This window comes from Alnus glutinosa, chromosome 10, assembly GCF_958979055.1.
Source record: "Alnus glutinosa chromosome 10, dhAlnGlut1.1, whole genome shotgun sequence".
In the NCBI taxonomy this organism is placed as follows: domain Eukaryota; kingdom Viridiplantae; phylum Streptophyta; class Magnoliopsida; order Fagales; family Betulaceae; genus Alnus; species Alnus glutinosa.
Genome location: NC_084895.1, coordinates 4,144,861 through 4,216,949, shown reverse-complemented (window position 1 = coordinate 4,216,949; position 72,089 = coordinate 4,144,861). Strand labels below are relative to the sequence as shown.

At 35.5% G+C, this 72,089-nt stretch overlaps 3 protein-coding genes and 1 pseudogene across 4 annotated transcripts in view; 1 reads left to right on the top strand and 3 right to left on the bottom strand.

Annotated features, from left to right (window-relative positions):
* The window catches only part of LOC133878907 (protein RBL-like), a gene marked incomplete at its 5' end in the record, with an annotated part of 4,068 nt that extends 3,093 nt beyond the window's left edge, over positions 1-975 (top strand). The window contains one exon of the mRNA XM_062317469.1: positions 508-975. Coding sequence (XP_062173453.1) covers positions 508-701 — 194 coding nt within the window. The remainder of the gene's footprint in view (positions 1-507) is intronic.
* Positions 976-19,880: 18,905 nt separating this feature from the next.
* On the bottom strand, positions 19,881-22,770 carry LOC133880272 (inactive protein RESTRICTED TEV MOVEMENT 2-like). The gene is made up of 3 exons (XM_062319191.1): positions 22,545-22,770; positions 21,230-21,606; positions 19,881-20,545 (listed from the first exon to the last, which is right to left on the bottom strand). The coding sequence occupies exons 1-3, from the start codon at positions 22,681-22,683 to the stop codon at positions 20,015-20,017; spliced, it is 1,047 nt and encodes a 348-aa protein (XP_062175175.1). The 5' UTR covers positions 22,684-22,770; the 3' UTR covers positions 19,881-20,014.
* A 6,797-nt stretch (positions 22,771-29,567) lies between these two features.
* Positions 29,568-32,012, bottom strand: LOC133878906 (uncharacterized; annotated as a pseudogene).
* Positions 32,013-40,166: 8,154 nt separating this feature from the next.
* LOC133880517 (inactive protein RESTRICTED TEV MOVEMENT 2-like) lies at positions 40,167-43,831 on the bottom strand. 2 transcript variants are annotated; one of them, XM_062319468.1, is made up of 4 exons: positions 43,668-43,831; positions 42,405-42,778; positions 41,243-41,771; positions 40,167-40,184 (listed from the first exon to the last, which is right to left on the bottom strand). In XM_062319468.1, the coding sequence occupies exons 1-4, from the start codon at positions 43,804-43,806 to the stop codon at positions 40,174-40,176; spliced, it is 1,053 nt and encodes a 350-aa protein (XP_062175452.1). In that variant the 5' UTR covers positions 43,807-43,831; the 3' UTR covers positions 40,167-40,173. The 2 variants fall into 2 exon arrangements, with proteins under 2 accessions (XP_062175452.1, XP_062175451.1); XM_062319467.1 differs by lacking the exon at positions 40,167-40,184 and having other exon boundaries at positions 41,111-41,771.
* Between the last annotated feature and the right edge of the window lie 28,258 nt (positions 43,832-72,089).

Sequence of the window (72,089 nt, the reverse complement as noted above, 5' to 3'; positions counted from 1 at the left end):
GTCGATTTTCAACATAAAAGTGGCTTTTTTTTTTTTAATCTAATGTAAAATGGACATGGTTGTCGAGGGCAATGGAGTTATTTCACATGATTTTTGTTTAACTTAACGGTTGATATGGATGAAAGGGGTAAATTTGATGCCAAAACTTCAAAATAGGGTATTAGTTGCATTGAGTTGAAGTTTGTGGGGGGAAAGTGAAATAAGGGTGGTAGTATGTGGGAAGGAAAGTGTCATTTACCAAAAAAGAAAAAAAGACAATTGTGCAAGTACATGTTTGCAAGAGTAAAATCTTTTTAAGCTGGACACTAATCGCATTAAAGGCAAATTTTTTTCCAAAAGGATTTAAGCACCGTATATATATATTTGACAAAAATGGACATAATTTCATATGCTTTGTAAATAAAAAGAACATCTTTCTAATCCCTCCAAGATTTTAATCATGTTCCATTGTTCCCAATGTTCTTTGTTAGATTTCTATAAATGAGGCACTGACTCATGCATTTGTAGATAATTCTGCTGCAGAGGACGCAGTTGCGCGCTTGAAAAGAAAGCGGAAGCCTTCAGAGAAGAGGTTGGAGTTGCAGGCAGAGAAGGTCAGGAAACCCTTGAAATCTTCTGGTAGATTGACAAAAGTTAGAAGTAAATCTGTGATTCATCAGGATAATGGGAATGGTTTTCTTGGGGATGATGTTTCTGATTAGTACGATTAGATTTTAATTTATATAATTTTCCATTTGTACTTCTTAAATCAACTTTTCCTTCTGGACAACTTAGAGGCTTAGTTTTTCATTTTCTATTCTTTTTTTTTTTTCTTGATTTTTTGCTGGCCTGGCAAAATGTGTATTTTTCTTTGGATTCGCGCCCCATTAAATTAACGCATGCCTAAATAGTGTTTCATGCATTACCAAGGCACTAAATCTGTTGGGATTTACCATTGGTAAAACAATGAGTTAAAGAGAATATTGCATTTGCATCTTCTTTACCAAGACTGGAAGTGCAAGGTTGAGCATACTTATAGAGAGGTAAACTGTTGTTGCACTGACTGGCTTGCTGATGCTAGTTTGGCTTATCAACTTGGTTTGGTTTCTGCTCATCTCTCTTTGGTGGAGTTCTATTTTTTTTCTTTGTTTGGTCCCTCTTTCCCTCTCCCCCAATAATCATTAGAACTTCATTGAGACCCAAAACAAAAGGGTGGATTTTCTTATAGTTTTTCCAATGGTCTAGATTTAATTCCAAGTTTTCCAACGGTCCAGATTCAAAGGGTAGATCTTTTGTAGTTTTCTTCTTACAACGCCTAAGCCAATTCCAGTTGCAAACCTATCCAGTAGATACAATGAACACAAGAAATTGGGTCATAAAAGTGATCTTTCTAGTTTTCTTTTGGGTCGTTTTTAAATACATCATGATCTACTTTAATATACAACAGGAGACGTTGAAGGATGATACATTTATCTGAATGTTGGCAAGCTTATTGGTGGTGGCTTGTTATACCTCAAGCTGTCAACAAAATAGAAGGCAATCAGTCAACATATGAACAAACTGAGACCCATACGAGCCAGCAGGCAACTGCTTGCCTTCAGCTATGGCCGAAGCTTGAACAAATATGAATTTGGAAGCAGGCCTAATCTTCTTCACATGGAGAGATATTTCTTTCCAATTATGCCAACCAACCTTGCACCTGCATGCAATACACACTATTATCCTTGTGACAAGAAAGACTTTGGTTAATGGAGAGACTGCAATTGATGATGGAGTTGGACGAAATGGATTGATCGTTTTCAGAGCGTTGGTTTCGATTAAGTTTTTATGAGCTGTCACGATTTGAATGGTCTTCTCCAGCAAGGGCTTTGCCTGATTGGTCTCAAATTTCCGATCTTCTTCTCCTTTTTTTTTTTTTTTTTTTTGTTCGATCTGAAATTTAACATTTTATTATTTGGGAATTCGATGTAATATTATTCTTGATCGGAAAATGGCCGGGGTACTACAGTTTTTTCTACAACCTCCTTACAAATTGAGGTGCCGGTTTATAATTGGTAAAATAATTAAAGCGTATGGTTGGCAAATCAATTACTAATTGATTAAATTGATAAATTAGATTTTTTTGCTTAATCACACTCCAATAAAACTAGGTTGATGTGGCAGTATCTATTAGCACTTACATTTTTTTCTTTTTTAATAGAGATTAATCCAATGGTTTTTAATAGAGGTTGATCCAAAATGAGGTACATGTTTTTTCAAATCAATCATTGAATTTACGGGATCCATGTCAAAAAGGATGGATCACGAATAGATAGCATAATGATGTATACCATATTGTCTTTGATAAAAGCTAGCGGTGAGACCAAAGCACTGATCAGCAGCTGATAGCTTGTCTTGGGATTATCCTCCTGCCAACTCTTCATAAAAGGTTGTCTTAGGTTCCTAATTCAACAAGAACTGGGCATATAACATGGTGCGAGCGATTGCTCTTCCTCTTGCTATTGGGGTTTCATTCCTGGTTCTTCCAGCCTTGGTGTGTGCTGCAGAAGAATATATATATGTTGTTGGAGATGAAGAAGGCTGGAATTCTGACGTCGATTAATATGCATGGTCTGATGGCAAGAAATTTTATGTTGGAGACATATTAGGTAATTATTCCTAGTAATCATGGACTTTAAACATATATAATTCTTCAAAACTTGATTTTCTGCACGTACTTTAACCAGCAACTACTGGATCTTTACAAAATTACAAGAGATGACCATCATCAACATGGTGCATATCTCTGTGTCACCAAGTAATGGAACCCCCCCCCCCCCCTCTTTTTATTTATTTATTTATTTTTAAATTTTGGGTCATCTCTAACATGGTGCATATCGATCTCTGTGTCACCAAGTAATGGACCATTTTTATTTATTTATTTATTTTTAATTTTTAAAGAAAAGAAAAAATTTTGTGTTCCTCGTTTTAGGATTAGAATTTCTAACAGTTTGCTCTCCCAATTGCTAGCAATTTGCCAACATACACATTATATAGAACTTATTTGTCCAAATAAATTTTAGGCTGCTCGGCTACTTACTCGGACAGATGAGTCCTATGCAACAAATTACTGAAGATCCTTATCCCTCATTTCAACAATTTTTTTTTTTTTTTTTTTTTTTTTTTTTTTTTTTCATTATGAATATGCATAGAAAGAAAGAAAAAAAGAAAATGAGATCTTTTCGAATAAAACTAATCATTTTATAATTAGGGTTTTTTTTTTTTGGTGAGATACTTGCATTTTATAGTTAGTTAATTAGGTTAAGGTTTTACTGGCTAAAGTGCATGAAAGCATTCCATTTTGTCCATGCTTTGGTTGTTGTTGTCTCATCAGTGACCTCAACCCTCCCTAGGGTACTCTTCCCCTTCTTTCTCCTGTGTTGTTTCTCTCTGTTCTTTTCTGGTTTTTCCTCTATGTTGTTTGTGTTTTTCTCTTTCGCTGTACCATTTTGCTCAGGCAAAAAAGAAGTTAGCTTAAGGTTATGAAGGAATTTGAACTTGAGTGATTGAGTGAAGAGATAAGTGATACACTTCACACACATTTATCATACATAAGCAATTGGTGACGTGATGTGCATTAAATGGTTTCTTATCCCAATCACTTACAAAAACAAAAAGAAAGGCCCACTTAAAACACGTCATGTCTATTGGTGTGACATGAGCGTAAAGAGTAGCATTTCTTGAGGGAATGCCGTTTGTAATAATGAATCCAAGTAATGGAAAATAAATCTAGGTTCAGTTTGTTTGGAAGTAAAATATTTTCTGAAAAATATTTTTTGTATTTTTCGGTATTTGGTGTAACCGAAAATGATGGTCAACGAAAATCATTTTCAGTTTGACCGAAAAAGCCCTTTTAATTTTTGAAAAATGATTTAGTTTTTAAAACCATAAATCATTTTCTAAATTTCAACTTCTCATATCTTTCACGCATGTTTGTGGGAATTCGCCATTGCTGACCATTGAAGTTTGTTGGTAGCCTGAATTTGTCGCCGAAGGTCCCCAAATTTCGGGATTTGGTCGTTGGAATCCAATGGCATTGGTCGGATTCCGGTTAGTGTAGCCGGAATCTAGCACAGTTGCTAGATTCCGGCGGCACTGTTTTACCGGATTCCAACTACTATTATTGGAATTTTGTCGCCAGTCATTTTTTGGTGTCAAAATATTTTCATGAAAATCATAAAAATGATTTCGCTAAATATATTTTCTGACAAAAAACCATTTTACGTTGAAACAAACGGGATACTAGGCAACAAATAAAACAAGAAATTAAGCACTTTTAGTTTACTCCAAAGCACTTGTAGAATTTTTACATCTTTGCTTATATTTTCGCCAGTTTTCAACTACGCTCAGGATGAGCACAATGTCATCGTAGTCAATGCTACCGGATATGATAACTGCCTTGCCTCTCCAAACAGGGGACAGCCTTCTACAGTGGCAATGACAAGATAACCTTGACCACTCCAGGGAACAAATATTACATATGTCCATGGCATTGCGATTACTCGGACCAAAAGTTGATGATCGGAGTCTTGAGGAAGGGGTTGCCGACCGGCACACCCGAATCTTCACCTGCATCACCGCCACCATCTAAAGCAAATAAAACCTTATCGGAAACCTTGGTGGAGATGGTGACTTCCTTACTAGTTTACATGTGTTGGAAACTAGCTGGTTATATACTATACCCTCCCTCGTCCTACTATACTGATGTATCAGTGTCCATTGGTATAAATTAGCCTAGTGAGATGAGATGGATATGAGTGTATTAAGTAATGTTATACACTACATTTTTATGTCACAACTATCTCACAATGCTAACGTGACAGTCTTTGTTAAAAAATAAAAAAATTTAAGAATTAGTTGGTACTGCTATGTCAACGTTGTGATATAGTTGTATGATAAAAAGTTAGTTTCTAATATTACTCATAATAATAGAAAAAGTAACAGATTAATATCGGTCCAAAACCGAAAAGCTTAAGATGGAAATTCTAAACATGCAATTTTCATGAATGGTCACTACAAAAATTACTGCATTTTGACGCGTGTCTACAGTACCTATTACTGTAGACACGCGTCAAATTTGACACGTGTCTAGGAGACACGTGTCAAACTGTGACACAGTAACATTTGGGGACGTGTATGAAAAATACGTGTCAAAATTGGACACGCGTATGACGTACACGTGTCCAATTGGACGCGTGTATTCAATACACGTGTCCAATTGGACACGCGTATTAAATACTCGTGTCCAAATGGACACGTGTAATAATACACGTGTCTATTTTGACGCGTGTATAACATACACGTGTCCAATTGGACGCGTGTATTATTACACGCGTCCAATTGGACACGTGTATGTTATACGCGTGTCCAATTGTTGATGTATTACAATTTGACACGTGTCTCCTAGACACGTGTCAAACAGTTAATGTTTCCCCAAAAATAAAATATATAAAAAAAAAATAAAAATTTGCTGTGTTAATTTTTTGGAAAAAAAAAAATAAAGAAAAATCTTATTAACCATACAAATCTGTGAAAATACGGTGTACATAACTTTATACACATAAAATTAGGTTTGAAGACTATATGCTATATGTAAATTCTATGCTTAGAATTTATAATTTTTAGGCTCATTATTTATATATATATAGTACACTAATAAGTATGTAAACCATAATATATATAGTATATACAATTAGGGTTAGAGTTTATCGATATATATATAGAGTATATACGATTAGGAATAGGGTTTATAGGTATATATAATATATACACTTAGGACTTTGGGTTATATAAATATATATATATATATATATATATATATTTAAAATTGTACAATAATGACACGTGAAAAATATGTTGAAATTATTATTCATAAAATGTAAATATAGTATATACACTTAAACTTAGGATTTATAGCTATATATAGTATATATACTTTGGGTTAGGGTTTATCGATATATATATATATAGTATATACACATAGGGTTAGGGTTAGGGTTTATAGCTATATATAGTATATATGCTTAGGGTTAGGGTTTATCGCTATATATAGCATATACACTTAGGGTTAGGGTTTTAGGGTGTATAGGTATATATAATATATACACTTAAAGCAATAATTTATAATTTAATTGATTTTACATTTTATGAATAATAATGTCAATATATTTTTCACGTGTCATTATTGTACACTTTTAAATATATATATATATATATATATATAGTATATTTAAAATTGTACGATAATGACACGTGAAAAATATGTTGAAATTATTATTCATAAAATGTAAATATAGTATATACACTTAAACTTAGGATTTATAGCTATATATAGTATATATACTTTGGGTTAGGGTTTATCGATATATATATATAGTATATACACATAGGGTTAGGGTTAGAGTTTATAGCTATATATAGTATATATGCTTAGGGTTAGGGTTTATCGCTATATATAGCATATACACTTAGGGTTAGGGTTTTAGGGCGTATAGGTATATATAATATATACACTTAAAGCAATAATTTATAATTTAATTGATTTTACATTTTATGAATAATAATGTCAATATATTTTTCACGTGTCATTATTGTACACTTTTAAATATATATATATATATATATATATATATATATATATAGTATATTTAAAATTGTACGATAATGACACGTGAAAAATATGTTGAAATTATTATTCATAAAATGTAAATATAGTATATACACTTAAACTTAGGATTTATAGCTATATATAGTATATATACTTTGGGTTAGGGTTTATCGATATATATATATAGTATATACACATAGGGTTATATATGGTTAGGGTTTATAGCTATATATAGTATATATGCTTAGGGTTAGGGTTTATCGCTATATATAGCATATACACTTAGGGTTAGGGTTTTAGGGTGTATAGGTATATATAATATATACACTTAAAGCAATAATTTATAATTTAATTGATTTTACATTTTATGAATAATAATGTCAATATATTTTTCACGTGTCATTATTGTACACTTTTAAATATATATATATATATATATATATATATATATATATATATATATATATATATATATATATATATATATATATATATATATATATATATATATATATATATATATATATATATATATATATATATAGTATATTTAAAATTGTACGATAATGACACGTGAAAAATATGTTGAAATTATTATTCATAAAATGTAAATATAGTATATACACTTAAACTTAGGATTTATAGCTATATATAGTATATATACTTTGGGTTAGGGTTTATCGATATATATATATAGTATATACACATAGGGTTAGGGTTAGGGTTTATAACTATATATAGTATATATGCTTAGGGTTAGGGTTTATCGCTATATATATCATATACACTTAGGGTTAGGGTTTTAGGGTGTATAGGTATATATAATACCTATACACTTAAAACAATTTTATATATCTTAATTGTTTCATATTTGTTTGTTTCATATATGTTTGTATATATATATAAAATGTATACATATATAAAATGGCATTTGACGGAATATATGTTTGTTTCATATATTCGTCAAATTGTTTCATATATAAAATATTAAATTTTATATAAAATGTATATAATTTAATTGATTTTACATTTTATGAATAATTATGTCAATATATTTTTCATGTGTCATTATTGTACACTTTTAAATATATATAGAGTTCAATATATAGTACATTTACTTAGGGTTTAGTTTTATATATATATATATATATATATATATATATATATATATATATATATATATATATATATATATATATATATATATATATATATATATATATATATAGTCTAGCACTTAGGGTTAGAGTTTAATTTTATGGTTAGGTTTTAATTTCTATTTTTTATTTTTTATGGTTTTATGTTTTAGTATATATACTAAGTGTCCATTTTCAAATTAATAGTTTACAGTTTAGGGTTTAGGACTGCATGGGTTGCATGGGTTTGTATTTGTATTTAGTTGAATAAATTATATATATATATTTATTTGCATATTATTTTATATAATATTATATTAATATTTACTAATATTTTATATAATATAATATTATAATATCTACAATTTGAGACGTGTATTCAAATACACGTCTCAAATTGGACACGTGTACTCTGTACACGTGTCCAATTGTACAGAAAAGTCTGGCGCGCGGGACTTCTCCCGCGCGCCACCTGGCCAAACAAAACAAATTAAATTTAAATTTTAAAATTATAATTTAATTTATATAATAATTTATATATATATATATATATATATATATATATATATATATATATATATATATATATATATATATATATTATATAGAAATGGGTAGCTTCCTCTGGAAGCTACCCATTTCTCTCACAAGCGCTCTCTCTCTCTCACTCTCTCTCTCTCTCTCTTTCTCCCCCGGACGTCGAGCTCGATCAGCCGGCCGGCGTGGTCACCGTCGGCCGACGAGCTTCTCTCTCTCACCGACTCTCTCTCTCTCTCTCTCTCTCTCGCTCTCTCTCACCGAGCTTCTCTCTCTCACCGACTCTCTCTCTCTCTCTCACCGACTCTCTCTCTCTCTCTCTCTCTCTCTCTCTCTCTCTCTCCACCGGAACTACTCTCCGGCAGCTCCTTCTCCGGCAGCTCAGGTATTTCCCTCGCAGCTCATTTGCTCTCTGTACGTGTATACCGGTTTCTATATATATATATGGATCATATATGTTTGTTTCATATTTGTTTGTTTCATATATGTTTGTTTTGAAACGAATTATATATCTTTTATTCCAAATATATATATTTGGTCCTATTTTTTGCTTTCAATTGTTATATTGTTGTGCATGTACATTTTTTGTAAGAGCCATTAATTTTGTTGCCTCTTGTTTGATATGAATCAATCAAAAATTTTGGTATTAGATGGCATTCATTTTCATCTATAATGGTTACTAGGTGAAATTACATAATGAATCTAGTCTCTGTAATTTTACATTCTGCATAGAGGTGCTGGTTGATTATATGAGTAGACAAATGTAGAATTTGTGTGAATCTTTTTATTAGTGGAATTGTTGATATGGCAGAAACATCTAGTCTTTAAAATTTAATTTTATCTCGTGGGAGAGTAAAGCATATTTATATATAGCATTTTTATATTTTTTTGCTAACATCGATTTTTTTGGTTCATTTTGTTCCTCCAAATATGCAGATATATACCTGCATAATTTGTCCATAGACCCAATTTGGCAGTGAGTATAATTTCCCTCATTGTTTGTATTTAATTTTTTTGTTCATGTTCTGCATATTTTTCAGTTTGTCCGGCCGAGTATTATTCTTGTGTTGAAATTTTTTTTGGTCTGAAATTTTATTGCAGTGTTATACTTGTGTTGATATTTTTTTTGGTCTGAAATTTTATTGCAGTGTTATACTTGTGTTGATATTTTTTTTGGTCTGAAATTGTTTTTGCTTTTTTTGTAATGGACTCCTGCATTTGGTTTTGGTGTTTTTTCCTAATATATATATATATATTTGGTTAGTTTTTTTTGATTAAATTTTTGTGTACATATTGGTATTTTTTTGTGTCATTTAGGGTTTTATTTATTATAATTTTTTTTTTTAATGAAGCTTTGTACTTTTACACTATGTTGTTGTGTTTATTTTGTTTTTAATTTTTTTGTTTTAAATGTTGATTTGAGAGGTTTTATATATATTTGTAATGTGTAATGTGTTATTATGAATTCATGATTTTTTTTTGTTCGTGGAAAAAAAATCAAACAATATCGCATATTAGTTTAACGTTTTAAACCAACGATGACACTTTTGAAAACGATAAACGGAAACAAAAAAAAAATTATAAAAAATAAACAAACCATTGGTTTGCATATGGAAGAAAAACAATTAAATTGACCGTCTACTTTTTAATAAAAACCCAAACTGTAACCCTAAACTTAAAATCTGATAACCGTAAAACCAACAGAAACCCTCAACAAAAAAAAAACCCCTACAGTTTCTAAAAAGAAAAAACCCTAACCCTAAACCCTTTAAAAAAAAAAAAAAAACCCTACACTTTCTAAAAATAAAATACCCTAACCCTAACCCTAAACACTTTACCCAAAAAAAAAAACACAATCATACACTTTCTAAAAATAAAAACTCTAACCCTAATCCTAAACACTTTACCAAAAAAAAAAAAAACAAATCCTACACTTTCTTCAAAAAAATACCCTAACCCTAACCCTAAACTCTTTACCCCAAAAAAATTAAAATCATAGACTTTCTAAAAATAAAATACCCTAACCCTAACCCTAAACACTTTACCCAAAAAAAAAAAACAATCATACACTTTCTAAAAATAAAAACTCTAACCCTAATCCTAAACACTTTACCCAAAAAAAAAAAAAAAAAAATCCTACACTTTCTTCAAAAAAATACCCTAACCCTAACTCTAAACTCTTTACCCCAAAAAAATTAAAATCATAGACTTTCTAAAAATAAATACCCTAACCCTAACCCTAAACACTTTACCCAAAAGAAATAAATAACACTAAACCCTTAAAAAAAAAATAAAACCTAAAACCTAAAACCCTAAACCCTAACAAACCCTAAACCCTAACAAACCCTAAACCCTAAACCCTTAAAAAAAGAAATTACCTAAAACCCTAAACCCTAATCGCTTAAAATAAAAAAACCTAAAACCCTAAACCCTAACCCTAGACCCTAATAAACCTTAACCCTAAACCCTAAACCCTAACAAACCCTAAACCCTTAATTCTTTAAAAAAAAAAAAAAAAAACCTAAAACCCTAAACCTTAAACCCTAATCGCTTAAAAAAAAAAAACCTAAAACCCTAAACCCTAACTCTAGACCCTAACAAACCTAAACCCTAAACCCTAAACCCTAACAAACCCTAAACCCTAAACTCTTAACCCTAAATCCTAAAAATCAATCCTACACTTTCTAAAAAAAAAACCCTAACACTAAAAACAAAAATCCTAACCTTAAACCCTAAACCCTAAAAAAAAAAAAAAATAAACCCTAACCCTAAACCATAACAAACCCTAAACCCTAAACCCTAAACCCTTAAAAAAAAAAATAAAAAACCTAAAACCCTAAACCCTATTCGCTTAAAAAGAAAAACACCTAAAACCCTAAACCCTAACCCTAGACCCTAACAAACCCTAACCCTAAACCCTAAACCCTTAACTCTTAAAAAAAAAAAAACCTAAAACCCTAAACTCTAAACCCTAAACCCCATTTTGCCTGACATGCACAATTTTTTTACAAGTTTATACTGTAATACGTATGATTTGTCTCGGTCTCTTAACCCTATACAGAGACATATGGACAAGTCTTGGATGTCAGCACCTAGGGGTACGACACAGTATAACGACGGGTGTAGGGCGTTTGTGGCATTTGCCATTAGTAACTGTACGGCGGTCGATGGCAAAATTTACTGTCCATGCAAGTATTGTCGAAATAACCAGCGTCACAATCCAGATTACGTTCTTGCCCACCTGACTGGAGGTAGGGGGATGAATCCGGGATACAATTTGTGGTATATGCACGGTGAGACTACGATTGGGTCTACTATTCCTGGTCAGTGTTCGAGTTATCACAGTGGAACAGAGACCGTTGATTGTAGCACTGAACATGGTGAAGTCACAGAACATGGGGGTGTCGCCGGGGAACAGGATGATAACATGCACGCCATGTTGCGTGACGCCTTCGGCGTGCACGATGTTCCTGAAGCCGTCAGTACTCTTCCGCAACAAGTTGATGAAGATACCTCAAGCGGGGACGCATTGAAGTACCAAGAGCTGTTAAAGACTGCTGAGAAGCCCCTTCACCCTGGTACAAAGCATAGTAAATTGAGTGCTACTGTACACATGTACAACTTGAAGTGCGTTGGAGGTATTAGTAACAAGATTTTTTCAGACATTCTTGAATTCATCAATCAGTTGTTGCCTCCTTGCGATGAGGCATTGCCAGATAACACGTATGAGGCAAAAAAGTTCCTAAGTGGCATGGGTCTGGGGTATGAGAAGATTCCGGCGTGCCGTAATGACTGTATGTTATTCTGGAAAGACAATAAAGAATTAGATTCATGTACCGTATGTGGAGAGTCTAAGTGGAGGGCTGATACACATGTAGATGATGATGGTGAGATCATATCAGCGAGAAAAAAACGCCCGGTGAAGATCTTGAGGTGGTTTCCACTCATCCCACGGTTGCAGAGGTTATTCATGTCTGAGCATACTGCGCCCCATATGAGATGGCATGCAGAAGGCCGCACTAGGGATGGCGTTTTGAGGCACCCGGCCGACGGTGAGGCATGGAGATCGTTTGACATTTTACATCCAGATTTTATGGCAGATAGTAGGAACGTCCGGCTTGGTTTGACAGCAGATGAATTTAATCCATTTGGGAACATGAGCACATCCCACAGCACATGGCCCGTAATGCTAGTGCCGTACAATTTGCCACCGTGGATGTGCATGAAACAGTCGTCCTTCATCTTGTCCCTGGTTATCCCTGGACCGAGCTCACCAGGTATGGATATTGATGTTTACCTTCAGCCATTGATTGATGAGTTGCTGGAACTGTGGAATGTAGGGGTACGGACATTCGATGCTTCAAAGGAGGAAAATTTTATTATGCGATCCCAGTTGATGTGGACAATAAACGACTTGCCAGCGTATGCAGATTTATCTGGTTGGCCTAACAGGGGTGCGAAGGCATGCCCTTGCTGTATGCAATCGACACGTTCTGTACGCTTAAAGAACGGATGCAAATTTTGCTATATGGGGCACAGGAGATACCTGCCATCTGAACATCTGTGGCGGCTGAACAGGAGAACATTTGACGGTACTGAAGAATTTGACAGCGCGCCGATTGTGCCATGCGGAGACGAGATCCTCCAACAGTTGGACGGAGTTGCGTTTGGGGATGAGACCGCGGGTAAGAAGAAGAAACGGAAGAAGCGGAAGAAGGGTGCAGGGAGTTCCGATGTTATATGGAAGAAGAAAAGTATATTTTTTAGATTGCCGTATTGGAAAGACAATTTACTTCGGCACAATCTTGACGTTATGCACATAGAGAAAAATGTCATGGACAATATACTTGGCACTATTTTGGATATAAAAGGGAAAACGAAGGACAACTTGGCAGCTCGGCTGGACTTGCAGGAAATGGGGTTGAGACCTAAGTTGCACCCGTTCACGGCCGCCAATGGTAAGACGTATATTCCCGCTGCCTGTCACACCATGTCTAGAGAGGACAAAGAAGATTTTCTGAAGGTTCTTCGAAATGTGAGGGTCCCGGACGGATACGCCTCGAACATTTCACGATGTGTTCGGCTCAAGGACCGTACAATTTCCGGCTTGAAGAGCCATGATAGCCACATACTGATGCAACAGCTTCTCCCAATTGCACTGCGTAAGTCTTTGCCTGATAAAGTTGTTAGACCTCTTGTGGAGATTTCTGCATTTTTTAGAGGCATATGCTCAACAAAGCTATCACAAGAAGATATGGACCGACTGCAGGGTGACGTCTGTATCACTTTGTGCAAGCTAGAACAGATATTCCCTCCAGGGTTTTTTACCAGCATGGTTCACTTGGTCGTGCATCTTGTGCGCGAGTGTAGACTCGGCGGACCCGTGCAGTATAGATGGATGTACCCGGCAGAGAGGTAAATTTCGGCATAATATGTAAATATATAAATTGATTTAAATTATATATTTAATTGACGACAATTAAATTGTCGTGTATGTGTGTACACCAGGAGTCTGGGAAATTTCAAGTCTACTGTGCGCAATAAAGCGGCTCCTGAGGGGTGCATTGCGGAGGGGTACATAGCGACCGAGCTGGTAACGTTCTGTTCAAGGTATCTGAATGACGCACCAACATTCCACAACAGACCTCAGAGGAATCCTGAGGGATCCAAGGGGGCGGGCACGCGTGTTACCTTGAACCGGTTGACGATGCACCAGATTCATCGTTATATTGTGTTCAACTCTGAAGAGTTTCACAATTTGCGGACGTAAGTAGTGTTTACATATTTAACAGAATTGAAATAACGCAATTAATAACAATTAATACATACTTGTATACGCTGAATGTAGGATGCACAAAGACGCGCTTAGGCGATCATGCACTAGAGGTCGCATTACGGAGGCTCTTATTGAAGCACAACATCATGAGCAGTTCTGCGAATGGTACCGTGCATATGTAAGGAAATAGTTGTAATTTTGAAATTGGTTAAATTTATTCGGGTTCAATATAAGTACCCAATGTGATGTTTAATATTTGTAATTATAACATAGGTCGATGGCCTTGACGATCAACGTAGGGAGGAATTGGGCCACAACTTGGTTATGTGTTGTAGAGGGCTGAAGGAGACAGCGGTCAAGTACAACAGGTACGTCGTAAATGGGAAATTGTTTCGCACCCTTGCCCATGATGTGGGAAGAAGGACTCAGAACAGCGGCGTATGTGTTCCTACCGTTGAAGGCGAAACGTACTACGGGCAGTTAACCGATATAGTTGAGGTCGAGTACTATGACAGGACTACGTACGTCCTATTTAAGTGCAATTGGGCAGATCCCACGATGGACAGAGGATTCACAATAGACGAGTATGACGTAGTGTTTGTCAACTTCAATCACCTCGTCCATAGGGGAGAACTGATTCAGGACGAGCCGTACGTGCTTACATCTCAGGTGGATCAAGTATTCTACGTCGAAGATGGAAGGAACCCAAATTGGGTTTGTGCGGTTAGGACCAAACCGCGCAACGTGTACGACGTTGGCCAAGGGGATGGGAGTAATGAGGATGGTACAACCTACCATGAGTGCGTACCGCTCGTACTAGCCACTGATGACCTACCCGATACGAATGATGAATTCGAGTACGACAGGCCCGACATTGATCCGATTGAAGCTCCCATGATACAATGATTGATGTATTTGTTGTGAGTATAATTAGCTTGAACTCAACACACTTGACTGATATATATATTGTTTGTACAATTCGCTTGAACTCAATACGAATTTTTATTATTTGCATAAATTTCGTTGTATAATTTGCATATTCATTAAAAATATATTAAAAAAAATATTCTAATTAATTTGTCTACATTTGTTCGCAGGTATTGATGGACCAGAGACCCCCTCCTTATGCATATCGGGGACCTTGCCCACCCGTGCTCCCCATGACCACGCCCACTGATTCGACGGCATTATATACTGCAGCGTGGCCACACCACCCAGACGGGGCTTATAGACCATTGTTGCCGGGTACGGTGGCCGTTCCGACTTCAGATCACGGGCAGACCAGCACAGCTGGACCTTGCAGCTCTCCATTGTCGGAGCCGCCGACATTATCTCAGCTAGGGTTCACCCAACCGGGTAACGCCTATCGATGGTGGGTGAACCAGGGGGGTTATGTGCCGTACTCCCCGTTTACGTATAGTGTACTGACGTGTAACCCTGATAGTGAGACGCAGGATTGTAGATTTTCACTGTCACAGACCGGGGAGATGCAGATGCCGGCTGTGGGGTTGGGACAGATACCGGCACAGGCGGCGATGCAGGGCCAGATTATGGGGGCGAGACAGATGCCAGCATCGGGGGCGAGTCAGGGCCCGAGGCATGTAGAGAGCCAGATGCCTTTACCTGGTGAGAGCCAGATGCCACTTCCCGGTGAGAGCCAGATGCCAGATGTGGGGGGGAGCCAGAGTACCCATGACGAGGACGTTGCGATGTTGGGTACCGATCAGTTGGCCCCCGATAGCCCCCAGGGTATGGGCTCAGATGATGATGAGCAGCCTCCACCAGACGGAGAGGTTGGCGAGGAGGTTGCAGGCGACCCAGCGACCCAGCACATAGGGATTGAGCAGATTCGGTTGATGGGTAAGTACATATTTAGACATCCTTAGAACTTATATTATGTTACCAAAATAGTTTTTTGGGTTTAGAAAAAAATAACTACTTGATTACAATTTGTTTATATATATTTAGTGTTAACCAATTTAATGTTGAATATATTTTTCATTAGGGTACAACCCAGACGGGACCATTTATTATGAGGTGATTGACGACCCAGCGAGAAACTGGGTGCTCCCGAGGGGGAAGAAGGTTGTATTGCAGTACAATGCTGCTATACAACCTGTAGGACGAGCCTGCAATCGTTTTCGGCGGGCAGGGGGCAAGATGCTCAGGAGTGGGTCCTACATACACATGCGGGACGAATGGGCGAAGGTACCTAGGCAGATTAAGCAGACAATGTGGAACGCGCTGATGGTATGTTTATGAATATAACTTAATTATTTATTTGAATTAAATTTGAGATCCATGTTTTCCTTGAAGTTTTAAAACCTATAATGCTTTGATTGAATGTGCAGGAGGAGTTCTATCTACCTGTATCAGTAGACGCGCGCAGGGCACAACAGGAGGCGTTGAATGATATTGGCCGTAAGCACCGTTCGTGGAAGTCGAGGTTCAAAACCAAACTATGTATTGTAGACGGTGACACGCCCGAGAGTATCCGTGCGAGAATGCCGGATAAATTTTTTGACCAGTATGATGCAGCAGATGTAGAGTTCCTGCTGAGAGATTGGTGCAGGGAGCATAAAATCGTATGTAGGCCAAAAAAATGTCAACTATTTTTTAATAACAGTTCATTTAATTTTAGTTTTAATATAAGTGTGTCAATTGTTACATATTTATTTTCATGTTCAATGCGTAGGCAACCTTTGAACGGATGAAGAGGCTGCGGGAGCGGAATGACCTTCCCCATTGTGCGGGATCTAAAAGTTATGCCAGATTTAATCACGAGGAGGTAATTAAATATATATGTTTATGTTTTTAATATTTGTTGGTCATTGTTTATATTTTTCTTTATACTATTTTTATCGTTATCTGTTTGTTATATATGTCAACTGCATGACGACAGACATGTACATCTGGCACGCCCCCCACTCGCGCCGCGTCGTTCGTGAAGACCCACACAAGGAAGGACGGCACTTTCGTGAACGACCGTACACGGGTCTTATGCGTATGCTACTGATTTAATTTACTAATATTTTTAAATTATGTCTGATATGTCATTATTCAATATATGACTTTTTCATGTTGACGACGTACAGGAGAGGATGACGCAGAGTTTATCCAGTGATCCAGCCGCCACGCAAAGCGTCTCCGCAGACACGGTGCGTTGGGCACCGAACGACGCTTACGAACAGGCGATTGGGAGGCCTGAGTATGCAGGGAGGGTTCGGCAGGTTGGGCCGAACGTCACACCTGTTCGAGGGACATGTTTCTCATATAGGCCTCGGTCACAGGGGGGACCATCTCAGGGGACGTCTCGGGATTGGACCGAACAGTCTCGGAAGATGGAAGAGATGCAAGCGGAGCTACATGCTGAGCGAGCGAGGAATGACCGGTTGGAGCAGCGCGTGCAACAGTTCGACGGCATAGAGCAGCGCTTGCGACAGATGGAGGTCTTCATGTCCTCCATGGGAGTACCAGCACCATGTGTTGGTAATCAGTCTTCTCCTGCACACGTAGGTAGTACGTCGTCCGTTGGTAGTGCATCTGCAGGTATGATTTATATTGTGTATAGGACAAAATTAATTTCAATTTGTTTTCATTACCTCTTTAATTTTGCAAGTAATATTATATACTTTAATTGTCTATATTATTTGCAGGTAATTCGACAACGGTTGGTACGTTGTCGCCTGTTGGACGACAGCTGAGCCAGCACTCCACTGTCGCTACACCTTCGCCCGCTACACCATTCATTGCGCAGCAATCGCCGGTGGGCGAGAACACGCCTGGGACGGTACCTCGTGATTCGCAGGGATGCCCTTGAGATTTGTAGATATTTTGTGTAATTATTTTTTGTTGGTAAATATTTGCTTGTTAACGAATATGTTATAGTCTATTGGTTTGTGTAATATGATTTCGTGTTGTTTTTGGGTAAAATAAATATTGCGTTATTTGTGGTCGGAAATTACAAAACTTGAAAAATTCGAAAACATTTTTAATTTACCCAAATAAATTTTAAAAAACAATAACAAAATTATTTTTAAAAAAAAAAACCCAAATTCAGTTTTTTATTTAATTAAAATTAAAATTTAATTATTTAATTGTGTTTTTAATTAAATTAAAAATACAATTAAATAATTAAATTTAAATTTTATTTAAATAAAAAACTGAATTTGGATTTTTTTTTTTTTTTTAAATACAAATTTGACACGTGTATTACAATACACGTGTCAAAGAAATTTGACACGAGTATTGAAATACACGTGTCAAATTTGACACGTGTACTCCAATACTCGTGTCAAACTGCTTTGACACGTGTATTGTAATACACGTGTCAAATTTGACACGTGTACTCCAATACACGTGTCAAAGCAATTTGACACGAGTATTGGAGTACACGTGTCAAATTTGACACGTGTATTTCAATACTCGTGTCAAATTGTGCAGTTCGCAACATGCACGTTTGACACGCGTATAACGCGTGTCAAATTGCACGTGTCTAACTGTTTGACACGTGTACGACACTGTACACGTGTCAAACTGCACGTGTCAAACTGCATGTATTTTTGTAGTGGGTGTATGATTGGATAGCCTAATTGATTATGAACAAAGTTTTCCTTTAATGTGTCCAAAATGCATGTAATTTTTCATATTATTTTTAATTTTCGCATGTCAGTTAAAATCTTCTAACCTAATTTAAAAGAAAACTTTATCCCCATTCAATATTGCATAGATAAACTCTGCTTGTGCTAGAAGCCTAGAATAAGGATTTTCAGGTTTTTTGTTTTTTCCTTAAAAGACAGGACCTACTTCATCCTTAAATAGGTTGGTGTTTCTCTTAAAATCAGAGGTAATATTAATAAAGTCTCTTTTGCTCGTGCATATCCTCTTAACGTTAGTTGCTATGATCATGTCTTCTGTTTTCACAGCGAGCAACATTCTTGCAAATTAATCCATAGAGGTGACCATGTAATTTAAAAACAACCTAATTAATTAGAAAAAAAATTAAAAACAACCTTAAATTTCAAATTCATGCAGCCAACAATAATAAAGTGCAGAAATTATGTGTAGCATCTTGGGTCATTTTGCTATTAACATGCAACTAATTGATCCTAATTAAAGTCTTACACAATATCCAAACCAACAATGCACTTATCTTTTGTTCGGGTTTGTTAGAATATTAATTAAAATGATTAAATTTATAGAGTTCGTTTGAAAAAACTTAATAGATGTTTTTTTTTTTTTTTTGGTTGTAATGTGATATAATGGTAAAAGTAGTTTTGAGCGCTTTGTATTTTAAGTTTTTTATTAATGTTTTTGCTTTTTTGCTAAACAAGCCCATAATTTTTTTATTTTTTATTTTTATCCAGCTTAACTTTTTGGGATGATTGGTTATTATTCAATATGGTATCAAATCAAGAGCTCATTAGTTCAAATCTTGTAATTCATCTCCCATTTTAACTTTAAAACTTGTGGGATATTAGAGAATATATTTCTTATATTAAAAGAAAATATATTAAAATGATACTGTACGTTACTTATATTTTATAGGATTGATTGTAATCGGGTTTGATGATATTTATCTATCTCAATTCTCTTAAAAATAAGAGTCTTCTGTATTGTAAAATGATCAAAGAATAAAAGCAAAAGATATCATTTTGAACTTTATTATATAAATGTAGGTTATAAACCAAATTACATAAAATTTTTGTCTCTTATTTTCTTTTATTCCGCATTATGTTTTCTTTCGTGGGATAAATGATTGTACTGAGAACAAGAAACATGGAGGAGCATATATAACACAATTAGAGACAGAACATGCATGTCAAAGCATTAGTGTGTGTATATATTATACATAGATATATCATATATAATTTATAAAATTACAGAAATTCAATGCTTTTGTTAACACAAGAGAATGACTCTTACTTTTGGAACTAGTTTTCATCTATTCCAGATCGAGGAGCTATGGCGGTAGGAGAGATAAACTCCAACTCCAAGTGCCACAATCACCAGAACTGCTACACCAACATTTACCAGTGTCTGCCTCTCTTCCTCATTCAGGCTCCTGCTTCTTAGATCCTTCACTTTCTCCTTAGCAGACTCCATTGCAGTCTTCATTCCCTTTCCTTTCTCAGCAATAAAGTCCTCTGTAGATCTCTCTTTCTTCTCCATTTCAGCCATTGCTGACTCTGCGATATTCTGTACACTTTCCTTTCCCTTAACCATATTCCTTTCCATCAAATTCTCAGCCTTCCCAATTTCCTTCATCAATGCATCCTTCTTTTCGATGGACTTTTGATCAATATTGTTCATTTGCTTTTGTGTGTCTGTTGTTGAAGCAGCTTTTGGAGGAATTGCATCTTCACCCTTTTGGGCTTTAGGCTCGATGGTGGCTTTCTGAGGGATCAGAGACTGACCAGTCTTACTTTCTTCTACAGCGGTTGAACGAATGTCTTCTACAACCTTCTGCACCTGTTAAAATATTGATTAAATGATTAAATTTACTATTTTTTTTTATCAGTTTAACCATTTGGAATAAGTAGTAATTTAGAGTATATTTGGATTTGTGTTGGAAAATAGAACTTTTATAGTTAAAAAGAGTTTTTGAGAAAAAAAATCTTTATTTTCAAGTTTTTCCAAAAAGTGTGTTTTAACATTTTTTTAAAGTAAAAAAGTCAAAGAAGTAATTTTTGAGGTTTTTACCAAACAGACAAATTTTTGCTTTGCACAACTTTCTATATACTAAGAGTACTTTTTAAGCTTCTTAACACAATCCCAAACACAAACAGGCCCTTAATATGGTATTAAAGCAGAACTCATGAGTTTCAAGCCATGATTCTACAGTTTATCGATTAAATATTTCACGCGTAAAAAACTTAAGTTTTATGAATGAGTGATGAACATCATCTCATGATCCCTTTGTTTTTCAACCTCAGAAGTTGAAGTAGGCTTAGGAGGAATCTGCTCTTGAACCTTTTGAGGCTTTGGCTCCGCTGTGGACTTTGGAGGGCTTGGAGCTTTTTGGGCCGTTTTAGGGAAAGTAGCCTTAGGATGAATCTCCTCTAAAGCCAGTTAAATCATTGATTAAATAATTAAGTTTTAGAATAAATGGTAATTTAACATGGTATTAGAACACATATGATGATTTAACAGAACCTTTTGAAGCGTTGGCTCCGCAACAGACTTCGGAGGACTTGGAGCTTTCTGGGCTGTTGTTTTAGCTGAAGTAGGGCCAGGAGGAGGAGGAGGAATCTCCTTCTGAACCTCTTGAGGCTTTGGATTGCTTGTAGCTTTTTGGATTGCTTTAGGTTCTTCAACTGGACGAACTTTTGCAATGATCTTCTTGGGCATTGTGATTGTGAGAATTCCCTGCTGAAATAAGCCTTGAATTTTATCAACGTCACAATTTTCTGGAACCGGAAAATCTTGCTCGAAACGGCTCCATCTATTGTCGTTTAGTGGTCGCTCTCCACTAACCCTTAAGATATGAGAGGAATGCACATATATGATTTTTATTCTCTCCTTCACAAAGCCTGAAAAGGCAAAAGGGTTATTTATTGAGTCAAGTTACATCTAAAAATTTGATAACCATACATTTAGATTGCGTTTTGGCATTGTGATTTTGCATATCAAAAGTTTGATTTTAAACTAAATCGCAAAAAATGTATCGTTTGAGAGCATATTTTTAAAAAATTGTGATTTAAAAACGTAGAAAATTTTGCGTTTTCAAATCGCTGGCAAGTGGGATGTGTTTTTAAAAATGTATGATTTTAAAAGTTAAACTGTAATTTTAAAGACCAAACTGCGATTTTACTAATGTTTTACTAAGTTTTTAAATATTGAGTTTTCATATCATTTAAAATTTCTATTTTTAAATCGCATGTTTTGAAATAAAAAAACTCAAATAAACTCTAAACAAGTTAAGCATCTATATTGATTCAAACTACCAAATAAGTATATAGTCAAGTAACATCTAAAAATTGATAAAGATAAATGGAACCTTTTAAATGATTAAAGTGCGTTTGACACTATGATTCCGCAAACTAAAAGTTTGATTTTAAATCAAATCGTAAAAAATGTATTGTTTGGAAGTGGTTTTAAAAAAATTATGTTTTAAAAACGTAGAAAAATTTGCGTTTTCAAACAGCAGGCAATAGAGTGCATTTTTAAAATGCACGATTTTAAACGCTAAAATGCAATTTTACGAAATAGTTAATTGCATTTTTTAAAATCGCCAATGCTATTCTTAATTGGACAACATTTTTTTTTTTTGTAAACTGGGTTGAAGGAATTTTTTTTCATGTTTCAACTTTGTCTATTAAATTGACACGTGACAAAATGCATGTGAGAATCAATCACATGCATTTGGAATACATGCATTTAATAGATTTATTTGAAAGAAGTCGAAGAAAAAAAACACCTAAATTGACAAATGAAATAGATAAGTTAAAAGGTATAATATTAAACACACCCGGAAGATGAACAAGTATAACAGTAGCTGCTGCTTCTTCCTTCCTCTCCGACCTTGGCTGGAAATCCTCATATGAGAGACTGGCAGATTTTTGTGGTAGGGTAGCCGTAACTCCTCCAGATCGCTGCCTCATTGCCATTTCTGTTGCTTAATTTTATGTTTCAACTTGCTTGTTTTCCTTTATTTGCAGACCAAATATGATGCTTTTATACATATATGTTACCCTTTTGAGATCAAACGTTGGCGGTTTTGAGTTTCCTTATCAATGAAACTATTCCTTTTTGGTTGAATTGGTTTTGTTGTGATTTTGTGGGCTTTTCAGACTATATATTCCTTTGTCGGTTGCTTTGAGGTTGTGATGTTTTATGGTGGGATTCAATTGTCTCCAAATCATGGATGGTATAACTTCTTCTACAAATAAAGGCAAGAGTTCCTTGTTTCCCCAGCAAAAGAGTTCTTTGTTTGGTCTCTACACTTTATCAAGGCGTGCGTCACTGGGTTTTATTCATTTCTAGTAATCATGGACTTTAATTAAACATAATTCTTCAAAACTTGATTTTCTGCAGATGACCATCATCAAGATGATGCGCGCATATCTATATGTCACCAAGTAATTAATGGATTTTTTTTTTTAAATGATTATTATTATTTTTTTAATACATCTACAACTCAAAATTATACTTTTAGAACTCAATTCAATTTTGTGTTCATTGTTTTAGGATTAGAATTTCAAACAGTTTGCTCTCACAATTGCTAGCAATTTAATTACCAAAACATTATGAGTTAGCTGTGAGTCCATATAAGACCTACTTGCTCAACAAAAATTTAGACTGTCCGATCACTTACTCGACCAAATGAGTCCTATACAACAAATTGCTGAAGATCCTTACCACTCGGATTTCAACAATTTTTAACAAAATTTTCATGATTTTTCATTATGCACATGCATATAAAGAAAGAAAAAAGAAAAGAAAAAAAGAGGTCTCAATTTATCGTAATGAGATCTTTTCTAATAAAACTAAGCATTTCATAATTAGGTTGTTTTTTTTTTTTTTTGGAGACTTGAATTTTATAGTTAGTTAGGTTAAGGTTTTACTGGCTAAAGTGCATGAAAGCATTCCATTTTATATTTGCCTTGGTTGTTGTTGTCCCATCAGTGACCTCAACCCTCCCTAGGGTACTCTTCCCCTTCTTCCTCCTGTGTTGTTTCTTTCTGTTCTTTTCTTGTGTATTTTCCTCTATGTTGTTTGTGTTTTTCTCTTTCGCTGTACCATTTTGCTCAGGAAAAAAAAGAAGTTAGCTTAAGGTTACGAACGAATTTGAACTTGGGTGATTGAGTGAAGAGATAAATGATACATTCACACACATTTATCACACGTAAGCAACCGGAGACGTAAGATGCGTTAAGTGGTTTCTTATCCCAATCACTTAAGAAAAAAAAAAGAAAGAAAGAAGAGAAACTACTTAAAACATGTCTGTCTGCCGGTATGAGGGTAAAGAGTATCGTTTCTCGAGTGAATATTGTTTGTAATAATGAATCCAAGTAATGGAAATTAAAATAAATCTAGGCTCAATTTGTTTGGGTGTAAAATATTTTCTGAAATATATATATATAATTTTTTATTTTTCAGTGTTTGATACAACCGAAAATGATGGTCAACGGAAATCATTTTTAGTTTAATTGAAAAAGCCTTTTTAATTTTTGAAAAATGATTTACAGTTCTTAAAACCGTATAATAAGTGTTGAATATATATTGCATATTTAAGCTTCTTAATTCGGATATATTAGGCCCTTAGTATCATTGTAATATAATGTTTTGTGTTATTTTTGGTGTTTTAGGCATTCTCAAGTATCTAAAGAAAAATACAAGCAAATCCATTACTTTTTATGCTTCAAAGTAAAATCTTAAAAATCTGCCATGATATGCTGAGCTCGAGCCCACGACATGCTGAGCTCGAGCTCAAGGTGCCAAGCGCACACAATTAGGCCACCCACGACAAGGTGAGCTCGAGCGCACTCAGGCTGACAGATGCGGTAGCGATCATCTTTCACCTTGAACTGGGAATTTTGCACAGGAAGGAGTTGTCCTTCTCCTACTACGTGGACTAGTTTTGATTTTCCTAAGGTTCTCATGACTTCTAGGCCTTTCATAGTCCCTATATATAAATAAACCTCTAAACATTTAAGAATGACACATTGCTACCTAGAGCAAATTCAATAAAATACTTATTGAAGGCTTGAAGAGTTAAAGATAAGTAATCATGGCAGGAGGCTATCACAGCAGCATCATGAGCGGCAAAAATCCTTTGAAGGGTATTAATGTAGTCCTTGATGAGTGCCAAATATTGTATATTTGGACCTCTTAATTTGCATGTACTAAATCTTTAACTTTGTTATTTTTGATTTTTTTTGTTAGTTTTAATATTTTACAGGTCATTGTGATAAATTTACGATATTTATGTAGAATCGTAAAGAAGCCAAAAAAAAAAAAAAAAAAAAAAAAAAAAAAAAAAAACCGGTTACATAAATGTACCTCAAAGTCTAAACTTCTCTAAAAATAACTCTTTCTCAAATGTGGAGAATATATATATATATACGGAAAAGACAAAAGGGGGAGGAGCCATTTAGAGTTTCTTTGTGGAGATCGACCGAGACCTGTAGCCATTCGTGAGAGAACTCTTGCGTGTCTTGTCTTTTTTACACGTACGGTTTTCCTTTTTAGAAAGGAGACAAACGTTGTTCTCTTGAGCTGGCAGCAAAAAGAGATTTCATTTTAAGAAGGTCCAGCTCCTTACGCGTTGCTCTCCAGGACGTGCGGCAAAAATATGAAAAGAATAATCTTCTTTCCATATATAGCAAGGCAACACACGTTTTTCTCAAATCTTAAAGCACAGAAGACACGTCGTGCAGCTCAATAGTTTTAGTCCTAAGCCAGGCGTGATTTATACGAGCACTGTCCGGAAATTTTGCTACTCAATGGCATTTCTGTAATTATAAATAATTACAGAAATGCCATTGAGTAGCAAAATTTCCGGATGACTCAAGTATTACCCGATGAGAAATGATTCCTACACTCATTTCTCACAACAGTCCCACAACAAGCTGATGTGGCTGGTAATATTTTATTATTTTTTTACAAAAAGAAAAGAAAAGAAAACAAAAAAATAATAAAATATTACCAGCCACGTCAGCTTGTTGTGGGGTTGTTGTGAGAAATGAGTGTAGGAATATACACGTAAACTGGCTGCACTCACCGAACAGAAGACCCGCACTAAAAAAAAAACAGATATTTAGAGCTGTTAAATTTAAGCTCTTAAAACAGCTCTAAACAATTTGTACCCTTTTTTTTTTGAACTGTTTTGAGAATGGGTCAACACATCAAGTATTAAAGACCCGAATTAAGACTCTTTTGTAAGACGGTTCAAACCGGTTAGAGCCGCTTTTTTAGAGATGCTCAAAACGGTTAGAGCTGCTTTTTTAAAGCGGCTCAAAACAGTTAGAGTCGCTTTAGAAAAACGGTTAAAAAATTAGAGACGTTTTAAGGACCCTAAAACGGCTCTAAATAAATAAAAAAATGTAAATTTTTTTTTGGAGTCGTTTTAGGGTCCCTAAAACGACTCTAAATTAAAAAAAAAAAAAAAAAAAAAAAGGACTTACAGAGTAGCGTTTGGTTACCTAGAAAACTAAAATCCACCATTTATTCTTTTCTTTTTCTTTTCCCCATTTTCCGAACAACCAAATAGATTATAACCTCTGATTTTCGAAACACAATTCACAGCCTAAGAAAATAGAAAGATAGAATTTTTTTTTTTTTTTTTTTTTTTTTTTTTTTTTTTTTTTTTATGAATGAACAAACGGTTCTGTTCTTCCTCTTTTTCTATGCATTCTTTGCTGCATCTTGTCGAGCACCTCTCCTGCAACCATGGCTAGATGAATCACAATCAGGAGAAAAAATATTCTATCACATTACTACAACAATAAAGCAGTAGACAACACAAAATACCAAAACCTTTACAACAGAAACACCCAATACCGCAACAACAAAGCAGCAAAAATAAAAAACTAAACAAAAAATCAAATACCTCCTTGATGCTTTCAACAAGCTTCCCATCAAATTCAATCACAATATCACCTGGACAGATTCAGCACGAGACCCAGGAGTTACTTTGTCAAAAAATGGGAAAACCATCAGAAAGAGCAACATGCATTTTTTTCACAAATTAAAATATCAAAACTGGCTGGCCGGGTCTCTTAAGACCCACGGCTGGGTCTCTTGAGATCCAAGACGTGGGTCTCTTGAGACCGACGGCAGGGTCTCTTGAGACCCACGTCGATGGTGGTCGCACACACAGAGAGAGAGAGAGAGAGAGAGAGAGAAGGGAGAAGAAGAACAAGAAAAAAGAAAGAAAGGGAGAAAGGAAGTTGATGGAGAGTTATTGAGAGATGAGAGTGACGGATCAGAGAGAGAGAGAGAGAGAGTAAAGAAAGAGAGATCTAGATATTTTATGAGTGTGTGAAAGGAAAAAAAAATTAAAATTCAAAAAATTGAATTTTTTTTGGGTGTGCGAGCGCGGGACACGAAATTTTCGTGTCCTGCGCGCAGAAAATTTAGAGCCGTTTTCCAAAACAGCTGCAATCACTTATTTTTATTTTTAATTAATTTTTTGATATTTAAGCATATAGTATACTAGCTAATTAAATATAGTATTACATATTAATTATAGGGAAAAGTACACATAAAAAATATATATATATATTTAAAAAAATTAAAGAAAAAAGGAAAAAATTGTTTTTTAAAAAAAGCTTGAAAAATTATAAAAATAAATAAATAAATAAATAAACAAACGAAAAAAATTAAATGTGATCAATGGTGGTACGATCACGTGTGATCGATCGTGGTACGATCTAAGTGTGATCGATCGTGGTACGATCTATGTGATCGATCGTGGTACGATCTATGTGATGGATCGTGGTACGATCATGTGTGATCGATCGTGGTACGATCTATGTGATAAGTTGTGGTACGATCTATGTGATCGATCGTGGTACGATCATGTGTGATCGATCGTGGTACAATCTATGTGATCGATCGTGGTACGAAATATGAGATCGATCGTGGTACGATCTATGTGATCGATTGTGGTACGATCTATGTGATCGGTCGTGGTACGATCTATGTGATGGAACGTGGTACGATCAATGTGATGGATCGTGGTACGATCTATGTGATGCATCGTGGTACGATCATGTGTGATCGATTGTGGTACGATCTATGTGATAGGTCGTGGTACGATCTATGTGATAGGTCGTGGTATGATCTATGTGATCGATTGTGGTATGATCATGTGTGATCAATCGTGGTACGATCACTGTGATCGGTCGTGGTACGATCACTGTGATCGGTCGTGGTACGATCACTGTGATCGGTCGTGGTACGATCAATGTGATCGGTCGTGGTACGATCTATGTGATCGGTCGTGGTACGATCTATGATCGATCGTGGTACGATTTTTGTGATCGATCGTGGTACAATTTTTGTGATCGATCGTGGTACGATCTATGTGATCGATCGTGGCAAGATCTATGTGATGGAACATGGTACGATCAATGTGAGACCTCTTTTTTGTTTGTTTGTTTGTTTAAATAGCTGCAATTAGAGCCGTTTTGATCAAAACGACTCCATTTTGAACCGTTTTATTAAAACGGCTCAAAATTAATTTGAGCCATTTTATAAAAGAGGCTATAATTAGAGCCGTTTTGATTAAAACGGCTTTAATTGGAACCACTTTGTGAGATTTTCGTTTATGTTTTTATTATTATTATTTTTATTTTCTTTTGGTTTACGCTGGGTCGTTGTTCCTTATCATTGCCTTTAAATTCTTGTGACCCCGACATTAACGCACTCTTAGACAACTTAGACCTCAAAGGAACTCTAATTTGCTAGGAGAGTGTCCCACTGAGACTATGGGTGACAATAACCCTATGGCTTTGAGAGATCACTATCTCCCTACCACATACACGTCTCTCACATGTCTTAGGCTGCCGGATGTTACAACAGCTCACCATGAGATTAAGCCTAGCACTATACATAGTTTAGGACTTAGTATTGAAAATTCTTACAACTTTCTCGGTGAATTCCTAGCAATTTGTTCTACCATTAAGTTGAGTGGGTTCACCAAGGACACTCTAAGGATGCATCTCTTTCCCTTTTTCCCTCAAGGAAAGAGCCAAACATTGGTTTCATTCTTTAGCTCCAAACTCCATTACTTCTTGGGCTCAATTGCAATAAGAATTTCTTAACAAGTATTTTCCCATAAGAAAGACCAATGATATTAGGAGAGCTATCACTAGTATCTCCCAATATGAGGAAGAACAACTGTATGAGACCTAGGAAAGACTCAAGGACCTGCTTAGATCATGCCTGCACCACGTTGTCCCGAAATGCCAGCTAGTGCAAAGCTTCTATGAAGGCTTGTCCGAGTCTAATAGACAAAATGGTAGATGCACCTTGTGGGGGAACATTTATGATAAAAAGTGAGGATGAAGCATGGATCTTGTTTGAAAACTTGAGTAATAATTCCATTCAGCATGCATCCACTAGATGCAGAGCACCTGCACCTAAAGCACCAAAGACTGAAGGTCTTTTTGAAATAGGACATTCTCTGGATGTAGTTACCCAAGTAGTTGATGCTATTACTAGGAAGTTAGATCAACTGATGGTTGTTGGCAGTGGCGGAGCCAGGAATCTATCTTAGTAGGGGCGGAATTAAAATAATAATTTTTTTTTTTTATATATATATACTAGAATTTTATTATAATACATAAAAGTATGGTAATAACAATTCAAAATATAAATTATAACATAATATATGTATCACAAAAAATGTAGCTATCAAACTTCACAAATATATGCCAAATTGATGTATCAGTTAACATGTAGGCACTAATAAAAAAAAAAAAAAAAAAAAAAAAAAAATACAAAATACAAAATAAAAAACACAAAATACAAAAGTACAAAGTGTCTAAAATTGCATCCTACGCGCCCTTAGAGAAACAAAATCATCAAGTATCAAATCTGAATTGAAACTTTCAGAAATTTCCATTTCAATGTAGACAACTAAATTATCTGCAAGAAACTCATCCTCCATTTTGTTACGAAGTCTTGTTTTAACAATTTTCATAGCTGAAAACGCCCGTTCAGTAGTCGCCGTAGACACTGGAAGAGTCAAAATAAGACGAATCAATCTATCAATAAGATAGTATATCTTTGATTTTCCTGTCTCTATCAATCCTCGACATAATTCCGCAGTGGAAGACAAGTTTTTTAATTTTGGATGATTAAGCACATCAAGTTCAAAATGCTTCAACTGATATCTCAAATGAATTTTCTCTTGCTCAGAAAAATCAAGAGAGTAGTACTTCTCCACAAGACTACAAATATCATCAATGTTAAAGGATTTATAAGCATCATTTGGATTCAAAGATGAACTAAGTGTCAAAAGTTCTATTGCTCCTTCATCAAATCGACTGTTGAGCTCTTGCAATTGAAAGTCTATAGTAGCATTGAATATGTCAAAATGATAATGATGCTCGACCGTGATGTGATCCCATTGATGACGACCTCGACCTTCAACATAACGAGCACTCAAATCTGGAATGTCAATTTCAAATTTCTTGGAGAAAGATACTACTTCCTCAAGCAAATTATCCCAATCTTCATCTCTCAATTTTTGGAGGAGTGTTTTTGTACTAGAAACTAGCTTCATAGCATTCAAGATGTCTTGAGATTTTTGCTGTAAATGTTGACAAAGACAATCGGTAGTACCCATGATTTTCATCATCAAATGTAAAATGAATATGAATTTGAAGGATGTAATCATTTTATAAGCAGCATTAGCATCCCCACGTTGAGAGTAAGTAGATCCTCCTTTGATAATATTTTCAACCACTGAACAAGTAGGACCAAACACCCTTATTAGGCTACAAATAGAATGATAATGAGAACCCCATCGAGAATCACCAGCTCGTTTCAAAGTGCCAATTTGGTTAGCTCATTTTCCAGTTTCTAGTTCATCAATAGCTATCAAATGTGCGATTTCTGCTGCTTGAGCTGCTTGTAGTTCATCATGACGTTTACATGAAGCACCAACCACATTGATAATGAAATTCAAATTTGAAAAGAACTCATGAACATAAACTACCTCTCGAGATGCAGCAACTAATGCTAATTGCAATCGATGAGCAAAACAATGAACATAGTATGCACAAGAACAATCACTAAGAAATAATGCTTGCAATCCTTTCCATTCACCACGCATATTGCTAGCACCATCATACCCTTGTCCACGAATACTTTGAATATCAAGACAATATCGAGAAAGAACATCAGATATATTATTTTTTAAGGTCAACGCCGATGTATCTTTAACGTGAATAATATCAAAGAAGCGTTCTTGTATAAATCCATCTTTGTCAACAAATCTCAAAACAATAGCCATTTGTTCTCTCTTAGACTCATCTCGTGCCTCATCAACAATAATGCAAAAGTTTGATTTACCAATTTCTTCATGAATTGCATCTCGTACCCTCTTTGCCAAGACATGTAAAATCTCTTTTTGGACATGATGTGAAGTATATTTAGCATTTTGTGGAGCATTTTCTAAAACAACCTTAGCAACATCCTCGTTGTAAATGGAGATAAGTTTTATCAACTCAAGAAAATTGCCACGATTTAATGAATCGGGACTTTCATCATGACCTCTAAGAGCACATCCCTGAGATATTAAATACCGAATAGAATCAATTGAAGTCTTCAATCGCAATCGATTGTTCATTTTTTCTTCTGAAGTTTGCTTATCTATCACCTTATCAATATGTTGAGATTGATTCATCAAAGTGTCACAATACTTAACAGCATTATTATGAGGTGAACATGGCCCATTTCCCATATGGACCAAAAAAGCACAATTCATACCATCATTAACCTTCTTCCAATTACGAAATCCGTCAATAGTAAATGCATTAGCTCCAAACCGTCCCGTTGGCTTTTTACAAAATAGATAACAGGGTAAACAATAAGCAGCATCTTTTGTAGGAGAGTATTCTAACCAAGGAAACATTTTATACCAAGATGATTGAAATCTCCGACGATTTTTTCCTTTTCCTGAAAACGGATATCCAGGACTATCAGGAGGAATGAATCTATATGGACCGTCTTTAAGATAAGCATGTCTAATTTCATCCTGTTGATTAACAGGATATTCCCACATTTGAGGACGTAACCCTGGATCATGTTGTAGGGTAGAAATGTCAACTAACTCAACTTCTTGAAATTCAATTCTTGGCATCTTAGAAGCAACTTGCTCAGGAGCTAAAGTTTGATGATTAGATGTTGAGGAAGACATTTTAGAATTTGAATCAGCATCTTTTTTCTTAAAAAATGCATCAATTGTTTTTGACTTGCTCATGTTGTAATTTAAGAGTTTTTGGAAACCTGAAAATTTATTTATCTATTAGTATTAAGACTTTTCACACTAAACAACTAATGGCCTACTGACACATACTCTAATGATATTCTAATAAAATTATTAGCATATTCTGATAGCTATTAATCTAACAAATTAACAAACAATAGCAAATAACATACCTGAGAGTGGCAAAAATTCTACTGAAACTTGTCACTTGGCCAGTTGAACCAATCCCAAAGTATAAAGAAAACCTTATAAAAAAAAAAAAATGACAATGTTGTTCTCACCAGAATAATAAATAAAAAACTATAATAAAAAAGATGAGTCAATAAAATTATATATGCTTCAAATTGCAATTTGCAATGACCGTAAGTAATAAAGAAAAGCAATACAAAGAAAATTAACTTAATAAAAAAAAAGAAAAAGAAAAAAAATGCGGTTGTGGGCCTGACAAGTCACATGACTCACATTGCAACAATTAAAAAAAAAAAAAAAACCTGAAAAGAAGTCAACAAAACAAAAAGGCAAAAAAAATAAATCTGAAAAGTCAATAAATTAACAAAACAAAAAAAATAAAAAATAAAAATTGAAAAGTTAGAGAAGTCAACAAAATAAAAAGAAAAAAAAATATGAAAAGTTAGATAAGTCAACAAAAAGAAAAAAAAAAAAAAAAATCCTGAAAAGGCAACGTTGAAAAGTCAAGATAAGTTGGAAAAACAAAAGAAAAAAAGGAAAGAAAGAAAATCAACAAAACAGAAAGAAAGAAAGAAAGAAAGAAAGAAAAAAAAAAATCTGGTAACGTTGAAAAGTTGTGAACCTCTCAACCACATATTTCGCCCTTATCTAGTTATCTTGAAAGAAAAAAGCAAATGAAAGAAAATCTGCAGTCTATTATTCGTCTCATCCACTATGCGTCTATGCCCATTGCCCAGTACTAGAAAAGAAGAGAAAAAAAGGTAGATGGCTTGCTTAGTGCTTACCATGCGAGATATTGCCGACTGCAGTTTGCCGAGGAGCAAGGAGATGGTGCAGATGCCGGAGGTCAGAGAAGAAGATTTGTATTATTGGCTTAATGGCTTCTTACGGTTGGCTTTTGCAGATTGGTATTTTTTTTTCCACAAAATTGTTCGTTCGACCGTTCCTCTTCCTGAGCAAGTGAGAATTTAATGATTGTTGCTGGTTTTTTTTTTTTTTTTGATAATATTTTCTTTGACGGTTGGTTTTTCCATGTAAATGTAATTTTTTTTTTTTTTTTTTTTTTTTTTTTTTTTTTTTTTTTTCGTTTGTTATCAGCAGGAGGGGCGGGCTAGCATCAACAATTTTTTTTTCTTCTTTTTAATGTAATTTTTTTTTAAAAATATCTGTAAAAAAAAAATTTCTCAGCCATTTAGGGGGGGCGGGCCCCTCTGCCCGCCCCCCTTTGTCTCCGCCACTGGTTGTTGGTTTTTCTCCTAATTCTGTTCACATACACACACAGCACGAATCATGTTCATTCAGTTCTAGTCCTATGCATCACATACATGATTGTCCTATTGCTGGAAATTCTCCTGATGGTACACATGAGTAGGTCAATGTAGCATTCTTACGTCTGGGTAATGATCCATACTCCAATACTTGTAACCCGGGGTGGAGAAATCATCCAAACTTCTCATGGAAGGCTCAAGCTTCAGATAACTCAGCTCCAGGGGTGCACAAACCAGCTCAATCTAGCAGGCCACCCTACCAACCTTCTTCCACATACCTGCCTCTACAGCAATAGTCTTTGGCCATACCATCTCCTTGGTAGGATTCTGACTTTCAAGATTAGATGTTGAAATTTATGAGCAAGATGGATCAGATGGTGACCTCTCTTGTGACCTCCCACATCGCCTGGGAATGTGGATGTGCTTATTTGTATAAACAGATAGCTAATACCCTCAACAGAAGGGAAGAGGGGAAACTTCCAAGTAAGCCGGTGGCCAACCTAAAGGGACACTACGTGGTAGAAGCAAGTACTTCATATCACCAGCAAGTACTAGCCATCACCACATTGTAAAGTGGAAGAAGAGTCGACAATCATGTGGAAGAAAAGAAGGATGAGCAAACAGAGACCCTATAGAATCTGCAAAAGGAAAAGGGTAAGTAAGTAAACACTGAGGCTTCTTCTTAATCTGCTCCCCCTCTTGAGATACCATATGAGCCCCAAGCCCCATTCCCAAAACGTCTCAAGGCACATTCTCAATTCGGGAAACAATGAGAGAAAATACAAGATATGATGGAGGTCTTCAAATAGGTAAAAATCAACCTACCATTCATTGATGCCATCAAGCAAGTGTCTGCTTATGCCAAATTCCTCAAAGACCTGTGCACTCAGAAGCGAAGAACAAGGGCACACACTCCGAAGAAGATCTTTCTAACTAAGCAAGTCAGTTCTATCATTCAGCACGGTCTCCCTCCCAAGTTCAAGGACCTTGGTGCTCCTACCATCTCTTGCATTATTGGGGACCACAAGATTGATAAAGCCCTCCTTGATTTAGGGGTTAGAGTGAATCTACTGCTGTACTCAGTTTATTTATAGCTTGGTTTGGGGGAATTGAAGCCCACATCAATTGTCTTGCAATTGGCTGATAGATCCACCAAGAAACCGCTGGGAATCATCGATGATGTTATCATTCAAGTTGAGAATTTCTATTTCCCCATCAACTCCATCGTTCTTGATACTGAACCAGTGGCTAATTCCACAAAGATGTCGGTCGCCCTTTCTTAGCTACTGCTAATGCAAACATAAACTGTAGGATCAAAATTATGAAGATTAGGTTTGGGAATTTGAAGGTAAAATTGAATATCTTCCATACCTTCCTGAAAACATCGGATAAAGCTGAGTGTCTTTTTCTAGACTCCATACAAGACTTGATTGCAGAGCCTCCTTCTTACGTTCTGACTAAAGATCTCTTTGAGGTCGGTATGACACACATTAGGGTGGATAATTGTGATACAAGACAAACCATAGGACAAGAAAAATTCTTGGCTTCATTCTACTGCCAAACTTGATGTTCCTCCACTAGCCATACCAAGAATGTCTCGATTGCTGCTTTCAGGTACCACTCTCTCACAATGGTCCAAGAAGGTAAACAAAAAAGTTACCAGGGGCGACGATTGTAGCCCTACATAGAGGACATTGCACAGAATGAAGATGCCGCTTCCATCTACTTGACGGATCCCATCTACTTGGACTAAAGGAGTCTTTCTTACCTTTCCTCTATATTGTTTTTAATTTCTTTGTGGATTTGGTTTGTCTGGTTGAAGACATTAAACTTAGCGCTAATGGGAGACAACTCACTTTATTACTTACACTTCTCCTGTTCATTTTCATGATGCTTATTACACAGCTGGAGTAGTGCTTTGTTTTTTAGGATATGCGTTCTTATGTCAAAGTTTGAGGGAGTACAACCAGCCCCGCTTTTTCCTTTCTACCCGGTATTGTATCTCTATCTATACAGGGGACAATGTATCATTTAAGTTTGGGGGTAGTTAAAAGATTTTGATGTCCTGTTGTAGATATTGTGACTGCCTGATCATGTTTTTTTTCTAAGAATTGGGTTGAACTTTAATTCTAATTTGTATTTCATTGGTGAGCTTAACATGATGAACACATGACCACTGGACTAGGGTATTTAGAGTTTTGTTATTTTCTTTGGCAGCATGAGATATTACTTGTTTCAATTTGATTATCACAAGCACACTAGCGCGTAGTCTATGGGGTATGAAATCTGAAATCAGTTAAGTCTATTGTAAATATCTTGGATGCAGTTGGGTAACTTATTGAAAAAATAACCTTGGCATGTTAAAAAATAAAAATAAAAAATAAAAATAATATTTATAATTTTGAGTTTTTCACTGAGTAACCGGACATCTTGCCTCATTAAGCATTGAGTATTTGCGTAAAAAAGTGGAAGTTTTCTTTGATTGATAGCATGGCTAAGTTTAGCTTCGTAGCCTTTTTGACTCAAGATAATAAGTCTTTGGGGTGTTTTACACCTAGTTCCCTAAAAACATATAGTTTGGGAGTCACCATTAGTGATTGATATTAGTTTTTGAAACCTCATGACTATGTGTTAAGTTCACTTTACACTAGTTGAATCTTGTGATATCTCATAATGCCATGTTAATAGCTTGATTTTTAATTCTCTGAAATTGTGAAGATGATATTTATTTTGTTAAGCTTGCTATTGAATAAGAATCATTGTTTTTGTGACACTTCGATCTTATGGATAACATGATCTTGCATAATATTTATGAGTATCATTTTTGGCAAACCCTCACAAGACTTCACTCGTCCACTAGGGAGTCCTAGTGGTTTAAAAGGATTGTTGCATACACTAAATGCTATCGTACATCCCACGAAAGAATAATTTATCTTGTTGTTTTTCAGTTTTTTTTTTTTTTTTTTTTTTTTTTTTTTTTTTTCCAGTTTTGTATTGCTAGGGGACTAGCAATATGTAAGTTTGGGGGTGTGATAAGTGTTGAATATTGCATATTCAAGCCCCTTAATTCACATATATTAGGCCCTTGGTTTCATTGTAATATAATGTTTTGTGTTGTTTTTGATATTTTAGGCATTCTCAGGTATCTAAGGAAAAACACAAGCAAATCCATCAGTTTTTAAGCTTCAAAGCAAAATCCTGAAAATCTGCCCTAACATGTTGAGCTCGAGCTCAGGGTATCGAGCGCACACAATCAGGCCACCCATGACAAGATGCGCTCGAGCGCACTTGGGTTGACAAATATGGCATCAATCATTTTTCACCTTGGATTGGAAATTCTGAAAAGGAAGGAGTTGTCCTTCTTCTACTTGGACTAGTTCTGATTTTTCTAAGGTTCCTAGGACTTCTAGGCCTCTCCTAGTCCCTATAAATAGGCATCTAAACATTGAAGAAAGACACACTGCTATCTAGAGTAAATTTAGTAAAATACTTCTTGAAGTCTTGAAGAGTTGAAGAGAAGTAATCATGGCAGGAGGCTATCGAAGCAGTGTCATAAGCAGCTAAAATCTTTTGTAGGGTATTGATGTAGCCCTATTCAAGCACAATGGTTTGATTATATTTTAATTTAGAGAATTTTAGTTTATTCATGTTGGTTGTATAATTATGAGAATTGTTACAATTTGATATTGCTCTTAATATTTTAAATGCAATTGTTCTTCAATTCATAATCAATATTGCTAAAATTCTTTTCTTGTCTTAGAAAGCTTTTTACTTTTATTGAATTCAAATCATTCTTATTTTCTGTGATTATGAGAATGATGATTATATAACGGGTTTAATTGACATATGATTAAGAAGATTAGATAGGCCATGCCTAGGAAAGATGGATCATACTACACCCTAGTTTAGTGTAATTTAGGTAGATGGTCAGTGCCAACCGAAGATGAGTTATACTATTTCATTGATTGTATGTATCTTATTAAAAATATAGCTAATCCATACCTAGGAAAGACGGGTCGTACCGCATCTTAGTGGTTAGATGGACGGTCCATGTCAACCAAAGATGGATTATACTTATTCTTTAATAAGGTAATTTCTTGTTTATTTATAGCATGCATGGACTGAATTTCTTTAATTAAATATGATTAACCATTGATGTGCGGATAGCGGTGAAGTCAATACTATAATCTCTCTCTCTCTCTCTCTCTCTCTCTCTCTTTTATATTTCCATTATCTTTTACGTTTATTTTATGCACTTTATTCAAAATCAAAATCAAATTTAACAAATCATTTCTTTAGTTGTTTTTAATCTCCATAAACTTGATAACAATAGCCCTGCAGTCCTTAAGGTTTGACACCTACTCTATAGCCTTATCTTACAAGGATTTGTTCTATTATGAGTGGTTTAATTTATTATTGATATATTTTTGCTTTAAAAAGACCGCATCATCGTAAATCATTTTCTGAATTTAAACTTCTCATATCTTTAACACACGTTTGTGGGAATTCGCCATCGCCTGTCATTCGAGTTTCTTGGTAGCCCGAATTTGTTGTCAAAGGTCCTCGAATTTCGGGGTCCGGTCATTGGAATCCGGTGGCACTGGCCCGATTCCTGTTAGTGTAGCCAAAATCTAGCATAATGGCCGGATTCCGACCACCTTTGCCGAATTCCGACAATGTGCCAGATTCCGGCGGCACTATTTTGCCGGAATTTGGCTATTGTGTTAGATTCCAGTGAAACTGTTGGAATCTGGCCAGTGTTGCCGTATTCCGACCACCATTGCTAGAATCTTGTTGCTGGTCGTTTTTCGGCGTTAGTATTTTTTTTTTGAATGACTCAAACACTGACAAATATTTTTATAGAAATTATTTTTTTTGTTAAATATATTTCCTGTCAAAACATTTTACGTTGAAACAAACGGAATACTAGTCAACAAATAAAACAAGAAATTAAGCAGTTTTAGTTTACTCCAAAGCACTTGTATAATTTTTTACTTCTTTGCTTATATTTTCACCAGTTTTCAACTACGCTCAGGATGAGCATAATGTCATTGTAGTCAATGCTACTAGATATGATAACAGCCTTGCCTCTCCAAACATGGGAGCCTTTTACAATGGCAATGACAAGATAACCTTGACCACTCCGGGGAACAAATATTACATATATCAATGGCATTGCGATTACTTGGACCAAAAGCTGATGATCGGCGTCTTGAGGAAGAGGATGCCGACTGGCACACCCAAATCTTCACCTGCATCATTGCCGCCGTCTAAAGCAAATTAAACCTTATCGGAAACCTTGGTGGAGATGGTGACTTCCATACTAGTTTACATGTGTTGGCAACTAGTTATATACTATACCCTCCCTCGTCCTACTATGCTGATGTGGCAGTGTCCATAAGTTTTTTGGGTGTTTTTTTTTTTTTTTTAATAAGAGTTGATGGACTCTATCAGATTAACCCAATGAGATGAGATGGAAATGAGTGTATTGAGTAATGTTAAACACTACATTTTTATGCCATAACTATCTCACAATGCTGATATGACAGTCCTCGTTAAAAAATAAAAAAAATCCAAGAGTTGGTTGGGACTGCTATGTTAGCGTTGTGATATAGTTGTATGATAAAAATGTAGTTTCTAACATTACTCATAATAATATAAAAAGTAATAGATTAATATACATGAACCGTCCAAACCTAAAGCTTAAGATGGAAATTCTAAACAATTTTCATGAACAGTGTATGATTGGATAGCCTAATTGAATATGAACAAAGTTTTCCTTTAATGTGTCCAAAATGCATGTAATTTTTCATATTATTTTTAATTCTTGCATGTTAGTTAAATTCTGCCGACTTAATTTGGAAAACTTTATCCCCACCCCATTCAATATTTTGCATAAATAAGCTTTCCTTGTGCTAGAAGCCTAGAATAAGGATTTTCAGTTTTTATTTATTTATTTTTCTTTCTTTTTCTTCCCTTCCTTAAAAAATAGGACCTACTTCATCCTTAAATAGGTTGGTGGTTCTCTTAAAATCAGAGGTAATTAATAAAGTCTCTTTTGCTTGTGCATATCCTCTTAAAGTTAGTTGCTATTGATCATGTCTTCTGTTTTCACAGCGAGCAACATTCTTGCAAATTAATCCATAGTGGTGACCATGTAATTTAAAAACAAACTAAGTAATCAGGAAAAAAAAATAAATTAAAAGCAACCTTAAATTTCAAATTCATGCAGCCAACAATAATAAAGTGCAGAAATTATGTGTAGCATCTTGGGTCATTTTGCTATTAACAACTAATTGATCCTAATTAAAGTCTTACACAATATCCAAACCAATAATGCACTCATCTTTTGCACGAGTTTGTTAAAATATTAATTAAAGAATTAAATTTATAGAGTTCATTCGACAAAACTATATAGATGTTTTTTGTTTGTTGGTTGTTGTTATTATTGTTGTGATGTGACATAATGATAAAAGTAGTTTTGAGTGCTTTGTATTTTGAGTTATTTGTTAATGCTATTACTTTTTTGCTAAACAAGCCCATAACTTGTTTTATCAAACTTAACCTTTTGGGATGATTGGTTATAATTCAATATGCTATCAAATCAAGAGCTCATTAGTTCAAACCTTGCAATTCATCTCCCATTTCAACTTTAAACTTATGGGATGTTAGATGTAGGGAAATACAGTGTCCAAATATTAGGAACAACCTATTCTCAAGTAGTGCAACAAAGTTACATTAGCCCAAGGACTCACAACCAAAAGTAGAAGAAAGAACAAAACTAAATGGGAAATGTATTTCTTATTTATGAAATAATACAGCAATAGAAAAAACTTGGGTTGGACCACATTTGCACAAGATAGAAGAAGATTTTGGTGAGATATGATGGAATAAGAGGCTTGGAAGCATGCCTAGGGTATCTATAAGGGTTAGGTAAGGGTTTTAGAGTATTCTCACACTTAAATAAGAAGATAAGCATGACTTTTCATATGATCAAGGAAGAACAACGAATTTGTATATGAAATGATAATAATAATCCTTGGGAAGGTGTAAGGTTGTATTGAAAAATAAAGTTGGTTGAATAAGGGTAGTGATGGTTAGATGGCCAAGATAGAAGGTGGTAAGGTGGAAAAGCTAAGAGAATAAGTGAATGATATGTGTCATCCATCATGTGCAAATGAGTCCCCCTACATTTAAAACTATATAAGTTCCTTATTACATCACTCAAAACAAGAAGAAAATTAAAAACTGTGAATTCTAAAAAAAACACTTTAAAATTTAACAAGAGAATATATTTATTATATTGAAAGAAATATATTTAAATGATATTGCACGTTACTTACTCTTTATAGAATTAATTGTAATCAGGTTTGATAGCACTTATCTATCTCAATTCTCCTATAAATAAGAGTCTTCTATATTTTAAAATGATCAAAGAATAAAAGCAAAATATATCTCTTTGGACTTTATTATTTAAACGTAGGTCATAAACCGAACTACATATAATCTTTGTTGCTTATTTTCTTTTATTCTAATCCACATTATGTTTTCTTTTGTGGGATAAATGATAATGTAAAATGATTGTACTGAGAACAAGAAACATCCAGCATATATAACACCATTAGAGTCAGAACATGTCAAAGCATTAGTGTGTGTATATATTATATATAGATATGTCATATATAATTTATAAAATTACAGATATTTAATGCTTATGTTAACACACGAAAATGATTGTTACTGTTAGAACTAGTTTTCATCTTTTACAGATCGAGGAGCCATGGCGGTAGAGATAAGCTCCAACTCCAAGTGCCACAATCATCAGAACTGCTGCACCAACATTTACCAGTGTCTGCCTCTCTTCCTCATTCAGCCTCCTGCTTGTTAGATCCTTCACTTTCTCATTAGTAGACTCCATTACAGTCTTTATTCCCTTTCCTTTATCAGCAATAAAGTCCTCTGAAGATCTCTCTTTCTTCTCCATTTCAGCCATTGCGGACTCCGCGATATTCTGTACACTTTCCTTTCCCTTAACCATATTCCTTTCCATAAACTTCTCAGCCTTCCCAATTTCCTTCATCAACGCATCCTTCTTTTCGATGGACTTTTGATCAATATTGTTCATTTGCTTTTGTGTGTCTTTTGTTGAAGCAGCTTTTGGAGGAGTTGCATCTTCACCCATTTGGGATTTAGGCTCGGTGGTGGCTTTCTGAAGGCTCAGAGACTGACCAGTCTTCAAAACCCTTTGACTTTCTTCTATGGCGGTTGAACGAATGTTTTCCACAACTTTCTGCATCTGTTAAAACATTGATTAAATGATTAAATTTATTAATATTTTTTTTTTTGTTTTTTGCTTTTTTTTTGAATTTTTTTTTTATCGGTTTAACCTTTTGGAATAAATGTGATTTAGAGCATGTTTGGAATTGTGTTGGAAAATAGAACTTTAATTTTATAGTAAAAAAGAGCTTTTGAGAAAAAAGCTTTACTTTCAAGCTTTTCTAAAAAGTGTGTTTTGACATTTTTATAGAGCAAAAAAGTCAAAGAAGTAATTTTGAGGTTTTTACCAAACAGACCAATTTTTGCTTTGCACAACTTTTTATATACTAAGAGTACTTTTTAAGATTCTTAACGTAATTCCAAACAAACCCTTAATATGGCATTAAAGCAGAACTCATGAGTTTCAAGTCCTGTTTCTAGAGTTTATTGATTAAATATTTCACGCGTAAAGCTTAAGCTTTAAGGATGTGTGATTATTTAACAACACCTTTGGCTCGGTGACTTCTTTTCCAGGGCTTTGGGTTGTTTTAGCGAAAATAGCCTTATGATGCATCCCTTCTAGAGCTTGTTAAATCATTGATTAAATAATTAAATTTTAGAATAAGTGGTGATTTGAAATTGTATCAGAGTACGGATGATGATTTAACAGAACCTTTTGAAGCGTTGGCTCCGCAACAGACTTCGAAGGGCTCGGAGCTTTCTGGGCTGTTGTTTTAGCTGAAGTAGGGTTAGGAGGAGGAGGAATCTCCATCTGAACCTCTTGAGGCTTTGGATTGCTTGTAACTTTTTGGATTGTTTTAGGTTCTTCAGCTGGATGAACTTGTGCAATGATCTTCTTGGGCATTGTGATTGTGAGAATTCCCTGCTGAAATAAGCCTTGAATTTTATCAACGTCACAATTTTCTGGAACCGGAAAAGCTTGCTCGAAACGGCTCCATCTATTGTCGTTTAGAGGTTGCTCTCCATTAACCATTAAGATACGAGAGGATTGCGCATATGTGATTTTTATTCTCTCCTTCACAAAGCCTGAAAAGGCAAAAGGGTTATTTATAATACATTTAGAGTGCGTTTTGGAACTATTATTTTGTAGATCAAAAGTTCGATTTTAAACAAATCGCCTAAAATGTATTGTTTGAGAGCACGTTTTTTTAAAATTTTAATTTGAAAATGTAGAAAAATTTGCATTTTCAAATCGTAGGCAAGTTGACGCGTTTTTAAAAATGCGCTATTTTAAATGCTTAACTAATGTTTAACTGTGTTTTTAATTATCTAAGTTTTCATATCATTTAAAAGTTTTATTTTTAAATTGCACGTTTTGAAATAAAAAAGTCAAATAAACTCTAAATAAGTTAAGCATCTATATTGATTCAAATTACCAAATAAGTACTTAAGTCAAGTAACATCTAAAAATTGATAAGGATAAATGAAACCTTTTAAATGATTAGAGTGTGTTTGGCATTATGATTTCGCAAATCAAAAGTGTGATTTTAAACAAAATCGTAGAAAATGTATTGTTTGGAAGTGGTTTTAAAAAACCTATGATTTGAAAACGTAGAAAAATCTGTATTTTCAAATTGCAGGCTATGGGGTGCATTTTTAAAACGCACGATTTTAAACGCTAAAATACAATTTTAGGAAATAGTTAATTGCATTTTTTAAAATCTCCAATACCATCCTTAATTGGACAACATTTTTTTTTTTTTTCAAACTGGGTAGAAGGAATTTTTTCCAGGCTCCAACTCAATTAAGCTATTAAATTGACACGTGACAAAATGCATGCGAGAATCACATGCATTTGGAATACATGCATGCATGTCAGTTTAATAGATTTAATCGAAAGAAGTTGAAGAAAAAAAACACCTAAATTGACAAATGAAATAGATGAGTTAAAAGGTATATATAATATTAAACACACCAGGAAGATGAACAAGTATAACAGTAGCGGCTGCTTCTTCCTTCCTCTCTGACCTTGGCTGGAAATCCTCATGTAAGAGACTGGTAGATTGTCGTGGAAGGGTAGCCGTAACTCCTCCAGATCGCTGCCTCATTGCCATTTCTTTTGCTTAATTTTATGTTTCAACTTGTTTGTTTTCCATTATTTGCAGACCAAGTATGATGCTTTTATACATATATGTTACCCTTTTGAGATCAAATGTTGGCGGCTTTGAGTTTCCTTATCAATGAAACTATTCCTTTTTGGTTGAATTGGTTTTGTTGTGATTTTATGGGCATTTCAGACTATATATTCTTCTTCCTCTGTCGGTTGCTTTGAGGTTGTGATGTTTTATGGTGGGATTCAATTGTCTCCAAATCATGGATGGTATAACTTCTTCTACAAATAAAGGCAAGAATTCCTTGTTTACCCAGCAAAATAGTTCTTTGTTTGGTCTCTACACTTTTTCAAGGCGTGCGTCACTGGGTTTTATTCATGTACACCCAAACGAAAAAGCAAAAAATAAATTTGCTTAATTTCATTCTATAGTAATCCCTTATTGTTAATTATTAGAGAAAAATTCACCGCCCTTGATCTTTTATTACTTTTACAATCATACTTTCAAACTTTAAAAAGTCTCAATTTAGAATTTCATGAGTGTATCCATTTTTCAATTTTTTTCAATTCCACCTATCTGTTTGGATTTTCCATTAAATCCTGTCAAAATTTCAAAAATATCCCTGTGATTTTTTTGGAAACAATATTTTTTTTCAAATATTCAAGCACTAGTAAGCAGCTAATAGCTTGTCTTAGGATCACCCTCCTGCCAACTCTTCATAAAAGTTCAAAACACGACCAGCTTTTCATGAGTTGTTATTAGGTTCCTAATTCAACAAGAACTAGGCTTAACATGCATGGTGCGAGCGATTGCTCTTCCTCTTGCTATTGGGATTTCATTCCTGGTTCTTCCAGCCTAGCTTGGTGTGTGCAGAAGAATATGTTGTTGGAGATGAAGGAGGCTGGAATTCTGACGTCGATTACTATGCATGGTCTGATGGCAAGAAATTTTATGTTGGAGACATTGTAATCATGGACTTTAAACACATAATTCTTCAAAACTTGATTTTCTGCACGTACCCTTAACCAGCAACTACTGGATCTTTACAAGAGATGACCATCATCAACATGGTGCATATCTCTGTGTCACCAAGTAATGGACCACTATTTTTTTTTTTTTTTTTTTAAATTTTAAATTTACTATGCATATCACGCGCCAAAGCAGAATTAATATTAGGCGGGATTTTGATTTTGACAAAAAAATTTCTGGCATACGTCTAAATGTCAGGAATTTAAAATTATATGACATTAAATTATAATATTCTGGCACATATTTAATCGCCATAAATTTTTTTACAATTTTCTTGACCAATAAAATTATGTGTCAAGAAAGTTTAATATTCCTGGCACATTGTGAAATGCTAGGATTTTTTTTTTCTTGACATTTATTGGCAATGTGCCACAATAAAAAATATTAACCTGACATTTATATAAATGTCAAGATTAAAACATCAAGAAAGACCTGTTTTTTTTTTTTTTTTTTTTTTTTTGTTTTGTTGTTGTAGTGAAAAAATTAATTTTTTTTTTAATACAATTACAACTCAAAATTATACTTCTAGAGCTCAATTCAATTTTGTGTTCCCCGTTTTAGGATTAGAATTTCCAACAGTTTGCTCTCACAATTGCTAGCAATTTGCCAGCATATTTTGAGAGAATATAGAACTTACTTGTCCAAATAAATTTTAAGTTGCCCGGCTACTTACTCGGACATGTGAGTATAGGCAACAAATTGCTGAAGATCTTTGTTTCTCGTTTCAACAATTTGTTGAAAGAGGTCTCACTTTATTGTAATGAGATATTTTCGCATAAAACTAAGCATTTGATAATTAGTTTTTTTTTTTTGTTTGTTTAATTTTAATTAAAGATACTTGCATTTTATAATTAGTTAGGTTAAGGTTTTACTGGCTAAAGTGCATGAAAGCATTCCATTGTATATTTGCCTTGGTTGTTGTTGTCCCATCAGTGACCTCAACCCTCCCTAGGGTACTCTTCCCCTTCTTCCTCCTGTGTTGTTTCTTTCCGTTCTTTTCTTGTGTTTTTTCCCCTATGTTGTTTGTGTTTTTCTCTTTCCCTGTACCATTTTGCTCAGGAAAAAGAAAAAGTTAGCTTAAGGTTATCAAGGAATTTGAACTTGGGTGATTGAATGAAGAGATAAATCATACATTCACACACATTTATCACACATAAGCAATCGGTGACGTACGTGACATGCAGTAAGTGGTTTCTTATCCCAGTCACTTCAGAAAAAAAAGCACTTAAAAACGTCATGTCTGCCGGTGTGACATGAGTGTAAAGAGTAGCGTTTCTTGAGTGAATATTGTTTGTAATAATGAATCCAAGTAATGGAAAATAAATCTAGGCTCAATTTGTTTGGGCGTAAAATATTTTTTGAAATATGTATATATTATTTTTCGGTGTTTCGTGTAACTGAAAATGATGGTCAAACGAAATTATTTTTAGTTTGATCGAAAAAGCCTCTTTAATTTTTGGAAAATAATTTAGGGTTCTTAAAACTGTATAATAAGTGTTGAATATTGCATATTCAAGTCTCTTAACTCACATATATTAGGCCCTTAGTTTCATTGTAATATAATGTTTTGTGTTGTTTTTGGTGTTTTAGGCATTCTTAGGTGTCTAAGGAAAAATACAAACAAATCTATCACTTTTTAAGCTTTAAAGCAAAATCTTGAAAAATCTGCTACGACATGCTGAGCTTGAGCTCAGGGTGTCAAGCACACACAATCAGGCCACCCACGACAAGGTGAGCTCGAGCGCACGACAAGCTAGGCTCGAGCGCATGATGTGGTCTTTTATTTACCAAAATATATCAATAATAAAATTACCACTCGCAATAGTACGAATCCTTATAGGATATGGTTATATTGAGAGTGTCGAACCTCATGGACTGCAGGGGTATTACTATCAAGTTTTTCGAGATTAAATATAACTTAATTAAAAAGATATTTGATTTTTGTTTTCTAAAAATAAATGCATAAAAGTAAAAGACATAAATGTAAATAGAATAAGGATGAGATAAAGAATAGAGGATTGATTTCACTACTCACCACATAACAATGGTCAATCATAAATTAACAAGGAAAATTCATACTATGCATGATATACGGCTCGTCTCACTCGAGTAGTCAAGAAATTACTTCTAAAGAATAAGTATAATCCATCTTCGGTTGGCACAGACCGTCCACCTAACCACTAAGATGCGGTACGACCCGTCTTTCTTAGGTATGAATTAGCTACGTCTTTAATATGATACACACAATCAATGGAATAGTATAACCCATCTTCGGTTGGTACGAACTGTCTACCTAAATTACACTAAACTAGGGTGTAGTACAATCCGTCTTTCCTAGGCATGGCCTATCTAATCCTCTTGATTATATGTTAATTAAAACCATTGTATAACAATCATTCACATAATCACAGAAAATATGAAGGATTGAGTTCAATCAATATAAAAGACTTTCTAAGAGAAGATAAGAAATTAATAATGATTGAATATAAATATTAAAATCAATTCTCACAGTTATACAACCATCATGCATAGAGAAAATCCCAAACTACAATACAATCAAACCATCGTTACTTGGAAAGGGTTACATCAACACCCTATTAGGAATTCAGCTACTCATCATGGTGCTGGGATGGCCTTCTACCAGTATAACACGTCATCTAGATGGTTGCAAGGGAACCGAATTTACTACCTTGAAATCTTCACAGAGTCTTCTTGAAGAACATAACAGAAGTGTAGACACTGGATAAAACAACTTTCATGTATAAAAGCATCATTACATAGAAGTAATTTTGTCCAATTACACACCAACAAACTCCCCCTTTGGCAATTCTAGGACAAAAATACTTGACTGGTTTAGAAATATAATTCCGGTCCAAATCAAAAATTACTCCCCCTTTTTGTCACAAAAGGACAAAGGGTAAAACAGAGCAATGAGAAAAACCACATAAAAGTTACCCCCCTAAATGTCCCAGAAGGACAAGGGTAAACAGAGTAATAAAATCCAACAACAGTTCTAAAAATCAAAGAACTTGTTAAATGAGAAAACAACTTGGTGATAAGGTAGAGAAAAACAACAAGGTTAGTTCCTTCACAAGTAGCTCAGCACAAGCATGTACCTAATTCTGAGAAATCAACCAAACTGCAAGTCAGAATTACACTGACATAGAGTCGATATACAAGCATTGGATAGGCAAAAATTTCCCTGCAAACATAATAATTAAACTAGCTTGCTTAACTCATGAAATGCGTGTGTGTGTGAAGGCTTTCTCAAAAAGGTTTTGAAATTCACTAACATGACTTAAAGCAATCAGATTTTCTAGACAAGAGAGAAAATCAATGAAGGATCAGTCAAAAGTCAAACCTCATGATTTACTAGGGCCTAGCAACCTTCATTTGATACACTCTTCCTAAGATTCAACACCTAATTGTTTTACTTGTACCATGAAGGATAAGGTAAAAATTTTACTTGCACCATGAAGGATAAGATATAAAGCTAATTCAGCACAAAAGTAGTGAATATAAGCATATACCACAGAATTCAAAAGAATAACTGCTTGGTTCTTGGTGTTGCAACCGAGAGAGAATGCTAAAATTTTTAGGCTCTAGGTTCAATTAGCATTTTGGTCAATTTGACCATCTTATCAAAAACATCCCTTTTATTAAAAAACTCCGGAAGCAAGAAGTCAAAGAGGAAAAGATGTACCTTAGGGGAGCCTTGGATAGTGCACGAAATCATCACATGAGAAAAGCAACTATCAATCATAAAAGGTGAGCAGGAAAACTTTGCATATGTCAGACTTATATTCTCAACCATATGTAAGTATAATTTATCAAAGCAAAATGAACTAATGAACAAGAATAAGAGACATGCGATAGAAAGAACCACCCTGCTACAAAACTTCACTAAATTCTTTTTAAGAAACACAAAGAAGTCTAATCCTAACATGGAAAAGCATGTTTAGGACATGTCACACACACCAATGGCTTTTCGAAGGGACTCAAACCTGCTACCATCCAGAGGTTTGGTAAGAATGTCAGCCAATTGGTTATCAGTGGGAATGAAAGAGAGAGAAACTACCTCGGATTCCACAAGATCACGCAGGAAGTGATGTTTGATGTCAATGTGCTTGGTCCGAGAGTGCTGAACAAGATTCTTGGAAATATTTATAGCACTAGTATTATCACAGTTGATAATCATGGTATCTTGAGTGAATCCATAGTCACATAGCATCTTCTTCATCCACAACAATTGGGTACAACATCTTCCCGCAGTAATATACTCAGCCTCAGTAGTGGAGAGAGAAATTGAGGCTTGCTTTCTACTCATCCAAGCAACAAGATTGTTTGCCATATAGAAGCATCCTCCCAAGGTGCTTTTCCTATCATCAGCATTTCCAGCCCAGTTTGCATCAGAGTATCTTGCAACAACAAGATTTGTTTCCCTGGAATATCATATGCCATAGAGAAGAGTATCATTTACATACCTGATGATACGCTTGACTGCAGTGAGGTGAGATTCTTTAGGATTTGCCTGATAATGAGCACAAACTCCCATACTGAAGGCAATATCTGGTCGGTTGGCTGTGAGATATAGGAGACTCCCTAACATACTCCTGTATAGAGTTGGATCAACTGGTTTCCCTACAAGGTCACTGCTTATCTTGACACTGGTGCTCATGGGAGTACGGGCATGACTCTTCCCATCTAGACCGAAACGTTTAACCAGATCCTTAGCATACTTGGATTGAGAGATGAAAATGCCTTCAAAAGTTTGTATGACTTGAAGACCAAAAAAGTAGTTCAACTCGCCAATCATGCTCATCTCAAAATCCTGCGTCATCTCTGATGTGCAAATTTTAATACTCGCAAGCGCACGAATCGTTTGCAATATAGTGTATGTGCAAGTGCGAGATCGTATCCACAGGGAATTGCGTTGCAAAAATTAATTTCTATTTAAACTAATTCTATTTTAACCTAGTTCCGAATTTGGTGAATAATCGAAAAATAAAATAAAATAAAGGGAAAAGAAAAGAGAAATGTACTAAGGTTTTAGAATCCACACCCACCAAATCACAGCAACACATTCTCATGTTCGTTAATACACATCCGAAGTTCTCACCGTAAAAATCTTATGAATGTTCTACTATGCTTCAAAAATTAATTAAATCATTCAATGAATCCGTTCTTTTGCACAAATCACAAAAGATATCCGGTTTTTAACCAAATCATCAAATGTATCCGTAGAACGAAACACAATGAATATCCAATATTTTGATAAACGAAAAATCCAAGCAATCAATTAAATGAGACTATTCTCAAATCATCACTTGTATCCGGAAATCACAAGAGATACCCAAGTATTCATCTCAACAATTGAAAAGAAGTAGAATATTGGAAATATTAAATCTAATTAAATCGGATGGTATACACTCACACAAAAATATAATTGCTCTTCAAAGGTGAGGTTTCATCCTCAACCTTAGTTGAGAAATTAGCTACTCATGGATAAAAATAACTACAACTTAAAACATTAAATTAAAAGCATAAAAATTAAACACTTACAAATAAAAAATGAAAGAACAACTAGAATAGAGACTTGGTGCGTGAGGGCTGTGCCCCATTCCACACACCCTTCCTTCTCTCCCTTTCTCTCTACTTATAGAAAATCCAATCAAAGCAGGAAAAGACAAACTCCAAATTCGCACAGATTTGCGCACTTTTATTGCGGGACAATTTTGGCATAGTAAAAGTCCGAAATAGAAAAAAACCTATTTCAGACTTATTTGTTGAATTTTTCATGAGCTTTCCAACGCCACCAAAATCAACGCAATCCGATTTTCGAGTCAAAAGTTATGATGAAAGTAACATGCATAACTCAAGGATTTTTCCACTTTGTTGAAATATTGGTTTTGGACTTTTCCACTTTGTTGAATTTTCTTCAATCTTTGTTGTCAATAAGTGTAGAGTTGCTGCCCATTATGGAGATATGTGCTGTCCAGCTTTGTTCTTCACGTGCAGCTTGGGGAGACAAGGAATAGAACAAAATAAAATAAAATAAGAGAGATGGACAAACTTCCGGATTTTCGGGATGATCCAACGACTAAAATTAAAACAGCCATATCTTTTTCCACGCATCTCCAAACTGGCTGAAACTTGTTGCGTTGGAAATATAACATCTTGAACTTCAATTTAGACCTAAGAAACTCTCAAAACGGATATCGTTTGGTCCTGTTATGATAAGTCTAAATCTAGTAGTCTGCTGCATCCGAATTTCCTTGTATTTTGCTTGAATTATATCATCTCTCTTATTGTCCTACAAAATATAAAAACACTAAAACTAACCAAAGCATTAGAAAATAACAAAGCTAAAGGTTTAACTAATGTAAATTAAGGGGTCCAAATATACACTTTTTGGCACTCATCAATCTCCTCAGAAAATTCATGGGCTAGGGAATCTAGAGTAGCTCCAAATATAATGTCATCAACATAGATTTGAGCAATGAGCTTGTGTGTACCTTGATTTCTGATGAACAAGGTCCGATCAGCCTTGTAAACCCCTTGGCCAATAGATATGTAGTGAGACGCTCATACCAAGCACGAGGAGCCTGCTTAAGCCCATATAGGGCTTTCTTCAGCTTGTAGACATGATGGGGATGATGAGGATCTTGAAATCCTTTTGGCTATTCTACATAAACTTCTTTTTGTAGAATGCCGTTCAGAAAGGCACTCTTTACATCCATCTGATAAAGCTTGAATCCAAGATGGCAAGCGATGGAGAGAAGAATTCTGATGGATTCTAACCTGGCAATCGGAGCAAAGGTTTCATCAAAGTCTATTCCCTCAATCTGAGTATATCCCTGGGCAACAAGACGTGCTTTATTCTTGACCACTGCATCATGCTCATCTGGCTTGTTCTTGAAAATCCACTTGGTGCCAATGATATTATGATCCTCAGGCCGGGGAACCAGAGTCAAACATCATTTCTGGTAAACTGATGAAGCTTAGCATGCATGGCAGACACCCAGCTTTCATCTTGCAGGGCTTCATAAACTTTCTTGGGATCTGTTTGTGCAAGATAGTAGCTGTAGGAAACTTGATTAGCTACTTCACTTGACGGCTGGATGACTCCGTTTCTTAGCCAACGCCCTTCTTCAACAGATCCAAGAAGCTACTGGGGGGATGATTGAGCTTCACCCATGACCGCTTAGAAGGATTTGCAGGATTATCCTCATCTTTAGAAGCATTGGCAGTAGTATCAGAAGTTGCAGGAATGGGAAGAGATTCAGCTGGAGACATACCTGGAGAAGTTTTGATCACGTCAGCTGAAATGACAGGCAGTTCCGCAGAATTGAGCTGATTTTCCTCCACCTTGCTTGATGCCTCAACTTCTTCATCATCAATTATAAAATTGATAGATTCCATTACAGTTTCTATCCTTTTATTGTAAACCCTGTAAGCACGACTGTTTGTGGAATACCCCAAGAATATACCTTCATCACTTTTGGGATCAAATTTCCTAAGATTGTCCCTATCACGAAGAATCTAGCATTTACTTCCAAAAGTTCTAAAGTACTTAACTGTGGGCTTTTTACCTCGCCAAATCTCATAGGGAGTTTTGTTTGTTTCAGGCCTCAGCTAGACTCTGTTAATAATATGATATGCAGTATTGACAGCTTCTCCCCAAAAATGTTGAGAAAGATTTTTTGAGTGGATAATTACACGAGCCATCTCTTGAATCACCCTGTTCTTTCTTTCTACAACTCTATTTTGTTGAGGAGTGATAGGAGAAGAAAATTCTTGCTTGATTCCATACGAAAGGCAGAATTCTTCAAACTTGGCATTCTCGAATTCCCTTCCATGATCATTGCGGATCCTTATAATCTGGCAGTTTTGCTCAATTTGAATTTTCCTGAATAAATGTTGAGCTGCATCAAAAACATTAGATTTTTCCCGAAGAAGAATAGCCCATGTATATCGAGAGAAATCATCCACTACTACCAATATGTACTTCCTCCCACCTAGACTAGCAGTTCTAGTGGGACCCATGAGATCCATATGCAGCAATTCTAAATTTCTGGAAGTTAGAATACCTAAGGTTTTCTTATGAGTTGCTCGTGCCTGCTTCCCTAGCTGGCAAGGACCACAGATTCCTTTCCCAGTCTTCTCCATTTTAGACAGATCTTTGACAATGTCTTTGCTAGCAATCTTCAACATATCTGTGAAATTCAAATGCCCCAACCTTTGATGCCATAGTTCATTGTCATCTATGGCTACCTTATTGCAGATAATTTGAGGATTTAAAGTGAGACCCGAAAGGCCATAGCAGTTGTCAGCAGTCCTTTCTCTGCCCATAAGCCACTTGCCATTGCTGTCAAAGATATTACATTCCTTTTTGGAGAATTGCACCACCAAATCATTGTCACAAAATCGGCTGATGCTGAGAAGATTTACCTTGAGCCATTCCACATACAAAGCTTCCTGAGATGCTCCAAGTCCCAGAATGTCAATGATCCCTTTTCCAATAACCTTGGATTGGCTTCCATCTCCATAGGTGACCCTTCCTCCTTTGCCCATCTGAACTTCTTTCAGTAGAGTCTTGTCACCTGTCATGTGTTTAAAGCAGCTACTATCCAAATACCACAAACAAGTATCAAGAATTTTTAGGGCAGTATGAGCAACTAAACACAGATTATCATCCTTTTTAACCCAGACTTGTTTGGAAGTCTTCTTCTTATTATTAGCCAAGATATATCTTCTTTCATTAGGAGTGAGTCTTTCTAACTTTTCACTAATAAGCTTAACTTGATCACTTAAGTTCTTGACTTGGTTCTCATAACCTGGTTCATCTTCCCTAGGTACATGTAATCTATCCCAAGGTCTTTGAGAACGGATCTGGAAGCAATTAGGGCGGATATGACCACTAATGCCACAGTGATGACACGTAGGGATAGAATTACAGTTTTTATCACTAGCCCTTTTATCAATACAAGTAACCTGAGTACGATTATGAGACATGCTAGGTAACATAGTTCTGTGAACAGACATAGCATGAGAAACAGAAGCAATCTTATCAATACTCAAATCAGAGTCAAAAGAGTTGTCCAAAGGTAATTCAGAATTCATTAGATCATCTTCTACATACTTAATTTTTTCAATAATCACATCCTTTTCAATTTCAAAATCTTTAAGTCTTTGTAAGTGATCAATGATAGTATTTTTGAAATTCTCAAATTGTTTAAACAATTCGACACACAACCTTTAGAGTTCATCTTTCTCCATCAAATCAAAATTGACATACATGATATAAGCAATAGAAGTCACACAAAATAACACTCAAGAACTTAATCTTCTCAGAGTGTACCAAGCACTGATACCAATTGAAAATTAAAGATGACTTCTAATATTAACAAGTGTGTACAATAGTGTGCAACAAAATATCAAAATGCATAAAATAAAGAGACAGATATTTTGTTGACGAAGTGGAAACTCAACTAAGAGAAAAATCACTTCGGGGCAGCCAAACCCAGGATATCCACTATTTAGAAGACAAGACTAGTTACAAAGCAGTAGCACTCACATAACCTTATGCAATGGTCGTACCTTGAACTCTGACGTGTAACCCAACACGAACGTCTCCCAACCAAGTCACCTATTTGAAGGGGTCTTCAATGAAATCCTTTACCTTAGGGCCAACCCCTAAGATAGACTTCAGTTCAGCACAACAACAGCACTTGACAATGGCTTGAGAGAGAATAACTCAGCACAACAACTCTAAAATATAACTCTCTAAGCACTACGGAATTCAATACCGAATTCTTACAAATCTCAAGCTTGAGGGCCTCTATTTATAGGCTGCAAGTTCAAATGAGCATCTGACTTGAAATACCTAGGCGCCATCCGGACGGTAGTCATAAAATGTCCAGATAGACAACTGTGCAATCGGCTTTCTAAATTTTGCAGAAATTCTTTCCTGAATAGAGTCGCGTTCGGACGGTCGCACTTCAGCTCATGCAATTTCCATATCAAGGCTTGGCGTGTCCGGACCATAACATCTTACATCCGGACAGTGAATTTGATGCATGCAATTTCCATATCTGAAGCATGAGCGTCCGGACCATGAAGAATAACGTTCGGACGTCTTGATTTTGAATGCACGACTAGCCATATGGATGAGCGCGTCCGAATGGAAATCCACATCGTCTAGACGGTTGTAGCTGTCTTCCCATATCTGTGTTTTGGAAAGAAATCTCATAGCTGATCGAACACTAGATGGCGTCCGGACGTGCTACTGAAACGTCCGGACGGATGCAAGCTGGAACAGTTCAAAGCTTCTCGACACAGAGGAAGGTCCGGATGGAAATTTCTCGTCGTCCGGATGGATGATGCTTGGACAGTTGAGCGTCCGGACGGTTGAAAGAGAACCAAATTTACTGCCTTGAAATCTTCACAGAGTCTTCTTGAAGAACATAACAGAAGTGTAGACTCTGGATAAAACAGCTTCCCTGTATAAAGGCATCATTACATAGAAGTAATTTTGTCCAACAGAATGTAGCCAATTACACACCAACACACTATTCAGAAGACAAAGCTAGTTACAAAGCAGTAGCACTCACATACCCTTATGCAGTGGTCGTACCTTGAACTTTGACATGTAACCCAACATGAACGCCCCCCAACCAAGTCACCTACTTGAAGGGTCTTCAATGGAATCCTTTACCTTAGAGCTAACCCCTAAGATAGACTTCAGTTCAGCACAGCAACAGCACTTGGCAACGGCTTGAGAGTGAGTAGATCAGCATAATAACTATTACAGTATTCTCTCTAAGCTCTACGGAATTCAATACCGAATTCTTACAATTCTCAAGCCTAGAGGCCTCTATTTATAGGCTACAGGAGTTCAAATACGCGTCTGACTCCAAATACCTAGGTGCCATCTGGACGGTAGACATAAGGCGTCCGGACAAAAAACTATGTGATTGGCTTTTCAAATTCCCTGCAATCCTTTCCTGAATTGAGCCGTGTCCGAACAGTGTTGCCCTAGCATCCGGATAGTTACACTTTAGCTGCATGTAATTTTCATATTAAGTCTTAGAGCGTCCGGACCATTAAGGATGTCGTCTGGACGGTTGATATGATGCACGCAATTTCATATATGAAGCTTGAGCATCCGGACCATGAAGACTGTCGTCTGGACGTCTGAACTTTGAATGCACAACTTGCCTTATGAAGGATAGCGTCTGGACAGGAAAACACATCGTCCGGACGGTTACAGCTGTCTTCCCATATCTGTGTTTTGGAAAGAAATCCCATAGCTGGTCAAATACTAAACGGCGTCTGGACGTGTTACTAAGACGTCCGGACGGATGCAAGCTGGAACAGTTCGAAGCTTCTCGACACAGTGGAAGGTCTAGACGGAAAGTTCTCGTCGTCCAGACGGATGATGCTTGGATAGTTGAGCGTCATGAAGAAATATCATGTCGTTTGGACGGTTGCAAGGGAACCGAACTAACTGCTTTGAATTTTACACAGAGTTTACTTAAAGCTCAAAACTGAAGTGTAGACTCTGAATAAAACAACATCCCTGTATAGTAAGCATCATTACATATAAGTGATTTTGTCCAACAAAATGTAGCCAATCACAAACTAACACACCCCGTGAGGGGGAGTGGACTCACCTAGTGGTGAGATCACAGCATGCCTAGGATTCTAGTTCCTAATCCTAGAGCATGTTAGGTTTGCATTGGATTGATTATCTTTAGCATATCTTGTTTATGCTTTGCATTATTTTTTTTTTAATTTTTTTTTTTTTTTGGAACCATATTTGTTTTATCCCCATAGTTTCTCTTGTTGTATTGAGAAAGTTTCTGTAGGTATTTCACGGGGATGACAGAAAAAGCACGTCGGGCTTTTTTTTTCTTTCATGATAACTTCACATCTCTCTTTGAGGATAGGTTTGCTCTTACCTCACATGCTAGGACTAGATGTTATTTCTTTTCTCCATAGCATGTTTTTGTTTTTTTGTGTCTTATTTTTTTTCATAAGACATTGTGCTTTACAAGTCTTTTAGCTATCTCATGTATTTTTATCTAATATCTCAGTTCATTGTGCTTTGATATAATATGATATAATATGATTAAGATCCTAAGTCTGATATTTGTTGAATTTCGTTGCTGCATCTAAATGCTAGATAATTGCTTTTGTCATGCAATGAAAAATTGTGCACTATCCAAAGCTTCCCTAAGGTACATTTTTTTTTTTACTCCCTGATTTTTAGCTTCTGAAAATTCTGATGAAAGAGATTTTTTTTGCTAAGATGGTCAAATTGACCAACTCGCTAGTTGAACATAGAACCCATAAATTCTGACATTCTTTCTAGGTTGCAGTACCAAGTGATAAAAAAACATTTATGTTTTAGTAAATATGGATAACTAAAATGATCCACTGCTTATTGTGCTGTAAATTTGTTCTTAAAACTTGTCCCTATATAAACAGTCAATGACCAAATCATTGCGGAAATAGAGGGTCACTAGGCCCTAGTAAATAAGGTTTGACTTTTGACTGATCTAACATTGATTTTCTCTCTTGTTTAGAAAATTCAGTTGCTTTAAATCATATCAGCAAACATCATACTTTATTGAGAAAGCTTTCATACACACACACACACACACACACACACACACACACATTGCATGAGTTGAGTATGCTATTTAAAATTTCTGTCTACAGGGAAATTTATGCTCATTAAATACTTGTCTCTCAAATATATGTTTGCATATTTTTGACTTGCTATCTGACTGATTTCTTAGGTATAGATACATGCGTGTGCTGCTTTTCTTATGAAAGGACTAACCTTGTTGTCTTCCTCTCCCTTTTCAGCAAGATGTTCTTTTGGGCTTTTTACAATATTCTTTTTCCTATGTTTGGACTTTGGAACTGTATAACTGTGGTTTTTCTATACTTTGTTTACCATTTGTCCTTTTGAAACAAAAAGGGGGAGTATTTTTATTTTTGGACCGGGATTGTATTTTTAAAACCGATCATGTGATTTTTGTCCCAAAATGGCCAAAGAGGGAGTTTGTTAGTTTAATGGCTTCATTCTGTTGACAAAATCACTATCTTGTAATGTTGCTGCCTTAACAAGGATGTCGTATGTTTTCAGAGTCTTCAAAGTTTTAGAGTTTATTTCTCTAAAATGGAAAGAGCCTTAATATGACAAGTTTGAGTGTCACAAGCATCAAGAAGGCAATTTCAGACTTCCAGAAAGATTCTGCGAAGTTTCCAACTCAGCAAAAGTCAGATCCCTTGTTCCCGTCTGGACGGTCCAGTGAAGCTTCCGGACGCCCTCCTGTGTCTAGAAGATTCTGACAGCTTAGCGTGCATCCATTCGGATGATAGGGCAACACCATTCGGACGCTCTTCAGTGTTCGAGAAGAATCTAAAGTCCTTTACAGACATGGATTGGGAAGACAGCTTGCAACCGTCCGGACGCGGCCTTAATAAGGAAACACGTGAAGCGCGTTATGGAAGGCGGTTGCACAGTTCACCGTCAGGACGCTTTATGCCTCCGTCCAGACGCCGCCTAGAGAAATCTGAATCAGACTCGATTCAGGTCTTCTAAAGCCTATAAATAGAGGCCTCTAGGCGTGTATTATTTACAGAAGTTGGTGGTGAATTCCTTTGTACTTATAGAGAGTGTTTAGGCAGATATTGTGAGATTAGCTAGCTCTCTAAGGGTCTTTGTGTGATTTGATCAGTTTTGAGGTCTATCTTAGGGAGGAGCCCTAAGTTAAAGGATTCCATTGAAGACCTCTTCAGGTAGGAGACCTGGTTAGAAAGCGTTCACGTTGGGTTACGTATTAGAGTAAGGTACGATCGCTGCATCAGGGGTATGTAAGTGTTACTGTTTTGTTACTAGCTTTGTCTTCTGAATAGTGGATATCCTGGGTTTGGCTGCCCCGGAGTGATTTTTCTCTTAATTGAGTTTCTACTTCGTCAACAAAATATTTGTTTCTTTTAAATTTCGCATTTAATATTTTGTTGCACATTTGATCACACACACATTATAAATTAGGAGGCCATCACAATAGCAACATGAGTGGCTAAAATCCTTTGTAGGATATTGATGTAGCCCTATCCAAGCACAATGATTTGATTGTATTTTAATTTAGAGAATTTCAGTTTATTCATGTTGGTTGTATTATTATGAGAATTGTTACAATTTGATATTGCTCTTCATATTTTAAATGCAATTGTTCTTCAATTCATAATCAATATTGGTAAAATTCTTTTATTGTCTTAGAAAGCTTTTTACCTTTATTGAATTCAAATCATTCTGACAAGTGGAATTATGAGCCCACCACCTTAGCATAAATAATTACACTAAGACCTCAGATGTATACTATTCACTGAATTTTCACAAAGAACCAACTTTTCATTTTTAGTCATGCGTACACTATAACAGCCACCAATTTTATAAACCTTTGTTTGAAAACCCCCATAGCTGATATAGGAAACACCAACTAATAGAAAACATTTAAACATACTAGGCAGCTAAAATTATACGTAGAAGTTTCGTTATAGAAAACAATGGCATTTAAATCATGCAACCATCCGATAGAAATATACATAAGTTCTTTTCCATTGAGACTCTTATGCATACTAATACGTCTAGTAAAACCATTCATAATATAAAACATCACGCTCATAAAAACAATGCTATACATGCTCAAGCAAGGTTTATTTGTTTTACATCGACCGGATAGTGAACTACCCGTCGATTAAAGTTTTACATCGACCGTATAGCACCCGGTACTATCCGCCGATTAGAGTTTTACATCGACCAAGTAGCACCCAATACTACTTGCCGATTAAAGGCTTGTCGTTTCCCGTGGGTTGTAAACCCCACTTCGATGCACGTTTAGCATTCATATGCTTATGCCTTATGCCTTAAAACAATATACATTTCATTTCATGAATCATGCCTTTTAACACATGCTTTCTTTATAAAAACATAAACGATTCAACATGTCATTTCTTAAACAATTTGCATAACTTAACCCACTCTAAAATCATATTCATGTTCCATTGCAATCACAGTTTTCAAAACTCCCAACCACAACATACATTGTCTCTATTCATTTAAACTCCACATATCATATCAATACTTCAAAGCATCATCATAATTTCAATATACTCTAAAGTACTCAAATCATCCAAACAGTTCATAATCAATATACAGTTGGTTCAAGTTTGTAAAACAATATATATTTTGCAATTCATCATATATGAAAATAATACTTCTCAATGAGTAGCATACTCACCTTGGTTGTGCGGATATTAAGCACTAGGTCTCCTAGACACCACCTTGCAATGTATCACTGTGGAATAACACATTGTACTAGTTAGCACTTTAAATAATTAACACCCTAATTAGCACTTGAATCGCTCAAGGCTAAACCGTTGGAAAACCCATCATATTTTTAAGGGTTTAAAACGTTTACCTATAAATCCTAGACACTAACTAAAACTCAAACAATACTAACCCGAAGTATTTACTAAGGATTAGATATTAAAATCACTATTTAATTAATTACTAACTCGCAATTAATTTACAAACCCGTAAATTATTTTCACTAACACTTATAATAATATTAGCCCTAAAATTATATTCACTAATCTCTAGATTATTTTTCACTAACATTTTCTCAATATTATTAATCCTAAAATTATTTTCATTAATCTTTTACAATAATTATTAACTTATTAACATAATTCATTAACACATTCAAAATAACATTAACCCATAAGAAAGTCTTAGGGTTAACCTCACAAATACTATTTAAACTAAATACCCATAATTATTTATTTTTACTAACATTATAACATAACCCATAAATACTTATTTTTACAAAACCCATAGCTAATTTGGGATTAATCATCATTGTACACAATTAATCCACAAATTAACAATCTAGGTTTTAAACACTTAAAAACTCTAAATTAATTTAACCTATCAAATTAGAGTTTCCAAACTTAAACCATAATTTATTTACTAACCCATAACATAATATTGCTATTTAAACACTAATAACACTAACCCATAAGGTTTACTTAGGATTAGACACAAGAAATCGCAATTAAAATATATAACCTAAAAGTTAGGGTTTAAGGAAACTCACCAAAATTCACCAAACCAAAACCCATGGTTTGGGTAGTCTCAAGCAAGTTCCAAGTAACCTATTACCTAAAGAAAACACTAGATTAAACTCACATTTCAATATTTTAACTCAAAATTACGAAATCATGAATTTAGTATTTTACCTCAAACGATCGGTGAAAACGTAGATCAGGTCCCGTAGATCATGTTTTCGAAATCAGATTTGAGTTTGGACGGTTGGACCTTTGTAGATCAAGGTTTTTATATGAAAAACCTTGAGAAAAATGACAAAATGGGAGAGACTACCGAATAGGCGTGAAACACAAAACAAAAGGCCACTATGCCTTATTAATTTAGGCGCACAATGCCTTTTGCTGTGATGGGCCACATGGCCCTTCATTATATATATGTAATTACCTTTTCCCCCCATGAACTACCAAAAAATGCGCGATGCCCCCATGAACTACCAACTCGACCAAAATAGAGCATTCAACTACTAAAGACAACCCTTTTCCCCCATTCCGTCAGTCAAAGGGGTTAAAACAAACGGTCAACGGGTCACGTGACCGTCACACGCCATTTTACCCTCATTTTCTTCCTCTTTTCCCCCCATGAACTACCACCATCTTCCTCTTTCCCCCCTATGAACTACCACTATCTTCCAACAGGCCCCCATGTAAAACGGTACATGACCCGTTGACTGTTTCTTTTAACCCCTCTAACTAACGGAAGGGGGGAAAATGGTTGTCTTTGGTAGTTGAATGCTCTATTTTGGTCGAGTTGGTAGGTCATGGGGGCATCACGCATTTTTTGGTAGTTCATGGGGGGAAAAGGTAATTACCCCATATTTTTTTCTTTTTGAGTGAAGGACCAAAACCTTCATTCATTTTTCTTTAATTGAGGCGCACAGCGCCTCAATTCCTTCTTTCCTTATTTTTTATTTTATTTTATTTTCTTTTACTTTTTATTTCATTTTATTTCATTTTATTTTCTATTTTCTATTTTCTTTTCTTTTTCTTATTTTCTTTTTCTTTCTATTTTCTTTGGACTTAAAAAATATCACTTGAATTTTCTTTTCATGGCTACCATTTACAAGTCCATAGGTTAAAAATAAAACACTTTGTTTTATTTTACCACAGCATATATACTTATTTTTATTTAATCCTAATAAATCCATTTTATAAACTTTGGTATTTAAAAATATTCTCTTGCATTTTAAATATACTTAATTAAGTTTAATAAATTATTTACTCAAATTTATACTTTAATTAATAAATAATGTCCCGGACATTACATCCCTCCCTCATAAAAATTTCGTCCTCGAAATTTGATCATTAAATTGCTTTACGCACATATGAGCATGCATTCTATTTCAAAAACACTCATGCAAATATGTGTTTTACTTGAGATATTTTGCAGGAGCGGTATGACATAACAATCATATCCGAATTTATTCGCTAAAATGGGGAATCGCTCCCACATTTAACAATCAAATACTCATGTGGCTTCCTCAACATTGTGATTTCACCAGAGTTCTAAGTAACGGGACGGTTTTAGTGTTTTCTTACTAATCATCACTCGCTTTGCACCTCTTCATAAGTCAATTTCCATTGAATACAAAGAAGCGCATCACAAGTAAAGGATCGCAAACACGTTTGTACGAAGAAATACAGGAAATGTCATGAATGCCTGCAAAAACTAGGAGACATTATGATCGATTATATGACGAACTCACGTTTAACACTAGGAACAACTCAATATTTCCAGAATTGAGGACACCCATATTGCCCAAAGCGTTACATGTTTCGCATTGGCAACACCTTGCATTTCACACGATCACCAATTTGAAACAAAAATTTGCGGCAATGTTAATATGGATAGCTCTTATCATCACTACACTATGAACATCCACTTTGAACGAGTGCAATCTCCCTTAGAATCATGCACCACTTTAAAGCTCGTTGATCATCTCACACCAACTTCATGCCAAATGAAATGGCGTTCATCTTCGCGTCCATACGACGTTACGTGCGATACAACGTCAATAGTTGTAAACTACCATAACTAGTAGTCACAACCAATGGCGAATATTATATTCGACTTTATAAATTCCCACACGCACAACTTAGGCGTACCCTTAAGTGTCTAAATAGCCCTCTCGGATTTACTGTCCGCCCGTAGAAGGTACGTTGAACTAACACTCCTATTACACTTTGAATCAATCTTGCCATCAACGTTACCTCATGTCTCCATCTCTTAACATTGGAGTGCATCAAGACTTGGGTGATAAGTGTGAATTCCACACACTACACCATCAAGGCATTGCCCACAAAATAGTAGGGCATAGACAAGGATTACCAACTCCGAACCATGAGGAGAACGGCGCTACTCATGATCCACGGTTGACAAGTAGCATAAACTATATCCTTGTTATTACACAAGGGTGCATCCCCACCCAATTGCGATGTATCTGTGCAAGCCACATACCCAACAATTTTCCATGGGTAGTTCAAGCACATGTGCAATTGTGTGTTCTTGTTCTAGCGTGTTGACTACGAATCCATTTTTGTTCAATCTAAGAACCAAGGCTATTTCTTCAAACCGAAACTCACATCACGTAAGCTTGGTGAAGAATTTATTTTACTAAGCACTTCCAACACTGATATCAAGTGTTTTCCATGCTCGACATGACTAGTCGAATAAACTAATGTATCAACGGTACACTCAGCTACTCAGATAACTATGTACCCATGAAACGCTTGATTCATCAAGTCCATAACTACCAACGGTGTATTTTTCAATCCAAATGGCATCACCAAAAACTCGTAATGGTCATACCATATATGGATCACTGACTTTGGCACATTTCCTTTTTGCATCGTGTGTGTATGGAATCTCGAAAGAAAGTCAATCTCCGAGAATACAAAAGCTCCCAAGAGTTGACTGAACAAGTTGTCAGTTCTCAATAAGGAATACTCCCAATTGATTGTCACTCGGTTTAGTACACGATAATTTATGCATCCTCGCATAGACTTGCGACTAAAGTGGAAACATCTGCACTATCCTAATGTTCGCAACTTGGACTCGACATGAGCTTGGCTTAGGCATAAGCCAAACACACAAGTGCATACTCTCGAACATTCATCATTGTCGAACGTCGGAGGGAGATAGCGGAGTAACTCGCAAACGAGACCCGCAAAGTTCAGACTCTCTATACAATGGGGTAGGAATACAACCACCCATTCGTGATTATCTACGTTCACTTCTACTTCTTGATCGTCAATCCATTCCAAATTAACACCAAAGCCCTAACGAGTTAACATCGTAGTTCAACATGATAAGCTTTATTGTTTAGCATGTTGAACGCCGAAATCCTATATGCATGACATTAAGACTCAACACATTACATGTTGAAGCTAAATATGTCAACATTTGAACTCTACATGCATAACACTGCTACCTTCGTTGGCAAAGTCTTTTCTCTTGTACCAATGGAACAATTGTCCACACGTTTCTTGCAAGTGTATGCGTCACCAACAAGAGTGGTCACGCAAGTGTTCTAATCTAAAGGTTCGATACTCAATTTGCATAACTTACAAATGCAAATGAGACAATGGTAGACAACTTAACATATCAAACTAATGAGTTAGACACTGTAGCTCATCATGTCAAACACAAGATCTAACAATGTCATTACCAATACATTGCTAAGGAGACGGCTTACATGTTCCCTGTGGCCATATGTGTCACCAATAGAAATGGTCACATACGTGTTTGATTTTAAAGGTTCAGTACTCATTATGTAACTGTGCATAATGAGACATACGAATGGATAACACTCTAATAAGCCAAATGCACACAATGCTACAACATAAAGGTATAATACCTATGGCAGCATCGACAACATTTGCGATGGTTGATGGACTTCAACTTTACTTGGTGTAAGTAGGCACACCATACATGAGCAAATTGTCTCTGCTAATAGTTGCCCGCTAAAGGTACTTGACTTTGGCGGCAACAAGTTGGCGACCTCTCGTGGAATGGCCTCCTCGACCATATTTACAATGCACTCTAGATCTTCAACAACATATATCCGAGCGTAGCTCCCACACTCTACACTAGGCAACGCTAGAGCTGCTTTGAGTCAAAGCTGCTAATGAAGGACATAGCTTTACGAGGCGACCAAGTCTACCACATCGAAAGCGAACCCGTGATTCTACATGACACATACACCAAAGTGTGGCTTCCACAATTGGTGCACCGTGTGACACCGAAGTGGCTCGCAAAGGCATTCTCTTCTCCAAGGAACTTAGAGCCACAACCAATAGGTTGCTTCTTTGGCGGTGAGGAAGCATGAGCTCCCAATGACATTGACCATTTTCTACTCAAATGATTCGTGGTCGAAGGTTTGGCAATGAGGGATGCTTAAAACCACTACTAACGAACAATTTCCTCGACAGAGGGGGGGGGGGGGGGGGGGGGAGGAGGTAGAGGCGCCTAAAATCACTTCCACCTCAATCACTCACTGAGGAATCCTCTTCCTCATTGCGTATCGATATTGCTTGTCTAGACGGCATGACTTATCTGTACAATAAAATGCCACATAGACAATGCTGCATAAAGAAGATTACATGCATCACAATACCCATGCAATGCACCTAAGAAGCTTATTCTAAACCGTTCCCCGTCTAAGCGATATACTCTACAAAATCACATTGAAGTTAATCTACAATGTGAAAGTGAGAGGTAAACTAACTATACGTAAATTAAATAATATGCATCACAAAATTCATGAAATCCATATGGAGTATTATATTTTAATTTCCTATCTTTGTTGAAGCTTTTAAAATTTCCTATGGCTCTTTTGTTATTATTAGACTCTGACACAACCCTAAGTTTCCGCTTTTCGCTTTTCTAACAAACCCTAGGACTAACTGCTCTGATACCATTAGCTGTGTCGACCCCTTTTTTTTTTTTTTTTGAAAACATGTAAACGGATCTTCACAGTGGCACGGCTATATGTTGCTCAGCCAACATATGACACATGCCCCATAACATGCACCTGATAATCAGAGTTACATCTAACAGCGGAATATAATAATCAATGTGCAGCGGAACACATATCATAAGCGGAAATATATCTAATACATAACAGTTAATTACAATAAGAGCCATTTACAAGTCTATCTATTTAAGACTTATAAAATATATTACACTGACTATATACTAAAATACAGGCTCAACAAATACCTATGCCACGAGCCACAAATAAAATACCCAAATACGGACTACCCATGAGGTCCGTGACTTATGACTGTTGCGATGTGCTCCAATCATAGCATCCCATACGCTAGGTGGACGAGTCATTATCTATATCCGCAGAACCTGCAACCAAAGTATCAATATTTGCACGGTTGCGGGGGTTGCCGCATCCGCACAGGTGGAATTATGAGCCCACCACCTTAGCATAAATAATTACACTAAGACCTCAGAGGTATACTATTCACTGAGTTCTCGCAAAGAACCAACTTTTTCTTTTTAGTCATGTGTACACTATAACAGCCACCAATTTTATAAACCTTTGTTTGAAAACCCCCATAGCTGATATAGCAAACACCGACTAATAGAAAACATTTAAACATACTTGGCAGCTAAAATTATATGTAGAAGTTTCGTTATAGTAAACAATGGCATTTAAATCATGCAACCATCCGATAGAAATATACATAAGTTCTTTTCCATTGAGACTCTTATGCATACTAATACGTCTAGCAAAACCATTCATAACATAAAACATCACGCTCATAAAAACAATGCTATACATGCTCATGCAAGGTTTATTTGTTTTACATCGACCGGATAGTGAACTACCCGTCGATTAAAGTTTTACATCGACCGAATAGTGAACTACTAGCCGATTAAAGTCTTACATCGACCGAATAGCACCCGGTACTATCCGTCGATTAGAGTTTTACATCGACCAAGTAGCACCCGGTACTACTTGCCGATTAAAGTTTTACATCGACCGAATAGCGAACTACTCGCCGATTAAAGTTTTACATCGATCGAATAACACCCGGTACTATCCGCCGATTAGAGTTTTACATCGGCCAAGTAGCACCCGGTATTACTTGCTAATTAAAGTTTTACATCGACCGAATAGCACCCGGTACTATCCGCCGATTAGAGTTTTTCATCGGCCAAGTAGCACCCGGTATTACTTGCCGATTAAAGTTTTACATCGACCGAATAGCGAACTACTCGCCGATTAAAGTTTTACATCGACTGGATAGCACCCGGTACTATCCGCCGATTAGAGTTTTACATCGACCAAGTAGCACCCAATACTACTTGCCGATTAAAGGCTTGTCGTTTCCCGTGGGTTGTAAACCCCACTTCGATGCACGTTTAGCGTTCATATGCTTATGCCTTATGCCTTAAAACAATATACATTTCATTTCATGAATCATGCCTTTTAACACATGCTTTCTTTATAAAAACATAAACAATTCAACATGTCATTTCTTAAACAATTTGCATAACTTAACCCACTCTAAAATCATATTCATGTTCCATTGCAATCACAGTTTTCAAAACTCCCAACCATAACATACATTGTCTCTATTCATTTAAACTTCACATATCATATCCATACTTCAAAACATCATCATAATTTCAATATACTCGAAAGTACTCAAATCATCCAAAACAGTTCATAATCAATATACAGTTGGTTCAAGTTTGTAAAACAATATATATTTTGCAATTCATCATATATGAAAATAATACTTCTCAGTGAGTAGGATACTCACCTTGGTTGTGCGGATATTAAGCACTAGGTCTCCTAGACACCACCTTGCAATGTATCACTGTGGAATAACACATTGTACTAGTTAGCACTTTAAATAATTAACACCCTAATTAGCACTTGAATCGCTCAAGGCTAAACCGTTGGAAAACCCATCATATTTTTAAGGGTTTAAAACGTTTACCTATAAATCCTAGACACTAACTAAAACTCAAACAATACTAACCCGAAGTATTTACTAAGGATTAGATATTAAAATCACTATTTAATTAATTACTAACTCGCAATTAATTTACAAACCCGTAAATTATTTTCACTAACACTTATAATAATATTACCCCTAAAATTATATTTATTAATCTCTAGATTATTTTTCACTAACATTTTCTCAATATTATTATTCCTAAAATTATTTTCATTAATCTTTTACAATAATTATTAACTTATTAACATAATTCATTAACACATTCAAAATAACATTAACCCATAAGAAAGTCTTAGGGTTAACCTCACAAATACTATTTAAACTAAATACCCATAATTATTTATTTTTACTAACATTATAACATAACCCATAAATACTTATTTTTACAAAACCCATAGCTAATTTGGGATTAATCATCATTATACACAATTAATCCACAAATTAACAATCTAGGTTTTAAACACTTAAAAACTCTAAATTAATTTAAACTATCAAATTAGAGTTTCCAAACTTAAACCATAATTTATTTTACTAACCCATAACATAATATTGCTATTTAAACACTAATAACACTAACCCATAAGGTTTACTTAGGATTAGACACAAGAAATCGCAATTAAAATACATAACCCAAAAGTTAGGGTTTAAGGAAACTCACCAAAATTCACCAAACCAAAACCCATGGTTTGGGTAGTCTCAAGCAAGTTTCAAGTAACCTATTACCTAAAGAAAACACTAGATTAAACTCACATTTCAATATTTTAACTCAAAATTACGAAATCATGAATTTAGTATTTTACCTCAAACGATCGGTGAAAACGTAGATCAGGTCCCGTAGATCATGTTTTCGAAATCAGATTTGAGTTTGGACGGTTGGACCTTTGTAGATCAAGGTTTTTATATGAAAAACCTTGAGAAAAATGACAAAATGGGAGAGACTACCGAATAGGCGTGAAACACAAAACAAAAGGCCACTGTGCCTTATTAATTTAGGCGCACAACGCCTTTTGCTGTGAAGGGCCGCATGGCCCTTCATTATATATATATTTTTTTTTCTTTTTGAGTGAAGGGCCAAACCCTTCATTCATTTTTCTTTAATTGAGGCGCACAACGCCTCAATTCCTTCTTTCCTTATTTATTTTTTTTATTTTCTTTTCTTTTACTTTTTATTTCATTTTTTTTATTTCCTTTTCTATTTTCTTTTCTTTTCTTTTTCTTTTTTTATTTTTCTTTCTATTTTCTTTGGACTTAAAAAATATCACTTTTATTTTCTTTTCATGGCTACCAGTTACAAGTCCATAGGTTAAAAATAAAATACTTTGTTTTATTTTACCACAGTAAATATACTTATTTTTATTTAATCCTAATAAATCCATTTTATAAACTTTGGTATTTAAAAATATTCTCTTGCATTTTAAATATACTTAATTAAGTTTAATAAATTATTTACTCAAATTTATACTTTAATTAATAAATAATGTCTCGGACATTACACTGCCACCGTTGGTTATTGGAGTTTCTTGGTATCTCGAATTTGTCATTGAAGGTCCTTGAATTTCGGGATCCAGTCGCTGGAATTCAGCGGCACTGGCCTGATTCTTGTTAGTGTAGCCAAAATCTAGCACAATGGCAGGATTTCGGCAACCTTCGCCAGTTTTCGACAACTGTGCCAAATTTTGGTGGCACTGTTTTGCCTGAATCTGGCTACTGTGTCAAATTCTAGTGAAACTGGCTGGAATCTGGCCAATGTTGCTAGATTCTGACCACCATCGCTGGAATCTTGTCGCCGATCATTTTTCGGAGTCAGTGATTTTTGTTTTTGTATGAGCCAAACACTAAAAAAATATTTTTATAGACATTATTTTTTCGTTAAATATATTTTCCGACAAAAAAACATTTTACGTCGAAACAAACGGAATACTAGTCAACAAATAAAACAAGAAATTAAGCAGTTTTAGTTTACTCTAAAGCACTTGTATAATTTACATCTTTGCTGATATTTTCACCAGTTTTCAACTACGCTCAGGATGAGCATAATGTCATCGTAGTCAATGCTTCTGGATATGATATCTGCCTTGCCTCTCCAAACATGGGAGCCTTCTACTGTAATGTCCAAGATATTAATTAAACATTTAAAATGGAAATTGGACTAAACGAATGATTAGAGTTAGTAGAGTGTCAAGAAAATGCAAGAGGACGCGTAGAAAACACTTAGAAAATCCTAGGAATGGAGTTTCTGGGTGGCGTCCGGACGCTTACTTAGCCCATCTGGATGGCCTTGGCAGAAAGTTCCTATTCATAGCGCTGTTCGAACGCTCCTGCGAACACCAAAGTCTGAGAAGATCTATTCGCAGTGTTGTCCGAATGCTCTTGAGAACACCAAAGTCTGAGAGGACCCATTCACAACGCTGTCTAAACGCTCCTGCGAACACCAAAGTCCAAAAGTTCTCATTCGCAGTCCTGTTCGGACACCCGAGCAAACACCTAGGACTTCTTGTGCGAGCGTCTGGACGCTCGCTTATTCCGTCCGTACGGCACTGGAGATAAATATGGATCTGAGCTCTTTTGGCTCATTTTATCCGAATCTCTCTCCCACCACACGATTTTTCTTAAGGTTTTTCATACAAAAACCTTGATCTATGAAGATCCAAAGGTTTGATCTAAAATCCGACTTCGGGAACGTGATCTACATGCTTGGATCTACGTTGTCATCGATCGTTTTGAGGTAAATCATTAAATTCATATTTTTGGGATTTTTGAGTAAATCTTGTGAATGTGAGTTTAATCTAGTGTTTTCTCTAGGTATTGGGTTACTTAGAACTTGCTTGAGGCTACCCAAACCTTGGGTATTGGTTTGGTGAACTTTTGGTAAGTTTTTCCTCAAACCCTAACTTTTGGGTATTTTATTTAAGTGGTGTTTTATGTGATTAACCTTAAGTAAATACTCATGGGTTAACATTATGGTGGTTGGATTAGTATTTTATGATTATGGGTATGTGTTTAGAAACCCTATAATTTTATGAGTAACTTAGTGACGTAGCCTTTGAGCGATTCAAAGTGCTACTTAGTGTGGTTAATAGCTAGGAAACTAAATGGTGCAATGTGTTGTGTTTTAGCTGCACTTTGCGGGCCAAACCTAAATTTGTGTGGAGTTGATGTACGAGCAACCAAAGGTGAGTATTCTACTCACTGAGAAACTATTATTTTTATATATTATAGAATTGCAAAATATATATGTTGTTTTGTAAATCCGAACCGACTATGTGTTGAATTTATTTGTTTTGGATGATTTGAGTACTTTCAAGTATGTTGAACTTATCAATGATATTTTGGAGAATTGAATATTGTATGTGGAGTGTAGAATGAATTGTGTGATTGCGTGCTACAGTTGGGAATTTCAAATACTGTATTTGGTGTTTGAGAAATTTGTGATGTAATATGTTTGTGGAATTAGAGGGTTTTTATCACAAATTGTTTTGGAGCATATTGCATTGACGCTGCATGGATACACAATCTTGGGAGATACTCGAGCCAAGGGCTCTACAACTAGAGTCTCGGACTTGGCTACTTGAGTGTGGGACTCGGTTACTTGAGCCAGGGGCTTTAGGGACTTGCATATGCATACATATATCGTGGTGTGTTTGTGATTGCTGTTTTCATGATATGTATATTGTAGTTTTTGCTAGGCATATTAGTATGCATATGAGTCTTAATGGACAAGAGCATACGTATATTTCTATCGGCTAGTTGCATGATTTAAATGCATGAAGTTTGAGAGTACGTAGATGATTGCATTGCCTAGAACTAGAGATGATAATGTCTATGTAATACCACGCGAGTTGTTATGCGAAGGCAATAAGCTGTTGGGTGTAGGCATTAGAATCAGAGATGCCAATGTCTATGTAAAACCATGCGAGTTGTCGTTGTTCTTCAGCTAAGACGTGCTTGTATATTAGAGTCTAACTCTAGTACTTGCATGATCACACTGACGTCCAAAGGCAATAAGCTGATGGGTGTGGGCATGGTGTCATCTATTTCAGGAAATGTGGATGTCTTAGTACAACTAAACTAGATGCCATTGTTTTTGA

Excerpts from the sequence above, each read along its gene's own strand:
- LOC133880517 (XM_062319468.1), bottom strand. The coding sequence starts at position 43,806 with ATGGCAATGAGGCAGCGATCTGGAGGAGTTACGGCTACCCTTCCACGA. Across the intron at positions 42,779-43,667 it reads TATACTTGTTCATCTTCCTG|GCTTTGTGAAGGAGAGAATA; the intron begins GTGTGTTTAATA and ends TTGCCTTTTCAG. Across the intron at positions 41,772-42,404 it reads CGGAGCCAACGCTTCAAAAG|ATGCAGAAAGTTGTGGAAAA; the intron begins GTTCTGTTAAAT and ends ATGTTTTAACAG.
- LOC133880272 (XM_062319191.1), bottom strand. The coding sequence starts at position 22,683 with ATGGCAATGAGGCAGCGATCTGGAGGAGTTACGGCTACCCTACCACAA. Across the intron at positions 21,607-22,544 it reads TATACTTGTTCATCTTCCGG|GCTTTGTGAAGGAGAGAATA; the intron begins GTGTGTTTAATA and ends TTGCCTTTTCAG. Across the intron at positions 20,546-21,229 it reads CGGAGCCAACGCTTCAAAAG|GTGCAGAAGGTTGTAGAAGA; the intron begins GTTCTGTTAAAT and ends ATATTTTAACAG.